The sequence below is a fragment of the Erythrolamprus reginae genome, chromosome 2, assembly GCF_031021105.1.
Source record: "Erythrolamprus reginae isolate rEryReg1 chromosome 2, rEryReg1.hap1, whole genome shotgun sequence".
Taxonomy (NCBI): domain Eukaryota; kingdom Metazoa; phylum Chordata; class Lepidosauria; order Squamata; family Dipsadidae; genus Erythrolamprus; species Erythrolamprus reginae.
This window is the reverse complement of record NC_091951.1, coordinates 108295491-108367579: the sequence shown is the minus strand read 5'-3', so window position 1 is coordinate 108367579 and position 72089 is coordinate 108295491. Positions and strand designations below refer to the sequence as shown.

General features: G+C 39.9%; 1 protein-coding gene across 2 annotated transcripts; it reads left to right on the top strand.

Annotated features, from left to right (window-relative positions):
* The first annotated feature begins 19691 nt into the window (after positions 1 to 19691).
* Positions 19692 to 60598, top strand: NDST1 (N-deacetylase and N-sulfotransferase 1). 2 transcript variants are annotated; one of them, XM_070739060.1, is made up of 14 exons: positions 19692 to 20520; positions 24478 to 24960; positions 26940 to 27027; positions 28188 to 28342; positions 33868 to 34053; positions 39465 to 39593; positions 40498 to 40680; positions 42442 to 42538; positions 43885 to 44008; positions 45136 to 45310; positions 45679 to 45849; positions 54192 to 54301; positions 56655 to 56757; positions 59373 to 60598. In XM_070739060.1, exons 1-14 carry the CDS (start codon positions 20014 to 20016, stop codon positions 59490 to 59492), a joined length of 2631 nt encoding a protein of 876 aa, XP_070595161.1. In that variant the 5' UTR covers positions 19692 to 20013; the 3' UTR covers positions 59493 to 60598. The 2 variants fall into 2 exon arrangements, with proteins under 2 accessions (XP_070595161.1, XP_070595162.1); XM_070739061.1 differs by lacking the exon at positions 24478 to 24960 and having other exon boundaries at positions 19990 to 20520.
* Positions 60599 to 72089: the final 11491 nt, after the last annotated feature.

The window sequence follows — 72089 nt, the reverse complement described above, 5'->3', positions numbered from 1 at the left end:
TCTCCGTTCCTCTCAGCATTACAAATTGCCTAAGGCAGAGATATAGTCAGTATTCCTGGCAAGGCAACAGGAGTTCTCTAACTGAGGAGCAGATGCCAAAAGGATTCCCAACCCTGTACTTCATTTTACAAGCTTCTGAGGTATTCTCCAGAGAGTGATTATTCGACCCAACAGTCCCTTTCCCACAGTTTCTCCTTTAATTTGATTTTCAGGGAATAGAGACACTAAACCAAACTGCTGCCCACACTCCAGCTGTAGCCAACATATCTGTTTGCTCCCAAAAGAAACAGTGGTGCTACTACACATAGCAGCTCTATCCTGTAAGTCAATAGTATGCAAGAATGGGAGAGGATTTCCTGTCAAAGTGGATGACTAGGTAGCCAAAACAACACTAATGTGCTGTGTGTGTGTCACTTTCAGCAATAGCAGTAATTCAGTTATGGACAAGGCCCATGAATTGTATATACATTTCCTATGACTTGAGAATTCAGCACTGGTAATATTAGCCTAAAGAAATTGGCGATGGCCTTTGTGAATGATGGTTGATTCTTCTATGGATACCATTCATTCATTCATTCATTCATTCATTCATTCATTCATTCATTCATTCATTCACTTACTTACTTACTTACTTATTTACGTATTTACGTATTTACGTAGTTACGTAGTTATTTAGTTATTTATTAGATTTGTATGCCGCCCCTCTCCGTAGTTTTATACTAGAGCCTTTAGTATAGTAATCATCTAGGGCAGGGCTGTCACGTGCTAGCCACACTCATGCCTGGTTTAGTGAGGGAGAATATCCTGATACATCATGTGATGCGGCCATGATGATGTGAGTCTGACACCCCTGATCTAGGGGAATAGTTGGCAGATCCCTAGAACTGGTGCTGAATAAGAGCAAGGATAAGAAGACCTTGTTTGCAACCCAATAGAATTCTTTATTGGCCTGCGATTTCACTAAAGGAGCCAAAATAACTGTGAAAAGCCGCTACAGTCCCACAGAGACCGAAAGCTGCTGAGCGCTGACATGATGTCAAAACCAGAAGTTTTGGGAACCTTGGGAAAGATGGTAAAAATGGCTTAAGCAAAACAAAATACATTAAAAATTGTAAAGGAAATTTAAAAATTTTAAATTTTAAAACAAAATTTTTAAAACAAACCCTCCTTCCTTCAACATGAACAGAAATAAAATCAAAATCCGAATAATGTTTTTAAAAAATGAGATTAACATTTAAATTATCGATCAAATATATAATCGTGAGGATGAAATTATACTTTTATTTATAACCAGATCAACTGGTTTGTTTAATACACAAAAGCAAATAGGACAAAGATACAAAAAGAACAGGTTATATCTGATATAGATACCATACCATTAGGTCGCATAACTACGAAAGTCAACAGGACAGTTGACATCTATGTGTTCTATGCAAAATACAAACATATGTACATAGAGATATTCATGAATAATAACAAATAGGTTACTAATAGAAAAACTATAAACCATAACTATGTACTTATGTAAATTATTATATATATAACACCTTATCTCAGTTGTGTTTTTTAAATGAATGTCTTTATATATCTTACATGTCTATATGTATGTTTGTTACTTTGTTTATTTCTGTTCATGTTTTTTTTAATGTATATACTTAAGATTTTTTAAAAGAAATAATTCTTTATTGGACTCACAAGAAATTTGTCTTAGGTGCATATGCTCTCAGTATACATAAAACTAAAGATACATTTGTCAAGAATCATGAGGTACAATACTTAATGGTTATCATAGGGTACAAATAAGCAATCAGGAAACAAACAATATTAATATAAATCGTAGGGATACAAGCAACAAGTTACAGTCATACGGTCATAAGTGGGAGGAGATGGGTGATAGGAATGATGTGAAGACTAATAGTAAAAAGGTGCAAGCAGAATTACTGGTGCTTCTTTGGTTCCTGTTTGCAGCAGAAATAGAACATCTTTCTCTTTTTACATGGGACAGTCAACACAATCCAAAAAGATGTTTGTGGCCATCTTTTTGCATACCTACTGCTTCCAAACCTTGTCTACGGAGAGGGGCGGCATACAAATCCAATAAATGAATGAATGAATGAATGAATGTGGAAGAAGCCATATATGACACACCAGGCACCCAGATTCTTGCAGTTGTGTGCTCTAGATTCATCAGTAGATGAGGGGAAAGTCAGTCTATTTTTTAGGTAAGAAAAGGTCTGCTGAATCAAGCTAGGGACCATTTTAATCCGAGATGTTGTTTCTCACAATGGCCAACCTGGTCTAAAGTGCTTACAAGTAGAAGATGGAGTCCTATCTATTGTTGAACCTCTATAATTGGTATTCCAACAATAATCATTGATAGACCTGTTATCCATGAACATATCCAGTCTATTGCTAAACCCTTCAAGTTAGTGAACTTAAACATTATAACATCATTCAGTAGTAAATCCCACTAGTTAAATATGCATTACCCTCCGTTTCAGCTTACTGATTTGAATATTATAAAGTATTACTTTGAAATTAAATAAAAATGACAATTCACATGGTTCTTGATTAACAATGGCAACTTAGATTGCCATTTATTAATGGCACAATCGCATGACTTCGCATTTTATGACCACTGTGCAATGGCAGCTCCAATGTTAATTGCGGTTATTAACTGAGAATTAACTATAGATACTTTTTTGACTTTAGTCAAGAGTAGATCTATTGACATCGAAATTAAAATCAGGAATTGACAAGCCTGTCACAAGTTATTGATTTTTAAGTCTTTCCTTCTGTGATAAAAATGTTAGTGTGAAAAAAAATCACTATCCTGATTTCTAATTATGCTTCTCAATTCTCTTTATTCATTCTAAGATAGAAAACCAGCCTTTGTATTTATGTATATGTTCATTTTTTTTTAATTGGAAATTTTTGAATAGCTTGCATTTTGTTTTATACCAGCTTGAATTTAGCCATACTTGAAAAATTACTTTTTTAAATGTTTTGCTTTATTTAAAGAAATATTAGATCCAGCTAGAGTTGTTGAGACCAACCATCAGTGGAAATTTAAATGTGTTTACTGTTTATAATGGTTGATTGCACCATGTGTGTGTTCATTTAGTGTTAAAATTTCCCATCACCTGCAAACTCTACAGTTTGTTTGGCTAGTGTTCCTTTTAGAGACTCTGCTCGGTTCTGACCTTAGTAGGAAATATTAAGCATTCTCTCTACCTCTGGGGATTTTCAAAGGTATATTTCTTTCAGCAGGTGGTCTTCTAGATTGTGTGAAAACTGAAGAAGAAATATTTCCTGAAGCTTAGTGAGTTGGAGGTGACCTGTGTGTGTAGAGAGAATTTGCCTAGAAAGCTATGTTGATTATAATGCTGTTTGTCAGGGATCTCAGATTAGGAGAGGCTGCATTAAGTACAGAGAGTCAGCCTACAGGCAATTGAGCTGGGACATAGTTGGAAGGTGAGCTTTTCTTGTTTGTATGCCAAATGTGGAGATAATCTCTCCCCAGCCTCCCTCAGTCATTTTGCTTCTACTTTGGGAAGCAAAATAAAATTGACTGAATGCTTGGAGGAATTATATCCATTGTATTTGAAGCTACAAAGATAAGAGATTTCCTGGACTTTAATGTTATAATGCAGGTGGATTTTCTGAACCGGTGACAGGTTCCACCCAAGTCTGTGCCTGGCAATGGATAAAGGGATGGCAGTAGAGGGAGAATATCAAAGGATTGATTGGACTCTGTTGTTGGATAATGAGAACCAAGCCAAAAAGAAAACACCTTAATAGGCATTTCTGAAGCAGCCCTAAGCACACATTAAAACGGTGTTGTATCAGAAAGGCTTTCTCCAGTATCCTATTAAATTGAACTACTTTTGAGTATAGAAAATTGCACCAGATGCAGTTAGATTTGTTTTTAAAGCAAAATTGTCTTTTGGTTTTGTGTTTTATTTAGGTTCCTAAATCTGATTTTATTGCAAATAAACACGTCATTCAAATATTTAAGCAATACTTTTCCCCCAGCAATAATTGCAATTAAACCCCTGTTTATTTCAGTTGATTGTTTTAAGTCAAGACCAAAGGATACAGAATGAATTTGAATCCTAAGTATTGCGGGAAAGTAGGAAGGTCTGGAAAAGTCTTCTAGCAGTAAGAAATAATGTTCTGTGATTTAACTGTTATTGTATAGAATAGTAACAAACTCTTTGAAAGATAGAGAGTTCTTCCTTCTTATATAGTGTCCCCTTATCTTCCTTATAGTCTGGGGACTCTCGGGTCTTTGATGTATTTGTTGAAGGATGGATAGTCAAAGGACTGAATACTATCAGCTAACATACCAGAGAGCAATTTCTTTTTCGTGGAGACTGATAAAAATTAAACAAGATTTTCAAAATAGAATTGACTCAAGGTTGCCCTCCCAATAATTGAAGCTCCAGTCTTGTCAGTAGGAGAGGATGAGAGATTTTTAAAAAAAAGTAAAGTACAAAAATCAAGATAACAAGTTGGTCATTAATAAATTACTGGTTCTGAGAACAGAAAGCCCCTGTTTCTTAGAGACACACAATTCTAGAATTGTCTCTACAAAAATCACAAGTGTAAGCCTAAATATGGAAAGATTATTTTATTGCCTCCACTGTGCCCTCTTGGGATAATATTTTTAAAATCATAATTACAGATAAGAGATTTTTCTAAAATCTGCTTTATCCTGACAAGTCATCTATCTGTCTATCTCGGCATTTCCTACCCTGACTGACAGATAAAATTTAAGTAATTCCAGATAAAAACTTAAGTAATTGTTTTATCAGCTTTTTTGTATCTGTACCTTGCTATATTCTATTTCTACAGAAGACAGGTATAGCCAAGTCACAATGTTCCTGCTTCACCTTTTCCCACACTTTAAGTGTATATATATTTACAACTGATTGTAAATTCCCATCAATTGCACCTTTGGGAGCCTGATTAATGGGACTACAATCATGTCCCAATGTTGACCAGTTAGTTGCCCCGTTAAACAGCATCTTCTGGAGTAAAAATGTGTAGTCACATGTAGATTCTTGACTGCTCAAGGGCCTGAATTATAGCTCTGCAGAAGACAATCGTTTGCATTGGCCTTTCATCAATCATGCACTATGTTCTTTGCCCTCTATCTCTACTACACATCCTGGGGATAAGTAGAGCCAAGGAATCTTCTAAAATGAAGCAGCTGAGCAGCAGTGATTTTTCTGACTCTACACCACCACTAGTAGATGCCCAGACCAGATGACAAACCAATAATTTCAGCCCTTCCGAAAGACTAAAAAGATTGGGTCCATTCTGACTTTGGGGAGAAGGGGACAGAGAGTAAGTTTTAGAGGGTAAGGATCTTTTAGGTCCTGACAGATGATGTCCCTTCCGATTAGACTCTGCCAGTACAGTGTTCCCTCGATTTTCGTGGGTTCGAACTTCGCGAAAAGTCTATACCACGGTTTTTCAAAAATACTAATTAAAAAATACTTTGCGTTTCCCCCCCCATACCACGGTTTTTCTCGCCCGATGACGTCATATGTCATCACCAAACTTTTGTCCGCCTTTAATAAATATTTTTTTTAAATAAACTTTAATAAATAAACATGGTGAGTAATAATCTAAATGGTTGCTAAGGGAATGGGAAATTGTAATTTAGGGGTTTAAAGTGTTAAGGGAAGGCTTGGGATACTGTTCATAGCCAAAAATGGTGTATTTACTTCCGCATCTCTACTTCGCGGAAATTCGACTTTCATGGGCGGTCTCGGAACGCATCCCCCGCGAAAATCGAGGGAACACTGTAATATAAAAGTAAACAATTGTAACAGGCTTGGTTGACTGGGGAACTCAAGTGTTAAGAAAAATAAATCAGGACACAATCACCAGTGTCAGAGCGCAAAGTACTGTAGTTCCTATTTTAGTTGTTCCCTAAAATATTTACTTTGCTGAATTATGCATGTATACACCAAAAGAATGAAAGAAAGAGCATATTGAACCCCATAATTAAGTAACTAATTGGAGGGTACAAGGCTAAGATAATACCTTCATTTCAGAAGAAAAGAAAGTTTAGGAAGCCACTTGTTAAAAGCCTTGTGATATCTTTAAAGAGAAAGGAAATGCAGAAACTCTTTCTGAGACAAAAGTGCTTTCTTTCACATTTTTATTAAAAAGGAGATTTCTTAAAAGGATTTTTTCATTGCAAAATACTATTCTGCAAATTGATGGAGAGATATGTAGAATCTGCCCTATACATTCTTAACTGCATATCTGTTGTGTATTTTCCTATTCACGTGTGCAAATTTATTTATTTATTTATTTATTTGATTTTTATGCCACCCTTCTCCTTAGACTCAGGGCGGCTTGCAACATGTTAGCAATAGCACTTTTTAACAGAGCCAGCATATTGCTCTCACAATCCGGGTCCTCATTTTACCCACCTCGGAAGGATGGAAAGCTGAGTCAATCTTGAGCTGGTGATGAGATTTGAACCGCTGACCTACAGATCTACAGTCAGCTACAGTCAGCGTCAGCACTCTATCTGCTGCACCACCCCGGCTCATAAAGTACTGCAACTTTATTATTTCATACCTTTCAAATAGGTGCTAGTTGGAAAATGTGGGACAATTATAAATGAGTTACACAGTAATTTGGAAATTATATACACCCATGTTTCCCCGAAAATGAGACCTGGTCTTATTTTCTTTTGTGCCCCAAAATAAGATCTGGTGCTTATTTTTAGGGGTGCCCTAGTTTTCCCCTATGTACGGGAGATCCCCTTCTGCTAATTTGTGGTGGGGCAGAAAAATGTGTTTTTATGCTGGAAATGTTTGTGATCTCATATCTTATGTACAGTTGCATGCTCTAAGATGTGTTTTTTTTAAAAATTCTGTGAGCCAGTGATAGTTGGGAAGGAGCACTAAATAATAGTGGTTTGTTGGCAGATGGGCAACTATTTCCCTTGTTTCAATTTTTCATGCTGATAAACTAAGTCTGCAACACTACTGTGCTGAATTAGCGCATGCATATTAGGCATTGAAACAAGGTAGTCAAAACATAAATATGAATGATTGCTTTGGCCAGAATCTACATTCTTAAACTATGAGTGGAATTTAAAGTGGGAGGATTTTATTTTAAACCTCTTTTTGCAATTGTTGTAAGCAATAAAAGCAGGAAAAATTACTTTATCAGAGATATTGGAGTGCTGCTACCACCAATATTTTCTTTTTAATGTTTCTTTTCATCCACATAAATACTACTATGCCAGACAAATATTTCACCAGTGTTATGGTTCTGTAAGAAAATACTATAGTAGTTTAGTACTTAAGAGCTGTGGTCAGTAAAAGGGAAGCAGTTGTAATTGTATAGGACTGTTAAGTAGTATGTTTTGCATGAGCGGTTCAGATTAAAGGTAGTTAATAATATGCAATCAGAAATGTGTTCAATTCCATGTGGCTTAGAATACAATCGTATTCAAAGATTCTTCCAGAGAGAATCTCAGTCCAGTGGACTCTAAAATATTTTAATTGTTCCAAATATTGATTCAGACCGGTTGACCAGGGGTCTTACAGAGTAAGTAGGATAATGTCCCCCTCTCCTCCCTTCCTCTATTTGGCCTGTTGGTGTGCCCATCTTTCCTTTGGTTTCCCCTTAGCTGTGCATCATTGGTGTAATGTTTTAATTCATGTGTGATATATCTACTGGCGACTCGCTCTTCCCCAACCTTCCCATGCTATCCTGTTCCTTGCCTTAGACTTTGAGTTGGAAGGAGGAAGACTTATCCACTGCTACTACTATTAAAAGATTTGCTGATCGCAGTATATAAATACAACCTAGAAAGAATCGAATTGAAGGTATTTTACAGTAGTTCAAGAAAACATGCTTCCTATTGTTTTTTGCATGTCTATTTTTGCCAGATTTCATTCAACACTTGTATATGACTTACAGAAATTCCATGTAGCTGGAGCTTAAAATGGTTGCTGCATCCTAGATGTCTTCCTCTCATTTTCAAGCCATCCATGTCTAGATGTCGGTCTAACTGAAAAAATAAAAGCAAAAGCATCCTGGAAGAAGGCAATTATAACAGCCAGCCATTAGAAGTGGGAACTTTTCTGCAAAGGGTTATAAAACCTAAATGGGCTGTGTCTGTCTTATCATTTTTGAAAGAAATTTTTAGGATCTGTATAAGACATGGATGTACTCTGGAAATTATAAATAATAATGGAAGTCTAATATGCCTTTTTCCTCCTCCTTCCTCTTCTCCTGTGCGTTATTTGGAGAGTCCAAGCATGGGTTAACTCTTTGTCTGCTTGCCAGGGACTGAGTGAGAAATATCTGGCCACACCCTCTCCTCTGTTCTACTGAGGCCAGTTGTTTCACTCAGTCAAATCTAGAGGGATGCAGACTTTATTTCTCTTTCTAAATCATAGATAAGCATTCAAGGGTTCGACTTTCCTTCATTTAGGGAGCACAGGCTTTTACCTTACCGACATTGATTGGTAGCAGGTGACGCGCGGGCCCAAGTTCCTCGCCACCCAGCAGCTTAAAATTGATTTACTGTAGATCCGACATCTGCTGGACATAGCTGCCATAGAGATGGTCCTCCCGGGACAGGAAGGTTGGGGTTTTATTCCATTCTCTTCCTGGTTCTCAAAAGCTCAGGGGGTGTAAGAGCCAGTGTGGATTTAAAACAACTCAAACTTTATTTGGCATACAAAAAAATTCAAGATGAAATCTCTCAAATTTGCATCAGACTAAATGATTGTCGAGGTTCCAACTAACATTGGAACGTAAATCAGAGTATGAGTCAAAACATTCCTCAAAGTTCCAATTTATAGCCGGAGTCATACTGGGACTTACAGTGGGAGACCCAAATCTGAGCTTCCAAAGTTTCCCACCCAGTTGAAAGTTCACATCCCTTGCCCCCTGCCCGCAAACCTGTCCTGTTGCTCATTCAGGTGGTGCCAGTGTGGCAAATTCTCCATCCGCTTCTGCCCAGGTGGTGGACAAAGGATGGCCTTGAACCTCTCAAAAGAATGCTCAGGACCACCTTCAGATCACCATTCAGACCCTTCAGGCACAGGCTTCCCTGTCAATTTTGCCAAAAGTCATCTGATCCCAACCACCACCCTTGCACCACACCCAACACCACAACTTGCAAGGTCTTTCTGTTGCAGGACAGGCTGTGCACCATCCAACTCCTTGTCAACCAAATTGAGGGACACCATTCGGTCCCGCTGATTTCTCTCTCTCAGCTGCTGGGAAAAATGATTTCCTGCATCAATATTGTTCCTTGAGTAGGTTATACGCTCCTCCTCTTCAGTGGTTCTGTATGCCTTCCCTCTTCCTCTTATTCCGCGGGTGATCAGGAAGGTGCTGGCAGAGAAAGCGGATATTCTCCTGATCGTTCCCCATTGGCCCTGTCACCCTTGGTTCGTAGATTTCGTCAGTCTGTCAGTGGCCTGTCCCTGGAGGATTCCTGACCACAAGGTGTCTCTCAGCCAGGGGGAAGTGTTCAAATCACTATTTGTGTCCTTTCAATTGATATCAACAGGGAAGAAAGTTTCACCTTCCACGATGGGCCACTGGCAGAGCGGCCCATTGTATTGCCAAGGCATATGAGGTCAAAGCCACACCTTTGCCAGGGTGCATCACTGCCCATCCAACAAGAAATGCGGCTACCACAGTGGCATGGGCCATGTGGGCATCCATCAAGGACATTTGCAGGGCGACAACACCACCTTTTGTTAGGCACTACCGGCTGGTTTCCTTTACCTCGGCAGAGGCTTCATTTGGTAGGGTTCATTCTGCCTCGGAGACCCTGGACCAGCCTTCTTCCAGCTCTTGAGTCATTTAGCTTGGGTATATCCCATGCTGAGACTTTCAAGCAGCTCACAGGAGAATGAATGTTGTCTTACCCGAAAGTTTTTTCTATATGTGCTGCAGGAGAGTCCAAACCCACCTTGAGGTTTGTTCAGATCCAGAGTATGGATTTTGGACTTAGTTTGACTACCTGTATAATTATAATATAATTAACTCAGTTCTACCCAATACTATACAGTATTGGATAGAACTGAGTTAATTATATTAGTCCAGCCCTCTAAAACCATCCCAATTTCTCATGCGGCCCTATGGCAAAATTAATTGCCCACCTGTTATAGTCCATCTAAATAGCACTCACTTACTCACTCTCCCTACATCCCTCCCCTTTCTATGGGTATCTTTGAGTTACTTGGGTTGAGTTATTTTGTTCTTGACCTTGAGTCACTAGCTCCTAAAAAGAAATGTGCTAAATTCAAAAGAATAGATCATTTGGTCTCTAATCAAGTGGAATATAATTTCTCCTTCTTCCATCCTCTGTTTTATTTTGTTCCTTTTCCCCCCTAATTGGAAGGAAGGAAGAGCAAGGAGATATTTAGGGTGATCGTGATGGAGAGGACTCATGATTAAAACAAAAGTTATCAATGCCTTGTGCTCCCAGTTGCTTAGGGCTCTATGGTGATTAAAGAGACAGAGGTGATATTTCCCTGTCAGTCATTGTTACCTGCGCTCCCTTTCCTTTTATGCATTGCCATTAAATCTGTTGGCTGTCACTTCTCTGGACGTAGCCATGGGAACTCTGATGTCACTAATGAGAGATTGTGAATTTTCTTCTGGGCAGGAAAGAACGGGAGGACTAGTTGGAGCAAGGAGGTGCCTGGACGGTGCAATGTGAAAGATTGAAAATGGCAAAGAACAAAAGAAAACCATCTTATGCCTCTAAGGTGGAATTCTTGATTCAATAGTTTTTTCTTGCGCCCACCGCCTTCCGTGCACTGTGCATATCATAAGTGTGCATTTTCTCAACAAAAGAAAAGTGCTGAGGTGTGCTCTGTGGATGGAGAGGGGAAAGGAAATGTAATGGTTAATGTCTAGTAAGCACTTTGGGAGATTAAAAGGGCTATTTGGAGCTTTAGCAAAGGAAGTGGTTGAAACTGTGGCAGTGCTCCTGTCATTCCAAGCGATTGCCTCTGGGAAAATTACTGATTGACAAAGGAAGATGCTGAGTTCAGTGTAGGGGAACAAAATGCTGTTATGCTCAGCGGCTGCAAGGAAACATCTTTCTGGGAAGTCCTAACATTCTTTTTCTTGTCCATTCTTGATCTATGTAAAATCTTTTGTAGAGACAGCTGTTCTCTGTACAGATTCTCTCTCTCTCTCTCTCTCTCTCTCTCTCTCTCTCTCCCTCCCTCCCTCCCTCCCTCCCTCTCTCTCTCTCTCTCTCTCTCTCTCTGTGTGATGTATGCCTTTGGGCCAGTGTTGACTTCTGGAAACTGCCTGGGCAAGTCCCCTGCTGTTGTCTTATTGAGGTTTTGGAAGTGATTTGCCATTGCCTGCTTCCTAGAGCTGAGAGAGAGTCAACTGGCTGAAATTCATCTAGTGTTGTGATCCACCAGTAGCCAGTGGAGGTGGCAGCAGATTTGGACAGTGCGGAGGTTGGGGAGGAACATGGGCCAGTCCTGGAGTCTGGGGAAGGCTCTGACAAATGCTCTACATTGGCGGCAGAGATGGGGCCAGGGCAGTTTGACAGTTATCAGCTGCCTTTGGAGTCAGACCTCAGTGAGGCAGATGAACATCTGGAGTCTGTTCCCAGTGTCTGCATGCACAAAGCTGCCAGATGAATGGAACAGCTAAGGAACAAGGGTCGACTTGGGAGTTAGACCACAGATGGACAACAAATGGCCCCTCCCAAAAAAGACCAGCGAAAGGGGATGGGAGTTTGCAGGAGATAATTAGCATGGATCTCAGAGACTTCTTGCCAAGTTGTGAAGATACCGGCCTGGCAGCTCTCCAAGCCAGATAAGGTCTGTGACTGTAAATTTACCGTTAAAAGACTTTGCTGGATGTGAATGAGAAGAATTCATAGTACAGTGTTCCCTCGATTTTCACGGGTTCGAACTTCACGAATAGCCTATACCACGGTTTTTCAAAAAATATTAATTAAAAAATACTTCACGGTTTTTTTTTTTCTATTCCACGGTTTTTTCCACCCGATGACATCATACGTCATCACCAAACTAATAATTTTTGCAAATAAATAACAAAAAAAATAATTATTGTTAATAAATTATTATGTTTATAAATATCAGGATCACTAAGTATCTTATTCAATGGTGAGTACCAGTAATAATGGTGAGTAAATGGTTGTTAGGGGAATGGGAAATGGTAATTTAGGGGGTTAAAGTGTTAAGGGAAGGCTTGTGATACTGTCCATAGCCAAAAATGGTGTATTTACTTCCGCATTTCTACTTCGCGGAAATTCAACTTTCGTGGGCGGTCTCGGAACGCATCCCCCGCGAAAATCGAGGGAACACTGTAATTTAATAAAAATGGCTTTTTGTCGGGACAAGGAGTCTGCTTCATGGCTTGTGGAATCCTAGGTAAGAACATCCAGCTGGCTTTGTGCCAAAGAAGGATTCAAACTCATGGTCTTCCAATTTCTAGCTTTGTCCTTTATCTGCTTCAACACCTGGGTCTTTATATGGTTACCTTTATCAGATTAGCTATGCATGTTTATTCGTGCATTGTATGTGTTACATGTTCTTCCCTATTTGAAAAGGAAAGGTGGCTGCACAGGAAGGCTATTTCATTACTATGATATCTGAATTTTACTCTAAGAAAAAAATGGAATAAACTTTTAAAAAAATCAAAGGTATAGTAGTTCTAGCTTATAGCTTGTTTGTATGTGAATTGTTACCTGTAATCTGTATGTTAGGCCATTATCTCCTTATCTTAGGTAGGGACAAAAATAACTGGATTAAATTAGGTATAATCTCATCTCAATCAGCTTGCCTTAATAACGTTGTTTTAAAAAATATTTTAGGTAATTGGCCTTTGCAGGCCAATAAGTGCTGAAAAATATCAGAATGATCAAATTCACGTTTGACCCCTGAATTTTAAAGGTATAACCAGAGGCCAATTTAACTATAGCCTCGGCTATAGCCATTAGAAAAGCTTTCACTGAATAGCTGGAGACTTACGCTGGCATTTATTAATATCATTGCTTTCCCTGCTAAGATGTCAAGGTGAGAAACGGCAGGCCACCGACTGCTGCTCAGCCTCATTTCAAAGGCGGCTGCTAGCGACCTAGATGTTTCTGTTCCAGCTTTCAGCAAGGTTTAAAAAGCTCCAGCTTGGAAGATGAAGGAGTTGAAGAATGTTTAAAGCACTTGCAAGTGATGAAAGGAATGCCTTTTACTGGAGATAGAACAACTTGTGACAGGCAGCCCTTGCGAACATTTCCTAAAACCTACACAAGACAGACATTGATGTGTGTCAGGTGTATGAGAGCAAGATTCATTAAGTAGGGGGTGATTTTATTGGAGATATTGAGGATCATCTTTTTAATCTAAGGTTCACTGAATTCTAGTTGTGCTCTTCCTATGGTGCATTGGTGGCGACAGATCTTGCTGCCTTGTCCATGGTGGGTCTGGCTCATTATTTTTGTCTGAATTTCTAACAGAATTGTTGCACCATGTGTTCCTTGCTAGTTTGCATCAATAGATTAGATTAGATTAGATTTATTGGATTTATATGCCGCCCCTCTCTGCAGACTCCGGGCGGCTCACAACAATGGCAAAAACAGTACATAGTAACAAATCTAATATTTAGCAATCTAAAATACAATTTTAGGTGAAAAAGTTCATAAAAGCAACCCCAGTATATATAAAAACAAGCACACAATCAATCATACACCAAGACAACATGGGAAAGGGGGAGATGTTTCAATTCCCCCATGCCTGACAGCAGAGGTGGGTTTTAAGGAGTTTACGAAAGGCCAGGAGGGTGGGGGCAATCCTAATCTCTGGGGGAAGCTGGTTCCAGAGGGTCGGAGCCACCACAGAGAAGGCTCTTCCCCTGGGTCCTGCCAGATGACATTGTTTAGTCGATGGGACCCGGAGAAGGCCCACTCTGTGGGACCTAACCGGTCGCTGGGATTCGTGCGGCAGAAGGCGGTCCCGGAGATATTCTGGTCCGGTGCCATGAAGGGCTTTATAGGTCATAACCAACACTTTGAATTGTGACCGGTTGTAGCCTGTTCTATTTTGCAAATTAAAATTATTTGCATTTGGGCAAAGCCTTTCCTGCCTGGCAAACCATATGGAAAAAGGAGCTACCAGGAGTCGAATTTGGCCTGATGGAAATGTTACTGTTTGGTTATATATATCTAAAAGAGACAAACAATATTTTGTTTCAGCTTGTTTGTTAGTTAAGTTTGAATACATTTATTTAGAAGCTCAGTTTAAAATATTTCCAGTGCTTGCCTACCAAGTTTATCCTCACTGTAATTTTATACTGCAGGATATTGGAGTGTCAATGACTGACTGACCTCAGTTCATCACTGAGACTCATAGATTTGAACCTAAACGTATTTATTTAATCAATTAATATCCCCTTCAACCCACAAATTACCTCTCTAGGAGATTAATATAGGTTTGCAAACCAGTGCAACATCAATAAGATTTAAAAAAAACACACACACAAAGATAGTGTAATTGTAGCCGGCCAATATTTGTGGGAGTTTCTGTTCCCTGCAGATGGACTCGTCCACCATCCCGATCCAGTTCTCCTGGCTCTGCCAGATGATACTTTCCTCCAGAGGGGAATTTAGAATGTCTTACTCATTTGGATCTCTTGGGGTAGGTAAACTCAGTTGGAGATTGGCAGACGTGCAACTAACCCAGCCCTGTATCATAAAATTGAAATCAGGATCATGAATTGTTCTCAGAAGCCTGCTGGGAAACAGCAACAAGATATAATCCTTCTTGTGCATTTTCATCAGAGCAAATCATCACAAATTTTAAAATTAAGTCTTATCAAAAGACAGCCCACACCAAACAAGTGTTCGGTTACCAAAGTAACAAGCCAATCTCCCACAAGGGGAGCTGTGTAAGAACATTACTCAGATGAGTACAAACACACAGCAGCAAGCCAGAACCCCAGAAGAAAGGAAACAGATCGCCTATGCAAAATGAGATATCCACGGAACAACATGCCTGACCATGCAATGACAACAGCACAACCAATACAAACTAGGAAATGGATAACATTGGCACACATTAAAAAACAACGTATAAACAACTAAATAGATCATTACAAGCACACAGTATCAAAATAGCACAGAAACCAACTAAGGTCCTCCAAAACTTCGTAAGTAAACCAAAAGATCTTGTTGTCTAAGAAGAAAAAAACAGGAATGATCTACAACGTATAGTGTGAAGACTGGAACAGCCACTAAACGCCAGTTTGAGAGAGAGAGAGAGAGTTCCTGAGCTACAAACTGTATATAGCTTCTGGTTATGATTGCCATTTATTTATTTATTTTATTTTATTTTATTTTATTTTATTTTATTTTATTTTATTTTATTTTATTTTAGTTAGTTAGTTAGTTAGTTAGTTAGTTAGTTAGTTAGTTAGTTAATGGATTTATATTCCACCCCTCTCTGAGGACTCGGGGTGGCTTACAACATATAAAAACAATGCAAAATCATAATCCAATTAATATTAAAACAGTTAATCTAAAACCCCAACAATATTAAAACCAGTCATTAAGTAGGAAATAAGGGTCTAGGAGTTGGATAGATGGAACTAGGGATGTTCTCCCTCTTATTTACAGTATGATAGCAATAGCAATAGCATTTAGACTTATATACCACTTCATAGAGCTTTTACAGCCCACTCTAAGCGGTTTACAGAACCAGCATATTACCCCCAACAATCTGAGTCCTCATTTTACCCACCTGGAAAGGATGGAAGGCTGAGTCAACTTGGAACCAGTGGTGAGATTTGAACTGTTGAACTACAGCTACCAGTTAGCTGAAGTAACCTGCAGTGCTGCACTCTAACCACTGCACCACCACCCCGGCTCAAAATGATAATCTTGATGTCTGAGATTATCCTACACTAAAGTTTGTCTCAGTGTTTTTCACCTTTTCATTAAAAGAAATGTCTATCGCATTACGGAAGGTTGTTTCTCTTGGCCAGCCAAATTAAAATGTTGTACTAGTAACACTCACGTACCAGGGATATAAATGTCATGCCTAACAGGTCTGTCTGATCATCCAATCAGTGTAGAGAAAAAGCTGTTGTCCAGCATACTGGAAAAGCTCTTTGGGTTCAGAGTAGTGTCTTCCTGTAGACTGATGGAGCATCTACCCTAGGGAGCTTTTGCTTGTGGGAAAACGATAATTGTGATTCATTCTTTGTGATTTAAAAAGTCTGAGTAATGTCTGATTAAGATTTAATGAGGAATAGAATACCAGACTCAGCACTTCACAACCACATTTTGGAAATTTTGCCAGATGTCTCAACTTGCAACTGTGAATGGGGAGGGGGGAAGGGAGGGCTTTGTCCTCAGCTGTAATAATTAAGTGTCACTTAAAAAAAATCAGTAAGGAAAAATATTGTGGCTATTAAACTTCAGCCTTAATGGATAAACTAAACATAAGGGTTTAACCTACAGTATCTGCATTTAGTGAGCCATAGCTTGGAAATTAAAAAAAAAATTGCAGCTGCAGGGATTGGTCTTTTTCAGATCAAAGCAGATATGAAGAAAGTAAAATGTATCCTTTCTTTTTGCACCTACCCCCAAGCACTGCTATTTGCATTGTGAGGAAATTCATAATCTGTAACAGTGGGGATTTTCTTCCTGGTGCTAATATTAAATGCAGAATTTTTTCGCCTCCTAGGATAAGAGCAGAGGCACAGAAGAATATGTTTCATGTCATATACCTGCTGTGCTCTGGATTATTATCAGTCTCAAGCCAAAGATAGATTTAACTTTATGTCTCATTTAGTCCTAAATGAAAATTCAGATGGATGTTCAAAGATTGGCTTTTACCGAATAAGAATACTGTGTGGAATTGTCCTGATCTAACATGCCCCACACATTAGGGATACATTTGCTAGCTGGTATTATTATGTTCTCCATTCTTTGCATCCATGGAAGCAGGAATGCCAAAAGTTACCTCTATTGCAGTCAGCAACCTTAAACATCCAGAGAGCCATTTGGACCCATTTGCCACAGAAAAGAAAACACCAAGAGCCACAAAACTCTTCCCGCGCCTGACTATTTCCTGAGCAGCCACAAAACTGGCATATATAGTTGTCTGTTGTTTTCTGAAACTTTTCTTTTCTTGAATTTATGCATGATTGGCCTACCAGGGGTCAAAGATCTTAATAAATTGCACGTTGGTGGGTGTCACACATTGGCAGTTGTGATGCATATTTTGAGCCATGGAGCCACAATAGAGGGATGAAAGAGCCACATGCAGCTCCGGAGCCATGGGTTGATGACCTCTGCTCTGTGGGAAAAGTATTATGTGATTAAAGAAAATTTGTAGGTGCAGATATATGATAATTGACCTAGCTGTGAGCTGACTGGAGTTATGGTATGGAAGTCAAATCTGTTCGTCTATGTGGGCAGTATGACCATATCTAGGTGAAATGCTGCGCTTGCTAGACAAAGTAGTTGTTTCCTCATTCTTGTCGTCTTTATTTGGCAGTTGGGTTAATTTTCACCTGGCTCATCTTAGGTCCTTGGAAAGATCACTTCCCAGGTATTCTTTTAAGTTTTGTAAAATTACCCTTTTTTTTTCATTTTTTCTTTTTCCTTTTTTTAAATTTCATTTTTGTATATGTTAATTTGCTGTTTAATATTCTCAATACTTTTTTTTAAAAAAAAGAATAATATAATCCATACATTTGCACTTGTGGAATGTTATCTAGAATCAACAAATTTCTATTCTATCTATATAAACTAAATCTAATATAAATCTTAATAAGATCATCTAAAATATCTATACTTATTACTACTCTTCTTTCTTTATTTTTTTATTCTTATCTATCCATTCATAAACATTGTTCCATGTTGCGTAAAATTTGGTTTCTTCCTGTTCATTCAAGCGTCTTGTCATCATGTCCATTTCCGCGCAGTCTAATATTTTTGCAATAACTCCCTCTTCTTTGGGGATATCTTCCCCTTTCCAATTTTGCGCGTATATAATCCTTGCTGCTGTAAAAATATGTATAATCAAGTACAAAATTTCTTTTTTATAACTTTGGTTAGTGAGAGAATCAACATTTTCTATTGTTCAAGTCTTGCATGTACGGTAATCAATGTCTTTTATTGTTTCACCACTTGCTTTCTGATGTATCACATCCAAATTTATGTATCATTTTTCCCCTATAAAAAGACTTGACCCCCCTTTAATAAAGGCTTTTTGCTTTGCCTGGGGAAAAAATGAGGAACTGTTAAACTTACTGTAGTGATCTGCAGTGAGAGAATAAAGAAACTGGGTTTGCCTTTCAAAACTCAGATGGGTGAAATTCACATTTTTCTGTTTACCTCTCTATGCTTTCCTGAGGCTGTCTTGTATCAATGTGTACTTTAAAGGTGTTCTAAGCTACAGGTAAAATGCCCCAACCATTTGCATTGAATAATGTCCTCTTCTTCGGAAATGTAGCCTTGGAATGGCACTTTCAGTGACTGCCTATAGGAGAATATTTGTAATTGTTTCATGTTTTTGAATGAAAGATGGGCTGAGGGCCCCCTCTGGCCTTTCCAAGCATACAAAGCAATAGCAGCATTTCTTACAGTCCTCTACACTGTCAGAGTATTAAAGGCTTCTTGTGGTGTGTTGGCAAGTGATTGACACTAAGCTGAAGCAGGTGCAGAGACTGTGGCGGCTACCTCAAAGCTACGTGGGAGTGATCAGCAAACAAACTATGGGTCCTCTGTAAGACTGTATGGTTCTCTGGAGGGCAGCTGGCTTTTTTTTTAATTGATGCCCTGAGATTGAATTGAGGGTGGGGTTATTGCAATCTTACATTTATAGTTTCTCTATAAAGCTAGTTGAACTTGATTGAAGTTAGTCTATTATTCTCTTTCTCCCTTCTGCAGATTAAGGCCTCAGAAAGATACACACATACAAACACACACACACACACACGTGTGTGTATATATATAGCTAAAACATTATATATATACAGTATATATATATATATATATATATACACACACACACAAATAGAGAGAGCGTATGGCTAGCTGATGAGGCCAGAACAAGGCTGAAATAGATCTATCCTAGTCTCCCTTAATTTTCAAATTCAGCAAAAACATGTGACATGTGTGTGTGTGTGTGTGTGTGTGTGTCTGTGTGTATATACGCACAAGCCTGCATTTTATCTTCCTTAGCTGTTTCTCTGACTCCTTCCTTGTGCTATTTATATGGGCTTAAATAGCCTGGGAAACTTTTTTTTAAAAAAGATGAAAGAATGCAAAGAGTTGAATTCTCTGGAAAGAAAAAAAGAGCATCCCTAATCATCCACCCACTGGCATATTCTGCTCTCCCAAAGAATTGGCTTAACAAGTCCAGCTTTTATTATGCAATAGTGGCAAAAAAAGTCCACTGCATGGTACATGATAAGGAATAATAATAATTTAAAAAAGGGGGGGGACCCCACTTATCTGTGGATATAGTGAATTTTCTACCACTCCAACTGCAAAGAGAAGCCAAGAGATGTTAGGGACCCACAAAATCTCTGTTTGCAAACAAATGTCTTAAGAGGCTTCTAAACTGAGAGATGAGGCTTTTCTTCCCCACCGCTAACATTTCTCCCCCCTTTGCTTCTGTTCGCAGACCCAAGGAATCGCCATGTGGTCCTGCGTCTTGAGAACAGTTCCCGAAGGCCAAGGCTGTCAGATTTCCATCCTAATAAAACAGTGACGATGAGAAACTGTGGGTATTTTTATCTGAGAAAGGAACTTTGAATGGATTTGCCATGGTGACATAAAAAAAGGACCAGGATGGATAATGGACTGTCACAGGGGCAATTCCATACATGTATGGCCTCTTTGTGAAACTATCTCCAGTCTTTCCTGAGCTGAGACCTGGAGGGAGGGAGGGGGGGAAGGGTGGGTGGGGTGGGGAAGGAACCTGAAAACTCTTTTCCAAAGCAAGGATGACTTTAGTAAGGATCCGGAGGAGTTTCCGGCAGGTGTCTCCTCAAGTGGTGCTGTTCTTGCTCTTTGCCTTCTGCCTGCTCAGTGTTTTTGTCTCTGCGTATTATTTATATGGGTGGAAGAGGGGACTGGAGCCCTCTGGGGATATCCCGAGCCCAGACTGTGACGAACCGAAGATTGCTCCTTCACGCCTGCTGCCAATAAAGCCCGTCAAAGTGGTAGATTCTTCTCGGACTGACCCCTTGGTCCTTGTGTTTGTGGAAAGCCTTTACTCTCAACTGGGGCAGGAGATTGTGGCCATCTTGGAATCTAGCCGTTTCAAATACCTGACAGAGATCGCTCCGGGCAAGGGAGACATGCCTACGCTGACTGACAAGGACCGAGGGCGCTTTGCACTGATCATCTATGAGAACATCCTGAAGTATGTGAACCTGGATGCCTGGAACCGTGAGCTCTTAGACAAGTACTGCGTAGAGTACGGTGTAGGCATCATTGGCTTTTTCAAGGTATTTCAAATATGAGAAAGTGTTTCCTGAAATAATGGGAAAGAGGAGAAGTGATGCATTGACTTCTGGAGATAAGATTTAAGCAAGAGTGAAAAGGAGAATAGAATATGTTAACTTATTCCTATTGCGCAATGAAGCTATCACAGGGGAACTCTGAAATTTCAGGTTGTAGTTCCCTTTCCTGATTTCGTGTGGATAATTCTATTTTAATATCCCCCAAGGTCTGTTTGTGCTTCTCTGTAAAAAGAAAGTGAACTGAGTAGCTAAGCATCTTTATTTTTTTTTGACATGCAATTTTGTTTGTTTGTTTTTACATCTCGGAGGCAGAGAAATGCTTCACACCTGAGGTTTTTAAAAGGCCAGAGGCATGCAACACAATATTGTATATCTACAAAAGGTCCCAAAATTAGTTTACTTCCTGTTTTATGCATAAAAGTAGATGGTAATACAAAGATAGTATAAGAAAGCTTTCTCCTAGTAGGTGTCTCCATAGCTGCTGGCCTGAGTAATCCATTTTCTTAGCATGGTTGTGGTTGCTGAGAAGGATGGGAATCTCTGAGTCCAAGAGGACACCCAAATTACTCACTGGTTTGACTAAGGCAGTCACCCCCAGGCAGAATTAAAGATCGAGAATTTCCAGAACCATGGACCCTAAAAACCCATACACTCAGTTTTGCCAGGGTTGGGAAAAGTCAATCATCCTCAAAAGCTCCAGGTACTGGGAAAGGAGCTTGATGTCATTACTTGATTAGGCAAGGCAGAGAACTACAGCTGAGTACCTTCAACATACATATGACTTTCCCCCAGCTGCTTCATATGACTGTTAAATGCAACCTTTAGGTACCCCAAAGCAGAGGCCTGGAATCAGCCCAGGACATTGAGAGGTTAAGGAGATAACAAGATAACTGTAGTATCCGGGGTGGCCCGCCAGCAGCCCATGTAGCTGGGGTGGTGCAGCAGGTAGAGTGCTGTACTGCAGGCCACTGAAGCTGACTGTAAATCTGCAGGTTCAAATCTCATCACCGACTCAAGGTTGACTCAGTCTTCCATCCTTCCGAGGTGGGTAAAATGAGGACCCAGATTGTGGGGGCAATAGGCTGGCTCTGTTCAAAAGTGCTATTGCTAACATGTTGTAAGCCACCTTGAGTGTAAGGAGAAGGGCGGCATAAAAATCAAATAAATAAAATCAATCAATCAATCAATCAATCGATCGATCAATCAATCCCTATCCAGGATTCCATCAAAAGTTATTGCCAAGGATAACCAATGCCATTTCAGTGCTATGGCTTGGATTGAATCCTGACCAGATAATCTGTTTTTTTCTAAAGCCCTTTGGAATTGTAAGCCATCTTCTCAGTAACCTTTCCCTAAAATTCCAGTTGGGTTTTTTGTCTAAGGTGGAACTAGAATTCACAATTTCTCAGTTTTTAAGCTGGTTCTTTAATCAGTTCTACATTTGAACTTAACGAAGCTGCTGAAGATCATAATAAAGGTTTTGATCACTATGCCAAATTGATTGTCTAGAAGGTATTTAAGTCACAGCATTTACCCTGGTTGAGTACATGTAGGCAAAATATCTTTCTCTCTCCCTCCTGTCCTGAACATATAATCAGTGTCTTTTGCAATTTTTTAAAAATTCTGTATGACTTCCATTGAGAGCCATCTATATCTGTCCCCTCAAAGCCATTTTGGGAAGTGTGGGTTAAGAGTAAGAGAGGACATTAATGGACAAGAGGAATATTTTGACCTAATCAAGGGCTGTGCCATTATTTATTTTGCATTAGCTTGATGGCAGAGACATGCAGCCAGATGCTATGAGCGGCTCTGGACTCTGTGAGGAATTAAATGGACCATCATAAATTTAAATCCTGACGTTTTATAATTCGCAGAGTGCACGGGCACTGAATTCTTGCTTTCTGCAGCAAATCTTGAAACAAGTAACCTATTCATTTCTTATTAGGTTGCTTGTGTCTGTTCAGAGAAAAATGCCATCTGGAGTTTGAATGCTAGAGAGCAGATCCCACCCCCCAACCCCTAGATTTGTTGTTTTGTCATATTTAGTGTCACATGGAGGCTCCTTCAGGATTTCTGTTCTCTCTGCTCCCCTTCCCTTCAGTCTGCTGATATTTAAATCAGAGATAAGTAATGACTAGATTCCATTCTTCTCCCTTAATAATGGGCAGCTTAGAGAAGATTTATTTTAATATGGTAACATATAAAATAGTTTATACAATTAACTAGCCCAACCCAATACACAAGATTCTTGTGGGAAAATAGGAGGCAGACAAAGTGTTTTGTATCCTTGTCGCCTTGAGTTATATATAATCTGGATTCTTCTTCTAAGAAGAGGTTCATGTTAAAATTGGTAATAAAGGGGGGACATGATCGAAACATTTAAATATGTTAAAGAGTTAAATAAGGTCCAGGAGGGAAGTGTTTTTAATAGGAAAGTGAACACAAGAACAAGGGAACACAATCTGAAGTTAGTTGGGGGAAAGATCAAAAGCAACATGAGAAAATATTATTTTATTGAAAGAGTAGTAGATCCTTGGAACAAACTTCCAGCAGGCATGGTAGATAAATCCACAGTAACTGTATTTAAACATGCCTGGGATAAACATATATCCATCCTAAGATAAAATACAGAAAACAGCATATGGGCAGACTAGATGGACCATGAGGTCTTTTTCTGCCGTCAGACTTCTATGTTTCTATAAATTGTTCCATATTCCATTGTGAACTGGATCCTCCAGTTGCTAAAATGCATATGCTAATGACATTCTTATGATTTGACTGAAATGTGTAGTAAACGTGTTGACTGTTTTAATAACCTAATTTATAGCTTAAAATCAAGAGCAAAATCTCAGTCTTCCTAAAAGAAGGGTCTGGATGGGGTAATAAGTAAAATGATTTCAACCATATTAAAATGAAATGAAATCAAAATTAAAGTTACAACAGTCTCAAAGGTGCTTTTTCCAAAGGCAACTGGACTTATTTTTCCCAGAGGAAGAGGAAGAAGAAGTTTAGGCTCTCATTCAAGAAGCTTCATCAGTTCTGGCTTGAAAGAGGGGTAAAAGAGGCCATTTATGTTAAGATTGAGCAGTTCTCTCTTAATAGAGGAGGAGGGATAAGGAGGAGGAGGGATAGGACACCACCTATCTCCCATCTCCCATAGAGTCTGCGGAGAGGGGCGGCATACAAATCTAAATAATAAATAAATAAATAAATAAATAAATAAATAAATAAATAAAGAAAGAAAGAAAGAAAGAAAGAAAGAAAGAAAGAAAGAAAGAAAGCACTTCCAAAAAGATGACATTCCCACTTGCCCTCTGGTTTGGGTGACCCTGAGGGTCCTCCGTGGCCTCAAGAACTCTCAGGGAGAGTGCTAACAACCAGATGACTACAGAGAAATATGATCCCTCCCTCAAAAGAAATCCTGTCAGAAGTAATTCTTCAATTGCCCGCGTCATCCTGTCAGAACCGAAGACATTTCTTGCATGAGAAGCGAAAAGTCACAGTCTTCTTCCTCAGAGAAAAAAAACCCCCAGTCCAATTGCCTTTTGAAAAAGCACCTTGACCCGAATGACTGAAAATATCCACAGACTTAAAAGTTTACAGTCATAAGGTCACCTTCCATGCCTGTAATAACTTTCCCTACTAGTTTATATTACAAACAATAATTCAGCTGTGGCTTCTGGATGCTGCCTGAAAGCTTTTGAACAGGGAAGCTTTTGAATTATATATCTCTGCTCCAAAGTGTTTAGTGTCCTTTGGCCTTTTAGTCCTGAAGTTGGACTTGCCAAGCAGATAGGAAACATTGTGATTTCTGAAGAGCAAAACAGAGAAAATGATCTCCCTGATGGAAAGCTGAAATTCTCTTTGCTTGTTCTTGCTTTTGTTGTCGCCTGACAACTTCCAGTCTGACATTGTCATTCAGTTCATGTGATCTTTTTACAGGCAAACGAGAACAGCTTACTGAGTGCTCAGCTGAAAGGTTTCCCCCTTTTTCTCCACTCCAACCTTGCACTGAAGGATTGCAGCATCAATCCCAAATCACCGCTGCTGTACATCACGCGGCCCAGCGAGGTAGAGAAGGGACTTCTTCCAGGGGAGGACTGGACAGTCTTCCAGTCAAACCATTCCACCTATGAACCAGTCCTCCTCGCTAAAACCAAGTCAGCCGAATCCATCCCGCACATGAGCATAGATGCCGCACTCCATACCACCGTCGTACAAGACTTGGGACTCCATGATGGCATCCAGAGAGTCCTTTTTGGCAACAACCTCAACTTTTGGCTACACAAACTGGTCTTTGTGGATGCTGTTTCATTCCTGACTGGCAAGAGGCTTTCGCTTCCCCTTGACCGTTATATCTTGGTAGATATTGATGATATCTTTGTTGGCAAGGAAGGCACACGGATGAAGGTGGATGATGTCAAGGTAATTGTTCTTAGACTGGCATATTGCTCTTTATTTTCCGGTTGTGGGTTGGTGTGGAGCCTATTGACCCTTGAATTTATTTCATTAAAGGAAAAGTTTAAATAGGCTTCATTGATGCTCAGATCAGTGACCTAGATCCTAGAATTCTTGTTGCTTGTTCTATCAGCTAGCATACGGTTTGGATTGCTGGTGCCTAAACTGATTTAGCTACAGGTGGCTGCACATGCACTAACACGAAGCACTTTGCATAATACGGGAAAGTTCTGTATGTGAAGTGCTGGAAATTTTTTGACATCTTTTGAAAAATACAATTTATCTTGAAGGAACTTGTTTTGAGAATAGTATTTTATAAGCAGCTGACCAATATACTCTGATCTTGGTTAAATGTTAATCATCAAGGGTGGGGGAGTGAGAGAAGGGAGAGTCCGTAAGGAGTTAGGCAGCCTATAAATCCCACTAATAAAAATAAATAAATTATAAAATAAAGGGGGAAGCATTGAGCCTTATAACAGACATTACTAATTGCAGGAAAATGTTTTTGTAAAGTTCTATTTCATGTCATTAGTTACTTTTAGATGAACAGCAAGGAAAAACGTAAATCATACAATACGCCCAGAATGACCATAACTAGGCAGATAATAACTTTGATAAATAAATAAATACAATGTCCAGAAACTTCCAATCTTGTGAATAATTGAGCAAAAGTTTATTTTATTTGCAGTAATCCATACTCATGCAATTTGTGCCATATACGGGGCTTTGCTATGCTATATATCAGTGATGGTGAACCTTTTTTTCCTCGGATGCCGAAAGAACGTGGGCGCATACTACCGCACATGCGCAAGTGCCCACACCCATAATTCAATGCTTGGGGAGGGCAAAAACAACTCCTCTTATCCGCTGGAGGCTGGAAATGGCCTGTTTCCCAACTTCTGGTAGGCCCTCTAGGCTCGTGTTTTGCCCTCCCCAGGCTCCAAAGGTTTCCCTGGAGGCGGCAGAGGGTAAAAACACCCTCTCCCATCCCCCCAGAGGCTCTCTGGAAGCCAAAAACGCCCTCCCAGAGCCTCTGGCGAACCAAAAATCAGCTGGCTGGCACACACATGCACATTGGAGCTGAGCTAGGGCAATGGCTCGCGTGCCAGCAGATATGGCTCCGTGTGCCACCTGGGGCACCCATGCCATAGGTTCGCCATCACTGCTATATATGGAGTTTTGGCAAAGAGAATGGGAAATCCAGTAATTAACAGAATTCACAGAATAATAGAAAGTTCTTCTAGTTCAACCATCTACATGAGCTGGAGACCGTATATCACTTCAAACAGATGGCTGTCCAATCTCTCTTAAAAACCACCAGTGATGGAGCACCCACAACTTCTGGAGGCAAGCCATTCCCCTGGTTAATTGTTAAAAAATTACTTATTTCTGGATTGGGGCTCTCCTTAGTAAGTTTCCATCCATTGCTTCTTGTTCTGCCTTCAAGTTGAGAATAGGTTGGGCCCCCTTTTTTGTGGTAGCCCCTTTGATATTGGAACACTGTTATCATGTCATCCCGAGTACCTCTTTTCATTATGCCTAGTTCCTGGAACTGTTCTTCATATGTTTTAGCCTTCAGTTCCCTAATCAGCTTTGTTGCTCTTTTCTAGAGTCTCTTTCTAGAGTCTCAGCATCTTTTCTAATATTGTGTTGACCCAAACTGAATGCAGTATTCCAAATGTGCATTATCAAGGTATTATAAAGTGGTATTAACACTTCACGTGATCTTGATTCTATCCCTCTGTTGATGCAGCCTAGGGCTGTGTTGGGTTTTTTGGCAGCTGCAGCAGACTGCTAGCTCATATTTAAGTGATTGTTCACTAGCACTCCCAGATCTTTCTTACAATTACTACTATTGAGTGTAGTTACGTAGTTACATACCTAGTTATGTAGAGCCAATCTTTTTTGTAAGCTATTCTTTAAATTCTCTTCTCTCCATCCTGCAGGCTTTGTTTGATACTCAGAATGAACTTCGTACCCACATCCCAAATTTCACCTTCAATCTGGGCTACTCAGGGAAATTTTTCCACACAGGTAAGAATACAATTAGCAAAGTTTTCTTTGTAGCCTTTTTATTCTCTGTGACTGGTGAAAATTTACCTAATATAATTTGAATATGCAAGTGTCTTAAAGCATTAGGGCAATTGTAAGAACCTGAAGTCCTCCAAATATAATATGCAATTCTAGGCATCCTTTACTATCTTTTATGATGACTGAGGCTGCTGAGATTTGTACTGGCTGCTGAGTTCTGGGCATGGAAATTATAATGTTGTATGTCTGATTAATAAAGAAGGGTATTTTCTCTATTGCTTTCTACTTACTGTTCTGTCGGGCTCTCTGGTAGAATCCTCCCGAAAATTCACAGGTACAAATTTCAGACACACACACGTTTGAAAATTCAAAACAATGTTCTTTATAAGGAAAATTCACTTAAACTAAGCCCTATTTTTGTATAGCAAAGAGCACTCGTCTTCAAACAAACTGGTAATTTGTACAAGTCCCTTATCAGTTCTGTGATACTTAGCTTGCAGCTGTGAGGTAATTCACAGTCCTTCTTCTTCCACAAAGTGAAACACACTTTGCTCTGGTTTAGTTTCAAAGCGGGGGAAAATCAGCACACAAAGGTCAAAGTCAGCAAGGCAGGCAGGAAACACAATGATAAGATAATCCTCCACAATGGCCAAACCCACAGGCTGCTATTTATAGCAGCCTCACTAATTACCACAGCCCCACCCAACCACAGGTGGCCTCATTTTTTTTTATAATACTCTCTCAGTTGTTGCTGCCTATGCATCGTTCTCCTCATGCATGGCTGTATCATTAACTCTTGTTCCGAATCCAAGGAGGAGCTAGATAATTGATCTCCTTCTGAGCTGTCTGCCACACTCTCCTCCTCCCTGTCACTCATGTCTTCTTGGTCACAGGAGCCTTCATCATCAGATTCCACCGGGGGGGCAAAACAGGCCTTCAGCATGTGGATGTCTCCCCCACATCCACAGTCCTTGGGGCAGGAGCTGAGCCAGAGCTAACCACAACACTTGGGGAGATCTAAGGTTTTGGGGTTAATGCAGTGTCCATTTAATGCTGCTCAGTGTAGAAGCTGTCAGATTGCGTGGTGTGATTTTGTGAAGTTCTGCCTACATTCATGGCTTAAACATGGCTTAGTGATGATGATGGTGCTTTGATCCTGGCAGGTACAGATGCTGAGGACGAGGGAGATGACCTTCTGCTTTCTTATGTGAAGGAGTTTTGGTGGTTTCCCCACATGTGGAGTCACATGCAGCCTCACCTTTTTCACAATCAATCCGTGTTGGCAGACCAAATGGCCATGAACAAGAAATTTGCGGTGGTAAGTAAGATGCTGTCCAGGACTACTGCTGGAGTGAGGAAGGTTGATTTTGTGAAAAACAGAGGATAATGTGACCGTGTAGAATTATTAGTTTGCTTACTTCTCATCTAGAACCAGTGGCTATAACAAGTTTATCATTGCAAAACGAAACAGGAATTGCCAGAACAGTGTTGACTGTACATTAAACCACGAAAATGAGAAAGTCTTTAAATATTATGAATTTGTAACCAGTTGAATAATTATTTCAGGTAATACAACCTGAAGCATTGCATACAGGAAGAGTGGAAGGTTTGACTAACAGAGGTTCCCAAATGGCTTCAATTCATAGTGCTGCTCTAGTAGTTCCCAAATTGTGTACTGTTATTTTTGATTTTGTGTGTGTCCCCTGCAGCATTTTTGTTTTTTGTTTTTCAACTTTTTATCAGGGGTGAAATTCAGCAGGTTCTGGAGAACCAATAGCAGAAATGTTCACTATTTTCAGTAGTTCAGAGAACTGGTAAATACCACTAATGCCTGGTCCCAGAGTGGGATGGGAATGGGGATTTTGCAATATTATTCCCCTGCCACGCCCACAGACCCAAATGTTGAATTTCACCCCTGCTTTTCATGTTTATTTTATTTTATTTTATTTTAGTTTTAATTGGGCTTATATGCCACCCCTCTCCGTGGACTCGGGGCGGCTTACAACATTTTAGTAAAAAATACAATAGATAAAACATTCTAGACCAATTAATAAGATAATAACTTTAAAAAAATTCTTAAAACTAAACATTTAAAATGAAAAAGTCGCACACATACTATCACACCAGATACATTCATTGGACAGAGGCTGAAAACAAATAATGGTTCCTATGATGCCCTCCAAATATCTTTTTAATATATGGTTCCAGTAAATATCATACAATTGCTCACAAGTCTCTGTTTAAAATTTAAATTAGGATTTAGTTATTGAGTAACTATTCTCCTGAAAGCTTAATATGTATCTGCAGAACCACACTGATGGTCATGTTGCATGTGAGCTCTCAACGTTGCTGTCAATGAAGGGGTTGCCTGGAAGGTTCCTTTTCCTAGTAAGGACACACAGAGATAAATAATATTCCAAGTATTGAGGTGCTGCAAAGCCCCTGAAAGGAACAAGGTCTTCAGATGTCTCTCATGGCCAAATGTCTCTCATGGCCAATTTCCTGGGCCCCTTTGTTGTTAATACGGCTATCTCCTGTTTACCAAAAAGCAAGGTCTTTTATCACAGCCTCCGTCCTGTTTATCCTAACATGCTATGGCAGCTACAAAGTATCTCTAAGTGCCTAAGTTCCACAATAGCTTTTTTTTTTCTAGTTTAGTAATGATTCGTTCCTGGTGCTCCTCACGTTTTTTCTAATGTACTGTTCTAATTTGAACATTAAGCATATTCATATTACTCCATCGCATCCAGATGTATCTGTGTTGGAATGTGCACCTGTAACAGCATAGGGGGAGGATTTGGCCAACTTAGAGCTTTCCCAAAGAGAGGCCCAGACCAAGAGATGCATGACCCAAAGTTGGAGGGGAGAGTGAGGGAAAGATTCAGGGCAACATAGAAACATAGAAGACTGACGGCAGAAAAAGACCTCCTGGTCCATCTAGTCTGCCCTTATACTATTTCCTGTATTTTATTTTACAATGGATATATGTTTATCCCAGGCATGTTTAAATTCAGTTACTGTGGATTTACCAACCACGTCTGCTGGAAGTTTGTTCCAAGGATCTACTACTCTTTCAGTAAAATAATATTTTCTCATGTTGCTTTTGATCTTTCCCCCAACTAACTTCAGATTGTGTCCCCTTGTTCTTGTGTTCACTTTCCTATTAAAAACACTTCTCCCCTGAACCTTATTTAACCCTTTAACATATTTAAATGTTTCGATAATGTTCCCCCTTTTCCTTCTGTCCTCTGTTTCCCAACTTCTGGGCTCACCAGAAGTTGGGAAACAGGCCATTTCTGGCCTCCAGAGGGCCTCCAGGGGGTGGGGAAAGCTGTTTTTTCCCTCTCCAGGCATTGAATTATGGGTATGGGCACTCGTGCATGTTCGATACCACGTACAGATTGAGTTCATTAAGTCTTTCCTGATACGTTTTATGCTTAAGACCTTCCACCATTCTTGTAGCCCGTCTTTGGACCCATTCAATTTTGTCAATATCTTTTTGTAGGTGAGGTCTCCAGAACTGAACACAGTATTCCAAATGTGGTCTCACCAGCGCTCTATATAGCGGGATCACAATCTCCCTCTTCCTGCTTGTTATACCTCTAGCTATGCAGCCAAGCATCCTACTTGCTTTTCTTACTGCCTGACCACACTGACCACCCTAGAATCTCCGCCTGACCACCCTAGAATCTCTTGGGATATCCTAGTAATTTAGAAAATTATAACTTTAGTTTGGCAAGATTCAGTTCACTACATGTACGCAAATAAAGGATTGAATTTAGTTGGATCTTGCTGTCTTGTCTCTGGGCCTGACATTAGGAAGTGTATATTAAAATATTACTATACTACTTGAAAAATAACCTAAACACAGTTTATTCCGTCAGTACTTTTGCTAGGTAATCCCCAACACCTTTCAACATAGTACTTACCTGACCTTGTGAAATTACTTTCTTTTTTAAAAGAACCTGCAAAAGATACTTCTTAGGGGCATGAAGTTTGGGAAGTGTTATTCACACTATTACATTAATTAACAAAAACTCAATTAAAAGGGAGAGGAAAACAAAGCGTAATATTGTAATTTTGCAGAAGGTGCTTCTTAAACTGCAGGTTGTCCTCAGGTTACAATCGCAGTTGGGATTGGGATGCAGTCATAAAGCACAAAATTAAGTAACCACATCACTTAGAGAGACAACAATCCCTATTGCTGTTGTTACCCCAAGAGATGCAGGTTGTTGAGTGAGAAGTGATGGCACTTCCCACATAAGGAAAAGTGGTTGCTGTGGGGTGGGGTGGGGTAGAGTATTGGTGGGAAGGTGCAAGAGAGTTTGCGGTGAGGTGAAGCCTAGTGCAGGCTGCATATTAGTGCAAGAAAGCCAGGGGGTAGATAGCATAGTCAGTGATGGCAAACCTATGGCAAGGGTGCCACAGGTGGCACATGGAGCCATATCTGCTGGCACGCGAGCCGTTACCCTAGCTCAGCTCCAATGTGCATGTGTATGCCGGCCACCTGATTTGTGGCTCGAACAGAGGCTCTGGGAGGGCGTTTTTGGCTTCCAGAGAGCCTCCAAAGGGATGGGGGAGGGCGTTTTTACCCTACTCCGATTCCAGGGAAGCCTTTGGAGCCCGAGGAGATTGAAATACAAGCCTACTGGGCTCACCAGAAGTTGGGAAACAGGCCATTTCTGGCCTCCAGGAGGCGGGGAAAGCTGTTTTCGCCCTCTCCAGGCATTGAATTATGGGTATGGGCACTCACGCATGTGTGATACCACGTGCAGACACTCTTTTGGCACCCAAGGAAAAAAGGACATGAATAGAATGCAGGAGCTAGAAAGAAACTTGGAGGTCTTCTACTATACTCTGTTTCCCCTGTTCAAGCAGGAGAAAGTTTACCATTTCAGACAAGTGACTGTCTAGTCCCCTGATGGCGAACCTATGACATGTGTGCCACAGGTGGCACACGGAGCCATATTTGGGGGCACATAAGGTGTGGCCCTATGTCAGCTCCAGAGCACATGCACGCACTAGTCAGCTGGTTTTCGGCCTGCCACATTAAAGAGGAACCCTGAGTTGCATCCAGCTAATGATAATGCATATATTTAATTAATCTTTCTTTATAAATCTTCTGCAACCAGCCACATACATTCAATAACAATGGGGTTTAAATTAGAATAGTATTGCAGTAGCACTATTCCTCCCAGCCAGTACACATGCAACTCATGGGCAGGGGAGGAGGTCATTTTTTTACCCTCCACAGGCTTCAGGAAAGCCTCATGTGGACGCACACATGGGGAGGAGGGTATTGTGTGATGTCAGGATGCTTTTGCATGCTATCGTGCGCACGCGCACCCTTTTGGAATCCAAGCAAAAAAGGGTTCACCATCACTGATCTAGTCTCTTCTAAAAAAAACCCCTCCAGTGCTGATTTCTGAAGGCAATGTGTCCCACTGATTAATTGTTCTCACTGTCAGGAAGTTTCTTCTTAATTTCAGGTTGCTTCTCTCTTTTATTAGTTTCCAACCATGGTTTCTTGTCCTGCTTTGGGGAATAATTCGACCCCCTCTTCTTTGTAGCAGCCTCTCATGAGCACAGGATGACTGTGGGACTTTACCAGGGCGACTCGCAGCTGGCTTCCCTATCCATCGAATGGTTGCAAATGGCAATCATGTGACCATCGGATATGGCAACTATCAACATATGGTTGCCAAGAGCCCAGATTTATTTATTTATTTATTTATTTATTCATTCATTCATTCATTCATTCATTCATTCATTCATTCATTCATTATTTTATTTTATTTTATTTTATTATTTTATTTTATTTTATTTTATTTTATTTTATTTTATTTTATTTTATTTTATTTTATTTTATTTTATTTTATTTTATTTTATTTTATTTTATTTTATTTTATTTTATTTTATTTTATTTTATTTTATTTTATTTTATTTTTTCAATTTTTATGCCGCTCTTGTCCTTAGACTCAGGGCGGCTTATAACATGTTAGCAATGGCACTTTTGAACAAATCCAGCATATTGCCTCCACAATCCGGGTCCTCATTTTACCAACCTCAGAAGGACGGAAGGCTGAATCAACTTTGAGCCCAGTGATGAGATTTGAACTGCTGACCTACAGATCTACAGTCAGCTTCAGTGGCCTGCAGTATAGCACTCTACCTGCTGCGCCACCCCGGCTCATACAGATTGTGATCTTGTGATGCCACAATTTTGAGGACTGGTTATAACTACCACTTGTTCAGCAACTGTTCAAAGTTGCGACAATGCTGAGCAAGGAGTCACTAAGTGAGAACTATACATAATGCAATCCAATATTTTGGATTGTTGCTTGGGATTCGTTCATATTCTACAGCATTGGGTTGCTGTTTTTAACTGCTGCTTATTCAAATGTGTTTTTAACAGCATTTCTTCATTTCCATAAAAAGAATTGTTCAGATGTGAAACAGAATATTTTCCAGTTCAGCAGGATAGAAATTTAGTATTTGCTCACTTAACTACCTCCTGAAAAACTGTGAAGCATGATGATGAAAAGTCATCAGGCCACTTCTGTAAAAAAAAAAAACTGCTTTCAATTGAGCATAAAGGCCTGTAGAAAAACAGGAAACAATAACACTTATATAATGTTGGATATTCAATCCACTCCTTGGTCTGACTAATTCAGCAAGAGCAAAAAGTACACTTTGAACTATGTCTTAAACTAGAATTCAACCTGGATCAGACTAAGGTAAGGAAATGAAATGAATGCCTGGCTCTTTTCATATGCAGTGTAATTATTTCATTAAAATTCCCATTAGCGCTAGAGGATAACAGTTATGAATACCTTTTCTTAGGAACATGGCATCCCCACAGATATGGGCTATGCAGTGGCCCCTCATCATTCAGGGGTGTACCCAGTCCATGTTCAACTCTACGAGGCCTGGAAACAGGTGTGGGGGATCAAAGTAACAAGCACCGAAGAATATCCTCATCTCAAACCAGCCCGCTACCGAAGAGGATTTATTCACAGTGGAATCATGGTCAGTAGAAAACCTATCAATCTTGTGAACTATGGTGATGAATGCAAATAGCTTGCTCCCCCCACCCCCGCTCAAGATTGTTTTATGAAACACTAAACAAAAATCAAAGAATAAACCTTTTATACCACAAATTGGTCAAGATGCAAAGAAAGAGAAAATTAGAAAATTTGGGGGGGGGGCATGGTGGTGGGGGTTTAATCTTATTTTTCCTTTGTTCTTTTTTAATATGCATAAATAACAATAAGTAAGAATACAATGGAATCCTTGTGTTAAATTTAAAATAGAAGAGCCGGGGAAATTAGGAAATTCAGGAGGTTCAAATGGGTATAAAAATGTAAGCTCTCTATAAGAATCTGACTAACTTGCGATCAAGGGAAATGAGGGGGAGATAAGACAGGTATTCAAGGTAGACTGGATTTAGGTCTTTTGTGGGTATGCAGGGACTTGTGACTTATGACACACTTGACACCTCCCTCAGCCAGGTCATCTCCTTCAAAACATTTATTATATACCGCAATAATCAATTTAATGAATTTTGCAGTTATTTATCAATGCTACTGTCGGCTCTAGATGATAGTTAAATTTGACATATTTTTCCCCTCTATCTTTAAGGATCTAAATTATCTTAATCTCTAGATGATGATAATAATAATAATAATAATAATAATAATAATAATAATAATTTATTAGATTTGTATGCTGCCCCTCTCCGAAGACTGTACATATAATAATGTACAAATCCAATATTTAAAAAGCAATTTAAAAACCCCTACAATAAAATAATCACACAACCCAATCAAACCATACATAAACCAAGATAGTTAGGGGATATGTCAATTTCCCCATGCCTAGTGACAAAGGTGAGTTTTCAACAACTTGCGAAAGACGAGGGAGGTGGGGGCAGTTTTGATCTCCGGGGGGGAGTTGGTTCCAGAAGGCCGGGGCCGCCACAGAGAAAGCTCTTCCTCTGGGCCCCGCAGACAACATTGCTTAGTCGACGGGACCCGGAGAAGGCCAACTCTGTGGGACCTAATCGGCCACTGGGATTCATACCGCAGAAGACGGTCCGGGAGGTATTCTGGTCCGATACTATATAAATACCAAAATAATGTATCATTTGTGTTTTATAACCAAAAAATTAAATGTATTACTAAAAAAATAAGAAAGAATAAATCCAAACCATATCAAATAATAAATCTGCTTAAATTTGGATTTCAATATTATATATTCCTAATTTCATAAAAAAAAATTGTCTTGAGGATCCCAGTTGAACTTCACTATCATTAGTTGTTTTTAATTTTATAAATTAAATGTATATATTCATCAACCTACACAGATACTATTTCTGAAATCAGTTTAAAGTATTTTACATAATTTTTAAAAATTTTAAACCCAGCTGTCAGTCAATTACCAAATTCAAACAAAACAAAACAGATTTGATCATTCTTTAATGAATTCTTGAACAGAACTTTCTAACAGGTTGGTGTGTTGTGAGATTCTATGCAAGGATGCAGCAGTAGACTCCTCTTTGAAAGGCTCAAAACATTAGTGTCCCAGGTCATGTAGGACTTTAAGGAATAAAAATATTATTTGGAATTATGCCTAAAAGCAAATTGGTAGCCTCGTATAACTGGCACAAAATTAGCTGAATATGCACCTGTTTCTAACCCTTGATGCAAGATGGACAGCTGTGTGCTACCAGTTGAGGCTTATGAGTGCTCCACAAAGATGCTCTCACGTAGAGTGAATTGCAGCGTGGAAATCAGTAAATGCTATGGCAGTCAGGACTGATGTAGAACATTCAGTCCTCTACCACTGGTGTGGGCAGTGGATGGGGCAGCTGCAGTTGGAAAACTATCCATAACTTTTAGCTGCTTTTCACAAAAATCAGTACCAGTGCCAGGTTGTGGCCAAGGTTTTTACCTAATCAGAAAGATTTACAGAGGCATATTTCTTCTAAAAAGATGGCATTCATCACTAGAATGATTACCACATTGTCTGGATTCATTTTCAAACTTTTTTTAAATCCACATTTTGTGTAAGTTCCAAACATATTTTAAAACAGAGAGAAATGCTCTTCATTTGTTACGTACATAGATATATATTTGCCCATTGTGCGATTCCCAAAGCGTAATAGAAAGGTTAAAAAACAAGCAAGCAAAAGAAATTAAAGGCAGGAAAGGAGGCAAAAAAAAGAACAAATAAGTCTATTTCACAACAATTTTCATTCACTATTTATTTATTATTATTCATTAATTGGATTTTTATGCCGCTCCTCTCCGAGGACTTGGGGCGGCTCACAATATATCAAACAATATACAATGTTCATATCTAAAAATCCAATTAATATCACTAAAAAACCTTTAAAAACTCTAATAACACTTAAAATAATTCATTCCCATTCACACCGCAAAACATACTACACTTGTCGGCCAGGGGGCTAGGGTCTAATAGCCCCAAGCCTGGCGGCACAGATAGAACTTTCAACTTTTATGGAAGGCAAGGAGGGTGGGGGGAGCTGATTCCAGAGGGCCGGGGCCCCCACAGAGAAGGCTCTTCCCCTAGGCCCCGCAAAGCGACATTGTCTAGTTGATGGAACCTGGAGAAGGCCGACTCTGTGGGACCTGACTGGTCGCTGAGACTCATACGGCAGAAGGCGGTCCCACCTTTCTAGTACAGGTAGTCCTTGCCTTAACAACCACAATTGAGCCCAACATTTCTGTTGCTAAGTGAGACATTTGTTAAGTGAGATTTGTCCGATTTTACGACCATTTTTGTCACTGTTGTTATGTGATTCACTGCAGTTGTTAAATGAATAACATGGTTGTTAAGTGAATGTGGCTTCTCCTTTGACTTTGTTTGTCAGGAGGTTGCAAAAACTGATCACATTATATCCACATATAATCCTTTGTGTAATATAAATCCAATTAATAAAATAAATAAAATAAATAAATATGAGTCAGTTGTAAAGTAACTTAAAGTTAGGGATTTTTAAAAATATATAGATTGTGGCTTCATACAGGTTTAAAACACTAGTTTGTCCAAAACTGCCTCTAGAAAATGGTCCTCATAATGAATAGTATCATACACTGTTTCCCCCAAAATAAGACATCTCCTGATAATAAGCCCAACCGGGCTTTTGAGTGCATGGCAATAAGGCTAAGCACTTATTTCAGGGTTACAAAAAAAAAAAAGACAGGGTCTTATTTTCAGGGAAACATGGTAGTTATAGCACAATATTGGCTGATGCTTCTGTTTCAGGTACATCTGAGTTTTCAATAATACTAATAAATACCTTATGAAAAGCATATAAAATAATACTATATTAAAGAATGGTAGGTATTAAGAATGGGAAGTGGTATACATTGTAAGAAGTCTGCTGATAAAGAAATTGGGAGAGGGGTATTCAGGATAATCCAGATTCCAAAAAGTTTGTAACTCAGAGTTTTAATTAGAAAACAGCATAGTTAAAATGAGATGGCTCAGCTTACCTTCTAAGAAGGGAAAAGGATATTTGGAGCATTTCATATTATAGGAAATTCTATGACAAAACCATTAGTACAATCTTGAACTCTTGAGTTTTGCAATGTCTTTGAACAGAGTATAGCTGTTTTATGAAAATTAACCCTTTGCATGTGTTAGAAACTTTACCTAATTTCAAGAACATGTTTTGGACATTTCTAATATGGGTTATCTTAAAGGAAGACTTCTATTTAGTTACGTTGCCCATTTCAGCTAGAATTTTGTAATTGCAACTTGAAAATCATCTGAGGTTTTATGTTTTGAGAGAGAGAGAGAGAGAGAGAGAGAGAGAGAGAGAGAGAGAGAGAGAGACGCCATATTACTTTACAATAAAAATTAAAACAAAATTTAACTGGCCAGATAATTCTAGGAGCTAAGGAATCCTAGAGAATTTCCAGGTGCCTGGCCTTTTAAATAATTCCTAGTAAACCTATTAAACAAGAATGGGCTTAATCATTTGGTGAACTTTCCCTTGGTTGTTATGATGGTCTGCATACTTTTCATGAACATTTTTGATGGCCGTGGGTGATTGTTTCTTTTTCCTGAGATGGTCTAATCAGCTTGAAAGGAACAGCTGCTGTGTACTTTGCCTTTGTTCTCAGATTCGGGAAAAGGCATTAAAATGAACATAGGAAGATATTTTTCTCCCTTGAGAAAGAAGGAACTGGAACAAAGTTTCTTCCTCCTGTTGTCCTCACTGCATCCCAAATGCAAGTACCAGATGCAGATTGTACCCTTTGTCTCAGCATGTACATTTAGTCTTTTAGCCACATTTGAAGTAAGTCAGGCTATGACATGCAATGGATTTGCCCAGGCCAAGCAAATGATCTCAGTTAGATCTCTTAGTTTTTCCAGTGTCCACTGCAATAGTGTTTTAATGGGAGCACAGGATAGAACTTGCTTCATAGCTTCCCATTTATCAGGATTCGGCGTAGGCTATCCTAAATTAGATTAAGGAAGCAAACTGTGCAGACCCAGCATGACAGGACTTATATCAAGGCAAAATAAAACAAAAGAGTATTTCAGCATGGTCGTATTTCAGCGGAGCTTACACATACCGTACAGTGAAACTTTAAAAATCATGCATAAACAGAGAACCTCAGTAGATGAAAGGCAGCTCAAGACTGACCTTTTGGTTCTCCTTAAATTAGATAAATGATTTTTTTTTAAAAAAGCATTTCTGTCTTTATGATCAACCCCAGCGTCAAGAGGCTTTCTGTACCTTAGTGTTCCTTTTGAAGCACAGAGAAGCATATTTTAGTCTGATACATTTGACATAAATCAGATACTAGGAAACTCTGATTTTTCCATTTAGCTTATCTTTTCCCCAGTGTCGGGATGGGAATTGGGACATTTCCTGGAGCAGATTGGAAATTATTCTTTTGTTTAAAGTTGGGAAGTATTAAAATAGGCAGTCAGTCTGCCCTGGTTTGAACTGATGGGCGTGTGTATATGTGAGAGAGAGAGAGAGGGAGAGAGAATGAAGGAAGGAAGAAAAAAGAAAAAACGAAAAGAAAGAATGAATTACAGAGTTGGAAGGGACCTTGGAGCTTTTTTAGTCCAATCCCTTGCTGAGGCAGGAGTGCCCATATTATTTCAGACATGGCTGTTCAGTCTCTTTTTAAAAATTTGGAGCATCTACAACTTCTAGAGGCAAATCTCTCTCTCTCTCTCTCTCTCTCTCTCTCTTCCCGAAGGTTTATAATAGTCATAAGAAGATGGCAGTGCATAAATAAGACATTATTGCTCAGATTATCTGCAACTCATTCTTAGCAAAGTCAGGATGCCTTGAATCAATTTATCTGAGATTTGTAAGAAATAGTGCAGCGGATTTTAGATTCTTTTTAATTTGCTACTTGTCTCCACCCTCCCCCCAATTTTCTTGCTAGGTTCTTCCACGGCAAACTTGTGGATTATTTACACATACCATATTCTATAATGAATACCCAGGTGGCTCAAGTGAATTGGATAAAATCATCAATGGAGGCGAGCTTTTTCTGACTGTTCTCCTTAATCCCGTAAGTATTGCTTCAAGGACCAATGGGCTTAAATCCAAGAGCAGCAAAGAAAAGGCAGGATAGAAATAGAATGATTAAATTAAAAAATCCATTAGCTACTGAAAGGTTCTGGAGTTGATAAGTTCCAGAACTTAATAATTTTCAGAAAAGTGTATACATATGTATGTGTAGGCGAGCAGGGTGTGTGTGTTGAGTGGATGGGTGGATAGAAGCTGAAAGGGTTTAGACATAAGAGTTCAGGAAGAGCCATAAATAGTAATATCATTTGGATAATTGCCTGGTCAAACTTTATTACATGGTATGAACACAGTGAAATACATTAAGTGGGCACAATTATGAGTGCTGTCAAGTACTGTAAAGAAATTTTTTCCCCCTGACTTCAACCTAAATTAGAACTGGGGAGAAACTGACTGAAGTTGGGACCAAATTTAGAATAGATGAAAGCATTTTCCGACTCAGCATTTAATCCACTTATGGAATATATTGCCACAAGGTGTGCCGGTCAGCTTGGATATTTTTAACAGGGCAGAAATGCCCCCCAGGTGCACTGTTCTTTGTAGAAAATATGATAGATCAATAGTAAGGAGAAATAAATAAAAGTGAATTAACAGAAGATGTAACTTTCATTATTGAGAGATAGTTTACTTCTTATCCTAAATATAAATATTTTTTCCTTCACCCTGGCTAGATTTTTAAACCTTTTACGGGAGGTTTGGATAGAGAATAGAAACACAGCGGCCTTTAATTCAGGAAAGCATTTTTGTGGTTATTAGTTCATCTGCATGTTTTGTTGGTCTGCAAATGAATGTTTTAATATTTCACTGCAAAAATTCCCTGAATACTATGGTAACCATTTTTATCTATGTGATTCCTCTCCCCCCTTGTTCTTCTCTCTCTTGCACAGATCAGTATCTTTATGACCCATCTCTCCAATTATGGAAACGACCGCCTGGGTTTATACACCTTTAGGCATTTGGTCCGTTTTCTAAACTCCTGGACTAACTTGAAGTTACAGACATTGCCACCTGTGCAGCTGGCACAGAAGTATTTCCAGATATTCTTTGAAGAAAAAGACCCCCTTTGGCAGGTGTGCATTCACTGTCTCCCTGGGCCTACGCCGCAAAAATTTCCGCTGTGTTTTATTGTTTTGTCTCTTGTTTGGTTTGAAAAATCTGGGCAAGTAGTTGCCTGTTATATAATACTCCATTGAGTTAATTGCATTCATAGACCAGTAGGATACTTAATACTCCCCAGGAAGAGTGGCAGATGTGAAATAACGTTCTGTGAAATGTGCAGTGGCTGGAGACTTGCAAACAGTGTTCAGGGAGATTTGCTTCTTTCTATCCAGTGAGCAGCACATGTCGCCTGGTCACTTTCTTTCAGTTGCACATCTGTTTACAGAAAGGGTATTTAGATAATTATAGATCATAATATTGGCCTCCTGGGGAAGAGGGAGTCTGGTTTTGAAAAATGTATTTCTTTTTCTTTTAGGGGGGTGAAACTAAAGAAAACCCAAAACTAACTACAGCTTCCAAAATATGGTGCAGACTCCGTATAATAGCGAAATAAAAGGTGCTTGTGGCTAATGATAAAAAAATCAGTTGGCAGATGAAAAACTCACTGTGCTATCAAGGTTTGAAAGAGAAGAAATCCAGCAGGGGATGAGCCACGTCTGTCCTAACTGAGGACTGAGTCGTAACTGGGGGTCCAGGCAAGGTGGAGCCCTTCAAATTAAATTGACGGACTCAGTTCTCAGATGATTGGACGAGGTCAACCTATCCTGGATGATAACTCCACACCTATTACTTATGACTAGTGATGGGCGAACCTAACGGTGTTTGGGTTCAGCAAGTTCGGCCGAACTTTACGCAAAATTCGGCCGAACCCTAACTGAACTCGAACTCGAACCTGAACGGGGAATCCCTCCCACGAAGAGATTCCAGGAGCGGAGCTTTGAAATCACTGGCAGGTTGCTAACGATGCCAAGGTGATCACTTCCTGGATTCCATGGAATCCAGGAAGTGATCACCTTGGCATCCTTAGCAACCTGCCGGTGACGTCAAAGCTCCGAACGCCGAACACAACCCCGAACTTTGCCCGAACTTTGAAAAAAATTCGGGTTCGTGTTCGGCATACCGAACACCGCAAAATTTGGTACACACCCGAATTGTGCGGGTTCGGTTTGCCCATCACTACTTATGACGTACGACAACAATTGACCCCAAAATTTTTGTTGCTAAGCAAGTGAGTTTTGCCCAATTTTACTAAGCAAATCTGGCTTCTTCCATTGACTTTGGTAGAATCCATTGGTGGAATCCAGCTGGGAAGATTAAATGATCCCCAACTGTACAGGAGAGCCCAATTTTTTCCCAACAGATTTTTTTTAAAACAACAATTCCTCCTCAGATTGGAGAATCAAGTGCCAAAAACATTAACATGATTGAAATCTGATAATATTTTGGCCAAGGCTGCAAGGCTGACGGAAATAGGAAATATAAGTTAAAGTCCCAGGCTTTTTACATGAGAAGGGTTATTTTTCCTCTGCTTCTGAGATGATAGCTGTTTAAAAGGCCATGTTGTAGGATAAAATATCATAATTACATGGCAGTTGACAAGGGCCCCAAATTTTATCACGTGAGATGGAGATGCTACAGCAGCCATAAGTCACAATTTTTTCCAGTCTGTTTTAACTTCAAACAGTCACGAAATGAATGGTTGTAAGTCAAAGTCTACCAGTCCTTGAAATTGCTGGCTTTTGAAAGACTTCTTCAGTAAGAACAGTTGGGCTATAAAAATCCTGTTCTTATGTATGGGCCTGGCTGATTCCCAGCATATTGTCATGTTTTAGGATCCTTGTGAGGACAAGCGCCACAAGGATATTTGGTCCAAAGAGAAGACCTGCGACCGATTCCCCAAGCTGCTAATTATTGGTCCTCAGAAGACAGGTATAGTAGTAACTGGTGTATACTATATTGCTGAAATTTACAGTATCATTTTAAACTATAATGTATGAATTAAACCAGGGGTCTCCAACCTTGGCAACTTTAAGACTTGTGGACTTCAACGTTGGAAATGTAGTGAGTTACCTGGCTCATTCTATCACATGTGGTGGACTTGTCCAGAAGCACGGAAATTTTGGACACAAATTCAACATTGGATTCAGACGATTTTAAGAAAGCCTATTGATTTTAGACCCGAGATATACCTTCTGGGCATTTTACCAGATAATTTTGATAAAAAAGAGACATATTTAATTATACATATAATTACTGCAGCTAGGATTGTGTATGCACAATGTTGGAAATTAAATAGGATACCAACGGAAAGAGAAGTTTTGAGAAAAATTATGGAGTGTGCAGAGATGAGTAGGTTGACTTTGAAACTTAAAGATAAACAAGACTCTGATTATTATAAAATTTGGAGGAAGTTTTATGATTGGATAGAAAATTAAGAGATATATTATGTATTATTAGTAATTGGTTAATTTTTGAAAAATAGAAACAAGTAGTAAGCTTTGCAAACCAGATGGCAAAGATGAGAAATGGTGGTAGCACTATATAATGATATAACAAATAATTTTAAGGCATATTTGAATAAATGATTTAATAGTCTTCAACGTATTGTCAGGGTAAGAAAAATGGCTGTTTCAAGCAATGGTGAATAAAATTTGAAGAGTTATTGAACAGTTATTGTTGGTGCCATTTATCATGACTCAACACAGGAAACTGTAATACATTTTTTTAAAAACACTTTTTTGCCCATTCTTTTTCAACAGATTTTTTAAAAAAACAACAATTCCTCCTCAGAGTTGGAGAATCAACTGCCAAAAACATTTAACACGATTGAAATCTGATGATATTAGGCTAAGTCTGCAAGGCTGACAGAAATAGGAAATATAAGTTAAAGTCCCAAGCTTTAAATCAGAGAGGTTATTTTTCCCCCCTGCTTCTGAGATGATAGCTGTTTAAAAGGCCATGTAGTAGGATAAAATATCATATATGCCGTAATTAACAAATGCACTTGGTAATCGTTGGTTTTTAACATTTTTATTGAGGACTGAACATATCAAATCCGCTTATCCCTGAAATAATCTAGATCAGCAACCTTAAAGTCTGGGGACTTTTAACTCCCAGAATTCTCTATCCAATATGCTGACCAGAGAATGCCAGGAATTGAAATCCACAGACCTTAACATCGTTGAGGTTGAGAAACAGAGATTGAGAGTGTAAAATTATGTCAGAACCTTGGTTTTTAACTCTTTGCCCCATTTCTTCTCTTTTTCCTTGAAAAGGTACCACTGCCCTCTATCTCTTCCTGGGGATGCACCCTGACCTGAGCAGTAACTATCCCAGTTCGGAGACCTTTGAAGAGATCCAGTTCTTCAATGGACATAATTATCACAAGGGCATTGACTGGTAGGCCTCATTCTCAAGTTTTGTGCTGGGGTAGGTGGGTGACAAGCTGCCCATTCCACTTAAACATTTTGGCTCATAATGACACCGCAAAGGAAAGAAGGACCTGCTTTCCAGTTCTTCTAATCTATTTTGCGGAATGTTTGGAAAACTGAAGAAGGGCCAAACTTCTGTTTGGATTTAGATTTTTGTGGAAGAAATATACATATTTAGCTCTGAAGGTTTAATTCATTAATTTTATTTACCACCCACCTCATTTTGAAGCGGCTCTGGGCTGCTTACAGAATGAAAACATTACAATCAGAAGTAAATATTACTAACACAATAAAATAAAGTACAATCAAAGTAAAATCATAGTTACAAGATGGGGAAGCAGGGAGCCAGATGCAACCCGGGGGATGAGGGTTGGGGGAGAGGAGGTAAGATTGACACCTCCAGTGGGATATCCCCCATTGGTACCCCAAGCCATCTGGCAGAATCTTAAGGCTCTTATGGAAAGTGAGAAGGGTGGGAGAGGATCTCACCTCCAGGAATAAGATATTCCAAAGGAGAGGAACCAGATTGCTTGTTCTACTTTGTCAGCAGACCATCTCGGTAAGATTGGAACACAGAATTGTTACACAAGTTTTATCTGATTCCTGTACCAGGTTTCTGCAGTGATGCCCTGTAAAGATATATTAATCCTACTGGGCTAAAATGTGAATGAGGATTTTTTTTTTTTTTAATGTCTGTTGTAATATTTCCCCCTCTTTTCTCAAAATGTACCATTTATTCCAATCTGTCTGCTTGGGAAGAATGGTGATCAACAGCTGGTCTGTTCGCCTTGTATTCAGTAGTTCATGCTGCATTTGCTGTATGCTTAATCTTTTCCATAAATGTAATAAATTGCAGTCTGTTAATTCCTTGATCCAGAAGAATGCTTCATTGGTTGTTCAGGCTTAAGTTCTAAAATCAGCTACATTCTAATGAATGTCTTGACTAATACGGTTTGGGAATGGAAAGAAACCTTTGATGTGTCTTAATCCTTTTTTAAAGTGGCATAAACAATTGACATTGAGTAAGAACCCAAAACTATTTCTGCATTGCTTCACCCAATCTGTTTTTCCCTTTCTGCTGCTGATGTTTTTAAGGTACATGGAGTTTTTCCCCATTCCTTCCAACACTACTTCTGATTTCTATTTTGAGAAGAGTGCCAATTACTTTGATTCAGAAGTCACACCAAGACGGGCTGCTGCACTGCTTTCCAAGGCAAAAATAATCACCATCCTCATCAATCCTGCCGATCGGGCCTACTCTTGGTATCAGGTAAGCTGCTTCACGGTGCTGTTGTCTTCTTGACCTAAAGCACTATTCATTAGTGGAAAGGAAATGTAGCTATTAAATGTAATAACGGCAGCTCTTATGTCATTAGAAAAGCTCTTCCTGCCTGCCCACCAGTCTGCAGGAATCTCTGAAGCAACAATTACCATTAGAATTCGACTTTTTAGATTGCCATGCCTCAATTTATCCTATATCTCATTTGACCCTAATGAGTTCCCTAATTGCTGCCTGTTTCTGTTTGTGCCTTCCTCTCTTTCCTCCACTTTCCTCTTGTTTCCTCTCTGCTTCTTTGAATGACTCTTGTTCCTGTTCAGCAGGAAAAAAAACAAAATTGTTTTCCCCCCCCTTGGTAGCATCAACGGGCACACGATGATCCAGTTGCCCTGAAGTACACCTTTCACGAGGTGATTACAGCTGGGCCCGAGACCTCTCAGAAGCTTCGGACTTTACAGAACCGCTGCCTAGTACCAGGCTGGTATGCTACCCATATTGAACGCTGGTTGAATAATTTCCACACCAATCAGGTAAGCAAGTCATGAATCTTGATTGATTGATTTATTGATTAATTTAATGTAATTTAATGTAATTTTATTTTATTTTATTTTATTTTATTATTTTAATTTAATTTTAATTTTAATTTTAATTTTAATTTTAATTTTAATTTTAATTTTAATTTTAATTTTAATTTTAATTTTAATTTTAATTTTAATTTTAATTTTAATTTTAATTTTAATTTTAATTTTAATTTTAATTTTAATTTTAATTTTAATTTTAATTTTAATTTTAATTTTAATTTTATTTGTTTGTGGTTTGTTTGTTTGTTTGTTTGTTTGTTTATTTATTTATTTATTTATTTGTTTATTTATTTATTTGTTGGATTTGTATGCCACCCCTCTCCGTAGACTCGGGGTGGCTAACAACAATGATAAAAATGGCATGTAACAATCCAATACTAAAACAACTAAAAACCCTTATTATAAAACCAAACATACACACAAACATACCATGCATAAATTGTAATGGCCTAGGGGGAAGGAATATCTCAACTCCCCAATGCCTGGCGGTATAAGTGAGTCTTGAGTAGTTTACGAAAGACAGGGAGGGTGGGGACAGTTCTAATCTCCGGGGGGGAGTTGGTTCCAGAGGGTCGGGCCCGCCACAGAGAAGGCTCTTCCCCTGGGGGCCGCCGAACGACATTGTTTAGTTGAAGGGACCCGGAGAAGACCAACTCTGTGGGACCTTATCGGTCGCTGGGATTCGTGCGGTAGCAGGCGGTTCCAGAGGTAATCTGGTCCAATGCCATGTAGGGCTTTAAAGGTCATGACCAACACTTTGAATTGTGACTGGAAACTGATCGGCATCCAATGCAAGCCACGGAGTGTTGAAGAAACGTGGGCGAATCATGGAAGCCCCACGATGGCTCTTGCGGCTGCGTTCTGCACGATCTGAAGTTTCTCAACACTTTTTAAAGGTAGCCCCATGTAGAGAACGTTGCAGTAATCGAACTTCGAGGTGATGAGGGCATGAGCGACTGTGAGCAATGTGTCCAAATAGGGCCGCAACTGGTGCACCAGGCGAACCTGGGCAAACGCCCCCCTCGCCACAGCCGAAAGATGATATTCCAATGTCAGCTGTGGATCGAGGAGGACGCCCAAGTTGCGGACCTTCTCTGAGGGGGTCAATAGTTCCCTCCCCCCAGGGTGATGGACGGACAGATGGAATTGTCCTTGGGAGGCAAGACCCACAACCACTCCATCTTGCCTCAGTTTTGCCTTCTCAAAAACCCAAACAGAGAGGGTTTTATGAAGCAGAATACAACCATATATCCAATGCTGTTTGCTTTTTATAGAAAATGCATATGTTTTCTGGAATGTTGGAATTTACTTAATTCACTCTGAAAAGTCTGTAAAGAGGTTCCCCGAGAATTGGATAAAACACGTAGTTCCTTCCAATGCTGATATTGTTATCCTGTGAGATTAGTTGAGCATAGGGCAGCAAAAGAAAAATCACAATAGCTGTGTTTTATTTTGAAGTTAAGGGAATGAGAGATGCAGCTGTGTAGTTTGTCAGCTAGCCAATGTCAGGATGGATTAAAAATCCTATTACTCCAACGTTATCTTCATGGTTTTTATAACTTTAAGAAATAAATCCATTAATGACATGGTGAACATTTCCAAAAAATCTTGCTTCTGGCCACAAAATGCAGATCTCCTTCGTGGGTGGATACAGTTCTTAAAAAGCAGACTTTTGTTCCATTCTGTGATAACTGCAGTCAATATTACAATTTAGAGTCAGAATATATGTAGGCCAAGTTTACACTTATTGGATAGTAAGCAATTTCCTTCAGAATCGGGCGGCCTAGAAGTCGAATAAATAAATTTGTCAGAGACAGGTAATATTCTATTCGTTGTTTGTTTGTTTGTACATACACATCGTATTTTGAGGTATATAAGACGCAACTAGATTTTAGAGGAGGAAAACAAGGAAAAAAGTATTCTGAACTAAATGGTGTAGTATTATATTGTTTAATAAAATACCAGTTGTAGCAGAATACTTTTTACAACTATGTATACTTTTTAAAACCATGTACACTTTTTACAAACTTCAAATTTGACAGCTTCAAGACTTATGGACTCCAACTCCCAGAATCCCTCCACCAGTCATGCTAGCTTAGAAATGGGAGTTGAAGTCCACAAGCCTTAAACTTGCCAGGTTTGAAAACCCTTGCACCCCTAACTCCTAGTCTTCAAACTTGACAGCTTTAAGACTTCAACTCCCAGAATTCCTACACTGCCGGGATCCACCTCCAAGAGTGACTCACTGCATTGCCAGATCATAAAGACTTGGCTCCGCGTCTCCGAAGGGCCAAGGCAGCTTCTCCTCATCCCCTTCACCTTCGGTTCAGGTTGGGGATGGCAGCGAAGGAAAGTGTTTGTGCGGTGGCTTATGGCAGCCCTTGCTCGTCGCTCTGCAACCCTCCGTCCCCCCCTTTCTTGCCCCTCGGAACTTTGGACTGCGTGACAGCAGTTTTGGAGAAGCAAGCGATTGTCCCCAAGGCCACCCGGCAGTCCGTTGGCTGGAGTGGGGGGCTCGGACCCAGGGACAAGTGGGGCGCATGGCAGCAGCTTCGGAGCAGCGGTAGCGGTTGTTCCCGAGATGCCCGATGGCTGGAGGCTGGCAGCTTGGCCCCGAGGACAAGTGGGGTGTGTGGCAGCAGCTTCGGAGCAGTGGCGGCGGAGGAGCCCGCAGGGCAGCTTTGATCATCTGTTGGGACGGGGCTTGGCTCTATCAGCCCCCACCCCAATCTCCCGCAAAGTTGTCTCAGCTCGGGAATTCCACAGCTGGCGCCCTCTGCTTCGAACATCTTCGCCAACCGCTGCACCCTCCCATAGGCACCCCTGAAGACGGGAGATTGGGGGGGGAGCTGATGGAGCCGAGCCCCATCCCACCTTCGCCAACTGCTGCGCCCTCCCATAGGCACCCCTGAAGCCGGGAGATTGGGGTGAGGGCTGATGGAGCTGAGCCCCGTCCCACAGGATGATCAAAGCTGTCCTGCGGACAGCCGGCCCTGCTGCTGACCCCGCCCAACATTCGATGTATAAGACGCACCCGTTTTTTTGACGCACCCTTTTGAGGTAAAAAGGTGTGCCTTATACATCGAAAAATATGGTACATACATACATACATACATTTTCAATTCAATTTATATGCTGCCCATCTCACCATTGAGCAGTCCTGGGTAGTTTGCAACAGATAAAAACAAGAATATAAAAATATTAAAACAATTAAAATGAACAAAAATTGGGTAAACTGGGAACCAGAACTGGGAGTGGAATGGAGGTGGGATCTTTTTAGTCCATTAGCCACTTCCAGCATGGAATCCCCCATCAGGGCCCTAAGCCAGTCTGCAGAACCAGGTTTTGAAGATCTTTCAAGAAAGCCAAGCGGGTAGAGATGGATCTCACCTCCAGAACCTCTTTCAAAGATCTTGTGTAGAATAAAGCCAAACAAGTGAGCCTTACAAATATTCTCAGTTAAAAACTTATTCCATGATTGCATTTTGAAAACAATCTGGCATTTTCTCAGTAATGTGTGTGTGTGTGTGTGTGTGTGTGTGTGTAAAATATATATTACAGAAGCTCGAGTGAAAGAGGAAGGGAAATACTTTTTAAATGATACAGCAAGATCAAGATGCTGATGGTTGCTTGTGGGGGAACAGCAGCTACTCAGTTTGTGGAACAACAAAAATCTCACTATTCACTTCCCACGAAAGGGAAGAAACCTCAAACTAAATTGCTAGCACCTTTTTGCGCATGAAACATTTGCCTAGGGAAAAACAAATGAAGCAGCCTGGCTGTTCACATATTTATTCTGTCATTGCTTCATTTTGCATACTGTACAGTATTGATTGATTGATTGATTGATTGATTGATTGACTGATTGATTGATTGACTGATTGATTGACTGATTGATTGATTGGATATGTATGCCGCCCCTCTCCGTAGACTCTCCGTAGGTGTGATATATACCAATAAAGGGGCATATTTGTAGCTCAGGGTTGAACTGAGGGTCCTTGGTGCTCTCTGGGCTTGCTTGAAGATGTTTCATTGTCCTAACCAGGTAACATCAGTGCTGGTAAGAAGCTGTAGGAGATGACCAGGCTGAGGTCAAATGCATCATCAGTCATGAGTCTCTTCAGGCCCACAAGAGATCTAAGTTCATCATGAATTTCTTATCTGATGCCAAATTGCTTTGACCATTAGGAATTCAGATTTTTATAGATAGCTGAATAGAATAGAATAGAATAGAATAGAATATTTATTGGCCAAGTGTGATTGGACACACAAGAAATTTGTCTTTGGTGCATATGCTCTCAGTGTATATAAAAGAAAAGAAAGCTGACGCTTATAATAAATCTCTATGACGGTCGCCCAGAAAGTAATGCACCACATTTTTTTTCATCCACAATTATTTATTGAACACAATGAAACTTACACACAAGAAAGAATGATGTGTCTTCTGCTCTCCCTATTTTTTCACGTAATCTCTGTCCTGTTCTATGGCCTTCCACCAGCGAGACACAAGGGCGTGTATGCCCTATCAGTACCACTCCTTATTCTGTTCACGAAGCTATTTCTGCACTGTGCAAATCAGCTCTTCGTCATTCTCAAAATGTGCCCAGCGACTAACTGTACTTCTGTCGACTGCAGATTCTCCATAAACTGTACACAAATGTTTGTGAATGTTCCCAACAGTTTCTTTTTCTGCAGTGAGAAATTCAACGACGACACGCTGCTTGTAACATACATCACTTACAAATACCATTTCGAAACACTGCTGCAGCTACGCTATCTCTTTGAAGAAACAGAAAATTTACACACACACTCCAGACAATTCAAATAATGTATATCTAAGGTTTCTCATTCGTACCATTACTGTAAGCTGAGAAAAAAATGTGGTGTATTACTTTCTGTGCGTATATTCATCTGAACTACCTGGATCTCCTGATTTCTCTGGCACCTGACATATTCCTAACAATGGGAAAGCAAATTGCCTACTCTACAGGTCTCTGCATGGTGACAAAACAAAGTGCCTAATTTTAGTAATTTGAGGGTCATTGCATTTGTGATAGAAATAAATTAACTCAGATGTTGAACCACATTGTGACATGAGAACAGAGCTGGAGTGCTTCAAAAACCCATGTGAAATGCCCTTAACAATAAACTAAATACAAAACAGTTCAAATCAGAAAACTAATGACATAAATAATCTAGCTCAATCAGAATGGGGTGTTTTGAATTGTAAACCCGAGGTGGACAATTATAGCACCTTTACTACCTGTGGACTTCAACTCCCAGAACCCCTGAACCGGCATGGACTCAGGAATTCTGGGATTTGAAGTCCATAGGTCTCAAAAGGACCACAGTTGCCCACCCCTGATCTAGACACATCTAGGCTATTAAATTGCATTTTTGCAAACAGTAACTCATTTCCAATTCATGATCATTTTGAACGTGAAGCCTAAGTCTTTAAATCAGATGAATGATAACTACCATGAATATAGTTATCTGATATATCATTTTCTGTTAGATTATTTGTATTTTGGAATTCAGCAGGTGGGATCAGCAAATATAGGAGAATTGTTTTTATTATTTAGAAATATTTTTTCTAAATATTCTTGCTTTATTTTTTGCCAAGACAGGGAACCTTTGTGCATTTGGTTTCTTAAGACAGTGTTTCCCAACCTTGGCAACTTGAAGATATTTGGACTTCAACTCCCAGAATTCCCCAGCCAGCGAATGCTGGCTGGGGAATTCTGGGAGTTGAAGTCCAAATATCTTCAAGTTGCCAAGGTTGGGAAACACTGCCTTAAGTGATAGCTATGCTGTCTGTCAATTGAGAATCATTTTCTTTATTTTGCCCATCTCTGATCAAGACACAGGGAGCCATGATAATGCAGTGCTTGGAATACAGTATTTACAGGCTAACTCTGCTTACTGCCAGGAGTTCAATCCTGACTGGCTCAAAATTGACTCAATCTTCCATCCTCCTGAGATTGGTAAAATGAGGACTGGGATTATTGCGAGCAATATACTGATAGTACAAACCGCTCAGAGAGTGCCATAAACCACAGTGGAGCATTATATAAGTTTAAATGCTAGTGCTAGTGCTTTCTGTAAAGCCAGGTATTAATAATAATAATAAAAAATAATCTTTAAAAAGACTGATGGGGTTGAATCTTATGATTTATCAATTAGTATGTTACTCAATTTTGATGAAATTTTAGTAGAATGTTCTAACTAGCTGTGTCTCAATTTACTTCTTTGTCCAGCCAACATTTAACTAACTTGCTAATCATAATCTCATGGGGACTTTATCTTAATATTGTAGGCATGGTGTATTTTGTTTCAGCAAAGCATTTAGCAGTCTGCTAAGAAGATTAACATGAAGTCTGTCTTAGTACACTAATATTACTTATGTTGATGGGAGGCTGTAACTAATAATTGAGTCTGTTGCAAAGCCTTTTAACACTGAAAAGGATGTGCTTGTCATCAACAATAACAAATAGTTTTAATTTAAGGAGCTTGCTAGCACCATCAATGTGAGCTGTAATGATGGGAGTGCTCCATCTTATCATTTGAGATGATCATGTTAAAATATTTATATTGTGGAAAATGATCTAGTATGATCTGGATTTTAAAACATTAAGAAGCTTCCTGGTTTGTTTCCATCAGGAGCATTTGAATAAATCTGCAAAGTTCTAGAAGGTCCCTTCTCCATAACCTCTATTCACCCTGTTTATTTTGTTTCCCTCCATCTCTTTTTGGTTGTTATTTCTGGAAGGATGGAGTGTATGGATACTTATTTCTAAGTGAGGGTTTATTTATTTTTTTCAAATGCAGCACCATTAATACAATGATCTTACTATATTATTGATTACTTTTTTTATCCTGGTGTACACTTTTTTGAGTATGGCTTCTGGAAGGTGTGTGTGAGACATATATAAATATGAGAAAGCTGGTCTTGTGAGATTAAGAAGTTGGATAGGTACTTAGGAAACCAAGCTCAAATCCACTCTTAGCCAAGTAACTTTCCTGTCAGCCCAATCTATTTCAAAGGATTGCTGTGTGGTAAACTGGCATGAGTTATAACCAACTTGAACTCCGGGATGGAAGGCGGGAGATAAATCAGACAAGTAAGTTCACCTTTTAAGTTGAAAGAGGGAAGTGTCTAGGATTGGCTTTGGCTGAAACTTGAGTTTTACGATTGAAAAAGCTAGGAATTGCGCAATTTTTTATTTGCATTTGCCATTTTTATTCTGACTACTCATCTTTGGTTTGGGGAATCATCTTGTATCATTCTCCTTTTGGTAAATATAATCAAATTGAATTAATTTTAAGCCACAGTTGATATGATCCTTTATCTTAGGTTTAATTTAGGAAATATCAATATAAGAAAATGACTTTCATTTAGTTAACAAGTTGAAAAATAGATGGGTAGGTCATTGAAGGAGAATATGTGTGCCCATTATGGTGCTATAAGTTTAAAATACTTGTTCACTAAGTTAAAGCGCTTTATAGCTTTCTTATGCTATTTGTCACTCCTGTGCTTTTGAGTTAGGAGTCCTCGGAGAGGGACGGCATAGAAATTCAATTAATAAATAATAGAAATGAAATACAAATTCTACAAAACCAGGAGAAATTGATTTATTTATGATTTTGATTTGCTCTATTACTACGGTACCTCTGAGGAGCGAAACTGTCTCTGTTCCTGATGCTATATATTGCAGTTAGGAAGATGTATTTGGAATACTGTGTTCAGTTCTGGAGACCTCACCTACAAAAAGATATTGACAAAATTGAATGGGTCCAAAGACGGACTACAAGAATGGTGGAAGGTCTTAAGCATAAAACGTATCAGGAAAGACTTAATGAACTCAATCTGTATAGTCTGGAGGACAGAAGGAAAAGGGGGGACATGATCGAAACATTTAAATATGTTAAAGGATTAAATAAGGTTCAGGAGAGAAGTGTTTTTAATAGGAAAGTGAACACAAGAACAAGGGGGCACAATCTGAGGTTAGTTGGGGGAAAGATTAGAAGTAATGTGAGAAAATATTATTTTACTGAAAGAGTAGTAGATTCTTGGAACAAACTTCCAGCAGACGTAGTTGGTATATACACTGTAACTGAATTTAAACATGCCTGGGATAAACATATATCCATCCTAAGATAAAATACAGGAAATAGTATAAGGGCAGACTAAATGGACCATGAGGTCTTTTTCTGCTGTCAGTCTTCTATGTTTCTATGTTTAATATAAGAAAGGAACCTAATATATATATGTATTTTAAAATGTCTTTCAGATCCTTGTTCTGGATGGCAAGCGATTACGCACAGAACCAGCCAAAGTAATGGAAACAGTCCAGAAATTTCTTGGAGTGACAAACACCATAGATTACCATAAAACACTAGTGTGAGTTCATCATACCTGCTTTTGTTGAATATAATCTCTGAATTGGAACCTACTTGCTTGCATCCCCTGCATTGCATGCATTTTCCCCCTGTCAGTTGAAGAGCTGATTGGAGGACTATAGAATTGGCTTCCTTTCATTTTGCAGACATCAAGTCTGCTCTGAAACTTTGAAATCCTTCATCGCAAAGAATCATTTTTTAAAATTAATATTTTTATTGATTTTTATAATATAAAACACACACACAACGTATAACATATTATTACACATGTTATATCGCAAAGAATCATTGCAGTGGTTAAGAATAGGACTGGGTTCTACTCTGGCTTCAATAGCAATACAATGCAGAATACTAATACTGTTTTCTGTAACAAATCCTAAACATTACATTGGACACATCTTGTGGTGCATGGATGATTGCTTGCCCATAACGGAACACTGCATTTTCTTTCAAGTAAATATTATAGACATTATTATTATTATTATTATTATTATTATTATTATTATTATTATTAATTAGATTTGTATGCCGCCCCTCTCCGTAGACTTGGGGCGGCTCACAACAGTGATAAAAACAATACTAATCTAATAATTAGAATCTAAAATAACATTTAAAAGTCTAAAAAGCAAGGAACCCCAATATAAAAAACATACATACAGTCATATCATGCACAAAAACTACATAGGCAGGGGGAGATGTCTCAGTTCCCCCACGCTTGACGACAGAGGTGGGTTTTAAGGAGCTTACGAAAGGCTAGGAGGGTGGCGGCAGTTCTAATCTCTGGAGGGAGCTGATTCCAGAGAGTCGGAGCCGCCACAGAGAAGGCTCTTCCCCTGGGTCCCGCCAGACGACATTGTTTAGTTGACGGGACCCGGAGAAGACCAACTCTGGGACCTAATCGGCCACTGGGATTTGTGCGGCAGAAGGCGGTCTCGCAGGTATCCTGGTCCATGCCATGAAGGGCTTTATAGGTAATGACCAACACTTTGAATTGTGACCAGAAACTGATCAGCAACCAATGCAGACTGCGGAGTATTGGAGTAACATGGGCATATTTGGGAAAGCTCATGATTGCTCTCGCAGCTGCATTCTGCACGATCTGAAGTTTCTGAACACTCTTCAAAGGTAGCCCCATGTAGAGAGCGTTACAGTAGTCGAACCTCGAGGTGATGAGGGCATGAGTGACTGTGAGCAGTGATTCCCGGTCCAAATAGGGCCGCAACTGGTGCACCAGGCGAACCTGGGCAAACGCCCCCCTCGCCACAGCTGAAAGATGTTTCTCTAATGTGAGCTGTGGATCGAGGAGGACGCCCAAGTTGCGGACCCTCTCTGAGGGGGGGCAATAATTCTCCCCCCCCCAGGATGATGAACGCACAGATGGAATTGTCCTTGGGAGGCAAAACCCACAGCCACTCCATCTTATCCGGGTTGAGTTTGAGTCTGTTGACACCCATCCAGGCCCCAACAGCCTGCAGACACCGGCACATCACTTCCACTGCTTCGTTGACCATATGTATGTAATAAGAAAATAATCTTTTCTATCTTCATTCCGGGCAGTGTTTTTCCGGAATCAATTTCCCCGTTTACCTTCTTGCAAACACTTTCACAAGGAGTTTCTTTCCTGGTAGAGTTTAAAACATGTGAATCTGAATTCCTGCAGAGAAACAAATGATGGGGATGGGAGGAATGAAGGAAGGGTACCAGGCAGGGGAGGGGAGAGGAGAGGATAACCATGCTCACGTCTCCATGTCTCATTACTTTTTTGTGAAGAAGATATATCCAGGAGGGAGGTCTACAAGCATTTGCACAAATAAAACAAGATATCCATCTACTATTAAGATGCATTAGTATGGAATGTGTCCTTTGAAATCCGCAGAAATGATCATTCTCTTGTTCAGTGCTCTGGAATATTTTATAATCAATAGGTATTCATTCCTTTTCTTTAGAGAATTTGCATTTGTAAACAATTCTGCTTAGTGCAATTCCTAGTGCTAGACTTAAAAACCATTTTTAATAGCTGTGTGTGTGCGTGTTATCTAAATTTAGGAGAAAAAGCCATTTATACCTAGTTACAGGACCACCACACAACGTAGTTTAAAACATTGGAAATAATAGATTAGCAGAGAAATGTGAAAGAATAGAAATGTATTCTTTCTCTTCCACTGCTATTAGGTTTTGTAGCAGAGCAATAGTGCAATATGGTCATTTCCTATGTTTGATAAAAAACGGATCTCATTTTGATCAGGAACGTTAGTTTCCATATTTAATTATATGTAATTACTGCATGTATAAAATAAGTAATCCTAGTTACAAAAATGGGGATCATTTGGATTTTTCTTTTTAATTTGTGATAGGTTTGATCTCAAAAAAGGATTCTGGTGCCAACTACTAGAAGGAGGGAAGACCAAGTGCTTGGGTAAAAGCAAAGGAAGAAAATACCCAGAGATGGATTTAGATGTAAGTATTTAAAATGAGGTCATTTTTCAACTGTTGTTCCTAAAGGATACTGGCATAATTGTGCACTGGGTAGCTGGTTGATCTGATTTTATAAGGACAGAAACCCCACTGCCCTTTGCTCCATATTCAGTGAAAGCTGCTTCCTCTCCATGGTGAGATTCCATGCCACTGCAGGAAGGCTATGAATTTATGAAACACATGCACTTAGATTTGTCCCCACAATTATTGTTCACAAACTGCTGCAAGATAAGATGTGGGCTTACTTAGGCATTTCTCATAGATCTTTGCCAGTTGGGCAGTTGGACTGTACATATTTGCCAGGATGGTTCTTATATCCTTATGCTGCTGAAGGGTAAGATCTCAGGATAGATGATGCTGTTTCTATGATGCTCATAGTAAATTTGAAGCCTTGTAGTTATATGGGGAGGAAGAGTATGGGTGGTTAAATCAACAGCATGTTGCCTTTGATCTTGTATTCTATTACCTACCAAAATCTGATTCCACCCATGTACAAAAATGCTTTAGAATCATCTTACATTTTGCAATTTTAGGATTATAGCTATTTTCTGTTGAAAGACAAAGAATCCTCCATAATTTATGAGTTAAATACAAGTTGAAAACTATCTGTTTTGATTGGTTGCCTGCCCTGATTCTACCTGAAGCTTTACTTACTAATTTACTTACCGGACTTAGATGGCTGCTATCTCATATGATGACTCTAGACCAGTGATGGCAAACCTATGGCACAGGTGCCACAGGTGGCACAGAGAGCCATATCTGTTGGCACGCGAGCCGTTGCCCTAGCTCAGCTCCAACGTGCATGTGTGTGCCGACCAGCTGATTTTGGGCTCACACAAAGGCTTTGGGAGGGCATTTTTTGCTTCCAGAGAGCCTCCGGGAGGATGGGAGAGGGCATTTTTACCCTCCTGTGGCTCCAGGAAAGCCTTTGGAGCCTGGGGAGAGAGAAACACGAGCCTACTGAGCCCACCAGAAGTTGGGAAACAGGCCGTTTTTGACCACCAGAGGGCCTCTGGGGGGCAGGGGAAAACTGTTTTCATCCTCCCTAGGCATTAAATTATGGGTGTGGGCACTTGGGCAGGTGTGATAGCATATTCCCATGCTCTTTCAGCCCCCAAGGAGAAAAGGGTTCACCATCACTGCTCTAGACAGTTTACAACCATGGATAAAACATGGTTAAAAATAAACTACTCTTCTCCCAGGCAGCAAACCAATTTTCCTTGCAATCCAACCCCCATCCTATGCTTGAAGGAAGAGACATATCCCACTCTAAGTCTTAATAGAATAGGGATCTATCAGATTTCAGGTGGGGTGGCTTTTCCATAGGGTTGTGGCGGCCGCCAATCAGGTGGCAACATTTAAGGCAGAGGGTCGGGAGAACAAGCACCACCTATATAAACTAGTAGGATGTGCAGACACCCATACTTGCCATATACCATTTCCTCAGTCTTGCAAATATCTACTGACCCCTCACATCCTGGACATAAACTGTTTCAACTCCTACCCTCAAAATGTCGCTACAGAGCACTGCACACTAAGACAACTAGACACAAGAACAGTATTTTTCCTGAACAAATAATTCCGTCAACACTCTCAAACTATTTACTAAGTCTGCACTGCTATTTCTACTAGTTTTTTCTCATCATTCCTATCACCCATTTCCTCCCACTTATGACTGTATAACTGTAACTTGTTGCTTGTATTCTTAAGATTTTTATTAAAATTGATTGTTTCCTCGTTGCTTATTTGACCGCTATGACAATCTGTTGTACCTCAGGATTCTTGACAAATGTATCTTTTTCTTTTATGTACACTGAGAGCATACGCACCAAAGACAAATTCCTAGTGTGTCCAATCACATTTGGCCAATAAAAAATTCTATTCTATTCTATTCAGATTGGAGAGTAACTTCCATTTCAGAGCCACCAACATTTTTGTTAATTATAGTACAACCACCGATTTCAGAGAAAAAGATTTGATAGCATTAATATACAGTATTGCATTCTGCAGCTTTCAGAGCAGTGAAGTTACCATTGCTGCACTCTGTCGTGGCTCCTGTAAGGATAGCCCTGGTTGGCAGTTACTAGAGGAGATGTCTCCCGTAGCTTGATAATTCATGCCTTCCAGGATTCTCTGCCCCTCTAACACCATTTTATTTTATTTATTTATTTATTTATTTATTTATTATTTAGATTTGTATGCCGCCCCTCTCCGCAGACTCAGGGCGGCTCACAACAAAATAAAACAGTTCATGACAAATCTCATAATTATAATTTAAAATATTTAAAAAACCCCATTTACTAAGCAAACATACATACAAACATACCATGCATAAATTGTATATGCCCGGGGGAGATGTCTCAGTTCCCCCATGCCTGATGACAAAGGTGGGTTTTAAGGAGCTTACGAAAGGCAAGGAGAGTAGGGGCAGTTCTAATCTCTGGGAGGAGCTGGTTCCAGAGAGTCGGGGCCACCATTGAGAAGGCTCTTCCCCTGGGGCCTGCCAACCGACATTGTTTAGTTGAGTTTAGTTGAGTTTATATTTAATCATAGCATTTAATTATGATTCTTTGTTCTTTTCTTTTTTCCTCATGCAGTCCCGAGCATTCTTGAGAGATTATTATAGGGACCACAACATAGAGTTATCCAAGCTACTGTATAAAATTGGCCAGACACTGCCAACTTGGCTGCGGGAAGAACTCCAGAACACTAGATAGCCACTTCTTCTTCTCTCTCGTATTAAGCAATAGTAGAATGGATCCACGGGGAGAATCTCAAACCTCTACTCCAAACCAACAGGACGTGATAAGATGTGAGATGTTCAACAGAGAAGAAGCATTTTGAGCAATATCCATTCAAGGTGTTTGAGGAAAAGTGGGAAACCATCAACATGGTTACTTACACCTGGAAGCTTGGAAGAAAGTGGCCATCTGAAGAACTACTGGAATTGATGTACAAGCAGTGCCTCAGGGCCAAGCCAGGACTATTACATCTGTTTCTGCCGGATTGCTCAAGACCCCAGCTTTACTGAAAGTATTGAGGTGTGCCTCCTTGGCTATTAATGCCAGGTTTTGGTGAAGAAGATTCATAAAGATCTGAGTTTTCCTCACACATTATTTCCAATGTCTGGAATAGTATTACAACAAAATAACTCCTTCTCTTTGGATAGGTAACATGAGAGAATCAAGAATTCACCAGGGATCAAGAATAGTAGTCCTGCAAATGTATGGGTTTGCAAAATGAACCTGGAGCCAGAGGGAGGCCATGCTCCAAGCATGGACCTAATTATGCAATTTGAGCTCAGACTGAGATAGGACTGAGATAGTGTTCTGGAGCAGAGATCTTAGTTAAAACAGATACTCTGTTTTTATATGGAAGACTTTGGCATTGGCAATATTTAGATTATCCCAGATGGATTTTTTCCCCTCTGTCTTATTTAGAAATATATTGCGAAAGGGATGGAATGACCAAGCGCGAACAACATAGTCACCCGACAATGTTGGCAAGAGAATTTGCTCCAAAGAGATATTTTAATTTGTGTCCTCCTTATAAGCCCTGTCTCTGATTTCAACATACAATTATGTGAGATGTGGTTTAAGGTTCAATAATTGAATCCAGTATTTTTTTTTATTTCTGATGCACATATCCTGCCTGTTGGATGACATTCAAGTATCATGTGTAAACTCTGCTCTAATGGTCATCCTAAATACAACTTAAGAGAATTGATCTTATATGAGTACTGAACAAACAGTATTTTTAATAGTTTTCTTTTTGAACATTTTGGAGTGGGGTAGGGGATACATATTAAAGTTAGTATTCCCAAGTATTAGGTTCTTATTTTCCCCACCCTTTTGCCATTATAGAGGATAGAGAAAAATGGTCCATGGGTTTGGTTGATTTGTCATCATAATATCTGCTTCTGTTAGAATCATTTTAGGATAAGCCTGTGGCCGTCCATTTTTCAATTATGTCCTCCTGTCCAATGTGTCTTATTGAGCTGTGACTGAGACTTTCTGATAACCCACTTATTCTAGTTTACTAAGTTCCTTTGTGTGTATATGTGTATGTATGGAATTTATAAATATGCTGCTAATAGTATTGTGTATTCATGCATGCACACACACACACATATACACACTTGCCCATTGCTGTCTGTGTTTGGAGCTACACTAACAAGGTAAATAGAACTCATTTCCCCCCCATTTGGCTTATTCTGTCCTGTCCTGCTACATATTGAATGTGTCATAGGAAAGGCATTTTAAACTTGCAGCCCAGAGGGGGATGGGAAAACAGAGGTCATGACAAGAGTCAAAGACTTTTGCAAAGCCTTTTTAATTCCTCAGTGGCAGAATTAATGGCATTAGAGTATGGACTGCTCTGACTATTGTTTGATCCAAAGTTGGAGAGTTGCTATAATATATACATATACTGTATATATATTTAAAAACTTGTTAGTATTGGCAATGGAGAAACATTTACTATAAATTCAACAATGGGGTATCAAAATGATTTCCAAGTTTTTTCAATTTGGACGTAGATGTTCCTCCCTCCCACCCACCCCCACCTCCAGAATATATTCCTGTTTTGCTTAAAGGTTTCTAAACTATTGGAAGTGACTTGCTAGACTAGTCATCTTGTTCTGGTTGTCATTGAAGATGTAATCATACTAGCACCAGTTCCATGAATGAACCTTTGGACAAAAGGCAGATGCAAAAAAAATGTTTCTTCTTAACTTAGACCTTGGCTGCCCATAATTGCTACCAAATTTTTATAGTCTCTTTTGGGTCAGAGTAACTCCTTAGAGGACGAATGTCATTCTCACACCAATGTCGGCAATTCTCTAATTACTGTTTATTACTTCAATTTTAGTTCTCTAAAGTCCATCACAGTTCCTACATGTTTGTTTCCTTTGATCCTGTGTGTGAGCACCATCTAGTGGATCATGAAATTCCATAAACTCGTAGACTAAAAAAATTGAGTAAAATAAGAGTAAAAGCTGCAGAGAGCATTAGACTACAGAGCGTATAACCATCTAGTGCCAGCAATCTAAACTGAAACATGCCCAGTAGCTGTCTGTCTCACCTCACCTCTACTTGAAGATAACCTGTAAAATAATTTATTCCACTGAAATTCAGATTCCCCTGAAAATTAGGAGGAGGTCCCCCCCTTTAATAATCACAATATGCCTTTCTGTATCTTAATCCATTCTTTTGCATTCTGCAGTCTTGCATTGTAGATAACATCTCTGCGTGATGTGTTTTCAGATATAGGAAGACTGAGACCAAATCCCCCTGAATCTTAATATTATGGATTCTTTCAGTCCCTCTTTATGGTTCTTACCATTGTTCTTCTCTGAGTTGATTACTCCTTTTCACTTGCATTATGTTTGTTGTCCCCTTTTGTTTAGGCAGCTATGCCGGTAATAAATGTACATTTGAGACAGCAGCCTGCATAAGACCAAATGTGGGAAGCTGACATTGTCTTGTGAACTCTCTTAATACAGTATTTTACATGCAGCCTTCTGTATGCACAGAGTTGCTGAAAAGTTGAAGAGTTCCAAGCTTCCCAGTATTCCTAAGTAGTTGGACATTTCTCTTTTAAGGTAGAATGAATATGGCTGGGGGTAGGCAGGAGGCAGAGTTGCATCTTTTGGTAAATTTAGTTTGCCCTTCTGTTGCAAATCATCCAGAGGTCTTGGTTGGCTGAGGGAATTCTGGGAGTTGAAGTCCACACATCTTAAATCCCGTCACATTTGAAAAATATAGATGGGGAAGAATTCCACACATCTTAAATCCCGTCACATTTTAAAATATAGATAGATATTGGCAAAAAAGAGGCAGTGACACACGTGGAATGACAAGATCTTAGCATTTGACTTCTGCAGCTTTAGGAAATAAGACACAAAGTCAGAGACAGGCTGTCCCTTCCAAGCCATTGCAAAATAGAAAAAAGTGACCGTGAAGTATGGTAATAGAAAGACTGTATTGGTCCATTTGGGATGTGGGTCATTCATCAGAAATGGTAAGCTTGCTTTGAGAAATTTTGGCTTGAAACACAAAAGAAGGCCTTACAGTACCCTACAGATTTCTGAGTAAACTTCAATGCAGAAATCAAAAACAAAACTCTGAAATTATAATCTGCAAAATAATATATTTTCTTTTGCCCTTTGTGAATGGCTTAAGAACAAGAGAAACCCCCTCCCCCCCTGCACTCTTGTTGTTGAGTGCAGTTTCTCTGAGCATCCTTTGTGCACCAGGATACTTGCATCAAACTACCCAGTTAAGCATTTGATAATGTGAAAATACAGTCTTGCTTATCTGTATGCTGGCCCTCAGGAAGTTGTTTTAAGGCAGTCCACAGAAGCAATGGTAGCTGCTACCTAAAAGGTCATTCTCATTGTGAATATTATGATTATCCCTGTCTTAAATAACTAAATGATGTACAATGTTTAAAGCTTGGCTTCTCTAGATGGTGTAGAATGCTGCCAAAAGTGAGACATGCAGAAACAAGAATTAAAAGTTAGGATGTGCGTAACGGAAGTATTAATCCCTCCCAAATGCTGGTGTGATTTAATGTGCACTAGAGAGAGGAGGAAACACTTGCCTTTTCACATAGTATGTTGGTCAGCAAAAATGGAAAATGCCACTCTCTCTGGGTACAGAGGACTTAACTAAAATCTGGATTTGAAGGACACTTGTTTTTTATTTGAATTTTTTTTGTTCGTTAAAAGGAAGAACTCTGGGAATTCCTTTTGTCATGTTTGCATGAGATTCTGTATGTTTTCCCATTGGGAAGGGTAGGGGTTATTTTGTCATGGTGGGAGGGAGGAAAGGGGAGGGAATATTTTTAAAAGTCTTTCTCCCATATTTTTAATCTGTACTTGAACTCATTTTGGGTTCAGAAAACTGTGTCACTAATGTAATGTCTTGGTGAACTAACTGCTAATAAAATGGGGTTGTCTGTTTTTAGTTAATTTTGTGGTCTATCTTTTGTATAGCTGTATATTTTCTCTGACAATTAAATATTGTTAGTGAAATTGAACTTTTTTTTTTTTAAAGGTGCATCAGGACTAGAAATAGAACTGAATAGACTGAAATAGAACTAGCAAGCTGAAGCTCCCAAACTTGATGACGTCCCTTGACAGAATCTTGGGACAATTCCAAAGCTGTTTCAGAAATTGTTACTCAGTTATACTTTTACAATTTAGATTTTTATACCAATTTAATTTTCCTTCCAGCACCCTGTCTCAAGGTCATCAAATGTGACCCTCAGCAACCTCTTTCCCCAAAAGATGGCTTAGTTACACAATGAGAGTTCTGTCATCTATTGTCTAAAAGCCTTCTCTGACCACAAGCAACAGTTTGATGGTTTATCTCAAAGGTCTTCAAACTTGGCAACTTTAAGACTTGTGCAAGTTTGGGAACCCCTGGTTTACACGCTCATGTTTGGGACTGGTCGGAGAGCCCCCATCCACACACATATATTGAATTCATCTTTACTCTATTTAAGGGCCAAAAGATGGTATCCTAACATTTTACCCTGCCCGCAGTTCATCTTAAATATGTATGAGTTTTATAACAATGCAAACCAAATAAACAAAGGAATAATCCTGTTCACTGAACTGGGTTTGGCTGCCAAATATGTAAGAACACTTGAGGTTTTTTTAGATCATATTTGCTTCCTTGGAATTGAAGATTTCGTGGCGTATTTAACCCTAAAGCCACTAGAAACCTTTGCCAGGTGGCAGTACTTAGAACTGGGGTCAAAGCTGGCTTGGCCTATTTGCAAAAAGCCTGACTAGTACTCGGAGGGAATTCATTGTGCTGCAGACTGAATGGGGAAACTGAAGAATTCTACCAGAATAAAATAAGGGACAAACTTTCATGCGTTGTTGCCAAGGAATGGCATGGAAATCTACATTAAAAAACTCGCTCAAAGGGAATATAATGCCCAATCAATGAAATAATTATGTAACTGACCATTTTCCATAGTGGGAGGTTAGCTCCACCCACTATAGAGAAGGGTCAGTTACACGATTATTTCATTCGTCCCTTCAGCCAATGAGGACTGAGTCTGAGAAACTGATACATTCATCGTCAATTTCCCCTCTTTGACTCAGTCCTCAGGCAGGAAAGGACGCGTGTATCAGCACCCATTCTTCAGATTAACTTCAACTGTCATTGAGAATCATTGAAAAATTGTGAGTGTTTTTCCCAGCTGATTGCCACTCCATTCTGCAATCGCTGGGTTGAGAGCAGCAACAGGCTGCTACTAGCTAAGACTCCAACTGAGGGTCCTTGCCTGTAATACCCTTGATTGACCTTCTGCAATTACCGGCTGTTTGGAGGCAAAGTGATCTGGCCACAGAGCCTGGATTCAACCGCAGCTCCATAAATCCATCTGACAGCTAGTCAAGTGAACCTTGTGCTTCAAGTGACCAATGGCCAGTGTAGCTGCACACTACATACCGCTTCATAGGGAGAGAAACTTGAATTCACTGTCAGATACAGAAGCCTTGCGCTTGAGCAGTCCCCAATCTCCTCCCTCTGCCTGGGGTGCGTTCCTTCCCTCTCTTAGCTGGCTCGGGGCTAATCTTCAGTGTGGTACACCTTGCTGTCTGCCCATATAGAGTGGTCTTCCCTCTCTGTAGGCTGCTTCTTGCTGAAAAGACAGCCACTATTGCCATTGGCCTTGTTATAACACTCAAGGTGTCAGCGGCATAGTTCCCTCTAAGCTGAGCAGTGAGCAATTGCTCACTTAAAAATCATCATCAACTCAGAGTTTTCCAAACCTGCCCAGAAGCCGAGAGGGAAAGAGTGAGAGGGAAGGAGAGAGAGAGGAAGAGAGGAAGAGAGAGAAACAGATAGAAAAAAGAGAGGAAGGAAAAGAGAAAGAAAAAGAAAAAGAATGGGAGTAAGGAAGAGAGAAAGAAAATCAAAATCTAGTTTGAAACTAGCTCAACTATTTAAGTGGCATTTTGATATTGATAGAGTTGCCCTATTACGAGCTCACTGTTATAGACACACAGTACAGTATTTTATTTTGAAATTCTCTGAGGCAAAACAGGGTGGGTTTTTTATTTATTTATTTGTTTGTTTGTTTATTTAGTTAGTTATTTAGTTAGTTATTTATTATTTCTGTGCCGCCCAGTCCCGAAGGGACTGCCGCTCAGACACTATACTTTTCCGCCCCCCCCCCCAAAAAAAAATTAGAAGGAACACTGGTCAGCGGTTTTACGAAGTACTTGCCCGCCTTTTCAGCAGTGGCCATTTTGAAGGGCCAGCTTCACGTATTGTTGCCAAGCAATTGAAATCTCCCTAAAGGCATCAGGAAACCTCCGTAAAGAAACTTGTCTCAGGAGGAATATCACACCCAACGATCACCAATCAATGAAATAATTATGTAACTGACCATTTTCCATCTTTGGGGTCTGTACCGCATTTGGCTTTTATTTGGATTTGGTCTGACCAGTGGTTTGGGATATGTGATTCTAAATATATTTGTGACAGACCATAAACAGGCATTTTGTAAACACTGTTTACACAAAATAGCCATGAATTTAAGATAACCCTCTTAAAAAACTTTTGGGGGAAATCATCTTTCAATGATCAAATGTCAGATATAAACTGGAAGGAAAGAGAAATGTGATGGCCACCAACATCAATGTTATCAGGATTCTGATGATAAGGTGTTTTCCCAGAAGGTGGCAGCACCTGCCTAGAAACAACTTGGCAATTGGCAGATAAAAATGAAGTTTCTACAATACAGTAGTTGCATTTCTCCTCGGTTTTTTTGAGATATAAAAAACTGATTGAAATAAAGCTGCTTGGCTTTAGCTTTTGTTTGGAGTGTGTAAATCAGTGTTTCCCAACCTTGGCAACTTGACGATATTTGGACTTCAACTCCCAGAATTTCCCAGCCAGCAAATGGAGTTTGCTGGAGTTGAAGTCCAGATCTGGAAACACTGGTGTAAATTGTTCTGAGTGAAATGATTCCCTGCGTGGTTGCAATGCTTTCAGCGCAATAATTATTGCAGCCACAGAAACAGCATTGTTGCACTCTTTCTATCTCTCCCTATTGCATTTCATCAGTATTCAAGCTGAGGCTGCTCTCCACTGAGGACAATATCATAAAGGCCCCTCATATTCAAAGATCCAAATTCTAAGCAGGTAATAATAATAATAATAATAATAATAATAATAATAATAATAATAATAATAATATATTAGATTTGTATTCTGCCTCACTCTGAAGACTCAGGGCGGTTCACAACAATAATAAAAAACAATATTACAATGGAACACATCTAATATTAAAAAGAAAAAACATATTAAACCCCATTGTTTTAAACCATACAACACACACATACCAAACATAAAATATAAAAAATCCCATGCCTGGCGATATAGGTGAGTCTTGAGTAATTTGCGAAAGACAAGGAGAGCGGGGGCAGTTCTAATCTTCGGGGGGAGTTAATTCCAGAGGGCCGGGGCTGCCAGAGAGAAGGCTCTTCCCCTGGGGCCCGCCAAACGACATTGTTTAGTCGACGGGACCCGGAGAACGCCAACTCTGTGGGACCTTATCGGCCACTGGGATTCGTGCGGTAGAAGGCGGTTCCGGAGGTATTCTGGTCCAATGCCATGTAGGGCTTTAAAGGTCATTACCAACACTTTGAATTGTGACCGGAAACTGATCGGCAGCCAGTGCAGGCCACGGAGTGTTGTAGTTACGTGGGTGAATCTGGGAAGCCCCACGATAACTCGCGGACGCATTCTGCACGTGGTAGCAGTGGTTCATCACTTAAAGGGAGTAGATATAAAGCCTTGATATAAACACTGGAAACAGAACATTGAATGGCCCAAATCATTTGATCAGGAAGAGTAACAAAGTTTATATGTGCATGGTACAGCTAACACTGATGCTGGTTATGGTAACTGGATAGTTGAAGGCCATGAGAAGAATTAGATGGATCTGTGCATGATGATACCAACAGCTACCGTATTTCTTGGACTATAAGATGCGCTTAGTTTTTAGGGAGGAAAATAAGAAAAAAGCTGATTGGGGGGTGCATGGCCTCCCTGAATAACCTTAGTCAGCTGTTCCCAGAGGTGAACTTTAGCAACAAGTTCATTGGTTGTGAGCTATGTGCCTTGCTTTTTCAGTCTGTGAAACCTCTGTTTCAGAGGCCTTTTTCCAGCATGTGAAACCTCACTTTCAGAGGCATTCAGATAAATATGTCCCCAATTTATAAGGACTAGGGGCAGACATGATAGCAGTGCTATCACACAAGAGCACCTTCTGCCGCACAAATTCCAGCGACCGGTTAAGTCCCACAGAGTTGGCCTTTTCTGGGTCCCGTCGACAAAACAATGTTGTCTGGCGGGACTCAGGGGAAGAGCCTTCTCTGTGGTGGCCCCAACCCTCTGGAATCAACTCCCCCCCCTGAGATTAGGATTGCCCCCACCCTCCTTGCCTTTTGCAAACTCCTTAAAACCCACCTCTGTCACCAGGCATAGGGAAATTGATTCCCCTGGGCCGTTTTCGCTTTACGAATGGTTTGTATGAGATGTATGATTGTTTTTTTAATTAAGGGTTTTAAATTGTTTTAACCATTGGATTTGTACTGTTTTGTTGTTGTGAGCCACTCTGAGCCTCCGGAGAGGGGCGGCATACAAATCTAATAAATAATAATAATAAGTGCTCCAATATCTCAGGAGTTGCTGCAAAGAAGAGGGAGTCAACCAAAGCACCTGAAGGTAGAACAAGAAGCAATGGGTGGAAACTAAACAAGGAGAGAAGCAACTTAGAAATAAGGAGAAATTCCTGACAGTTTGAACAATTAATCAGTGGAACAACTTGCCCCCAGAAGTTGTGAACGCTCCAACACTGGACGTTTTTAAGAAGATGTTGGGTAACCATCTCTCTGAAGTGGTGTAGGGTTTCCTGCCTAAGCAGGGGGTTGGACTAGAAGACTTCCAAGGTCTTTTCCAACTCATAGTTGTTATTCTTATTGTTATTATTAATATTATTAAACCTAACATTTTGTATTCAGAGGAAGTAAAATGAATTAAAAGAGTATTCTCACAGTTACATACAAAATACAGGCAACTACGTGAAAGGAATCATATTAGCCAGAAGCTTATTTTCCATCTAAATTTAACCATGAGGTAATAGAAAATGTTTTATTACAGTGTGACACTTATAGTGCGGACACTACATAAGCTCTGATTTAGAGCGTCTTTTAAAGGTCTTGAATTCCACACAGAATCATTGGCAAGGATGCACTTTCTGTGACTTGGTTTCTGCAGAGAGAACAAAATATTTTATTCCATTGCAACGGGGAATATATTGTCAAATCAGCTTGAGGCTGGCTTAATAACAATTCTGTATCATAAATTTTCTTCACAAAAGAACATATCACCATTGCAGACCTGGACATTTTATAGCTCTGAGCCACATCCCCCGTTTGGCTGTCCCTGCTCAGCCTCGTGAGGTCAAATGGAAATTAGAAATCAAATGTAAATAAGACATAATATATATTATCGTTAGCAGCTAATAAAGACCATATGAATTACTGCTTTTTATAAAGTGATAAAATGATTATGCCATGAAGCCATGGTATTTCTATTTTATATTATTTATACAATTTATTGGCCTCCCATCGTACTATAACTTTGGGCAGCTTACAGTTTCATATAAGCTAAAACATTAAAAGTTAAAACTAGACATTAAAACCAAGGACAGATGCAGAGGGTGTGCGAGAGTTGGAATCTGTTGTTAATCAGCTACCTCCATTGCTCTGTTCCTCCATTGGGACCCTGAGCCGACTGGCAAAACTACATCTTTAGGCCCTTACGAAAAAAGAGAGTTGGAGCCAACCTCACATTGGTGGGAGGAAAGATGTCGTAGAGGGCAGGAGCAACAGCGGAGAAGGCCTTCCTTCTGGAGCCTGCAAGCCGAAATAATTGGGCTGACGGGACCCATAACGAGTGGTTCCTTATACCACTGCTTCACTGCTAATTCCTGACTTAGTCAAAGGATTAGCACAATTCTCCAGACCTAACAGATTTCCCTGCATTTGAAGAGGGATGTTAAGCTATTCTTGCTCAGAGAAGAAAGGAAGAACATTCTTACTTTGGAGACAATAATCGCAACTTAAAAAATGATTACTTGGAAACTTCAGATCGTGCAGAATGCAGCTGCGAGAGCAATCATGGGCTTCCCTAGGTATGCCCATGTTACACCAACACTCTGCAGTCTGCATTGGTTGTCGATCAGTTTCCGGTCACAATTCAAAGTGTTGATTATGACCTATAAAGCCCTTCATGGCATTGGGCCAGAATATCTCTGGGACCGCCTTCTGCTGCACGAATCCCAGCGACCGATTAGGTCCCACAGAGTTGGCCTTCTCCGGGTCCCGTCAACTAAACAATGCCGTTTGGCAAGACCCAGGGGAAGAGCCTTCTCTGTGGTGGCCCCGACCCTCTGGAACCAGCTCACCCCAGAGATTAGAACTGCCCCCACTCTCCTCGCCTTTCATAAACTCTTTAAAACCCACCTTTGCCGTCAGGCATGGGGGAATTGAAACATCTCCCTTGGGCCTATACAGTTTATGTATGGTATGTTTGTGTGTATGTCTGCTTTAATAATGGGGTTTTTAGTGTTTCTTTTAAATTATTAGATTTGTTATATATTGTTTATTATTGCTGTGAGCTGCCCCGAGTCTACGGAGAAGGGCGGCATACAAATCTAATAAATAAATAAATACTTTCTTAAGTAACGAGGTAGAAAAGGCAGGGCCCTAAGGCTCTATCAAGTCACACTGCTCCAAGAAGTAGAGTAGAGTAGAGTAGAGTAGAGTAGAGTAGAGAAGATCAGAACAAAAAGAACAGAATATAATTCTTTATTGGCCAAGTGTGATTGGACACACAAAGAATTTGTCTTTGGTGCATATGCTCTCAGTGTACATAGAAGAAAAAGATGCATTTGTCAAGAATCATCAGGTACAACAATGATTGTCATCGGGTACAAATAAGCAATCAGGAAACAATATTGATATAAACTGTAAGGATACGACCAAGAAGTTACAGTCCTACAATCATAAGTGGCAGGAGATGGGTGATAGGAATGATGAGAAGGCCAATAGTAATAAAAATGCAGACTTAGTAAATAGTTTTACAGTGGTGAGGGAATTATTTGTTTAGCAGAGTGATGGCGTTCAGGAAAAAAAGTTCTTGTGTCTAGTTTCTTGGTGTTCAGTGCTCTATAGCAGTGTTTCCCAACCTTTTTTGAGCCGCGGCACATTATTCACATTTACAAAATCCTGGGGAACATTGAGGGGGGGGGGGGGTATGTGTAAAAAAAAGTTTGGACAAAAAATATCTCTCTTCCTCCCTTTCGCTCTATTTCTCTCTCTCCCTCTTTCTCTCTCTCTCTCCCTTCCCTCCTCTTTCTTTCCCCTCTCTCTCCATCTCTCTTTGTTTCTCCCTTCCTTCCTCTCTTTTTGCCCTCCTTCTCTCTCCCTCCTTCCCTCTCTCTGTCTTTCCCTCACCCTCCTTCCCCCCTCTTTCTCTCTCTCTCTTGCTTTCTCTCTCTTGCTGTCTTTCTCTCTTTCTCTCTTCCCCCTCTCTCTCCCTCTCTCTTTCTCTCTCTTGCTATCTCTCTTTCTCTCTCTCTCTTTTGCTTTCTCTCTTTCTCTCCCCCTCTCTCTCCCTCTCTCTTGCTATCTCTCTTTCTCTCTCTCTCTTTTGCTTTCTCTCTTTCTCTACCCCCCTCTCCTTCTTTCTCTCCCCCTCTCTCCCTCTCTCTTTCTCTCCCTCTCTTGCTATCTCTTTCTCTCTCCCCCCCTCTCTCCCTCTATCTCTCTCTCCCTCTCTTGCTATATCTTTCTCTCCCCCTCTCTCCCTCTCTCCTTCTCTCTCTCCCTCTCTTGCTATCTCTTTCTCTCTCTTTCTATCCCCCTCTCTTCCTCTCTCTTTCTCTCTCTCCCTCTCTTGCTATCTCTTTCTCTCTCTTTCTCTCCCCCCTCTCTCCCTCTCTTTCTCTCTCTCCCTCTCTTGCTATATCTTTCTCTCTCTTTCTCTCCCCCCTCTTCCTCTCTCTTTCTCTCTCTCCATCTCTTGCTTTCTCTTTCTCTCCCCCCTCTCTCCCTCTCTTTCTCCCAGTAGCCGTGGGGCGACGGCAGGGTGATCAGCTGTGAAGCGGAGCTACAGAACGGAGGCACAGACGGCGGTGGCTAGACGCCGTACATTTCTGGCGTTGCGCTGGGCATGGACGTGGGGCTTGAGCCTCCGTCCTGGTCCAGCCAGCAGGCA

What these genes read in the sequence shown, in the direction of transcription:
- NDST1 (XM_070739060.1), top strand. Translation starts at nt 20,014, where the DNA reads ATGACTTTAGTAAGGATCCGGAGGAGTTTCCGGCAGGTGTCTCCTCAA. An exon ending in GCATCATTGGCTTTTTCAAG is followed by an intron (nt 20,521 to 24,477) that starts GTATTTCAAATA and finishes ATCTTTTTACAG; the next exon opens with GCAAACGAGAACAGCTTACT. An exon ending in TGAAGGTGGATGATGTCAAG is followed by an intron (nt 24,961 to 26,939) that starts GTAATTGTTCTT and finishes TCCATCCTGCAG; the next exon opens with GCTTTGTTTGATACTCAGAA.